The sequence below is a fragment of the Coregonus clupeaformis genome, chromosome 40, assembly GCF_020615455.1.
Source record: "Coregonus clupeaformis isolate EN_2021a chromosome 40, ASM2061545v1, whole genome shotgun sequence".
Lineage (NCBI taxonomy): Eukaryota > Metazoa > Chordata > Actinopteri > Salmoniformes > Salmonidae > Coregonus > Coregonus clupeaformis.
This window is the reverse complement of record NC_059231.1, coordinates 25,784,201-25,837,595: the sequence shown is the minus strand read 5'-3', so window position 1 is coordinate 25,837,595 and position 53,395 is coordinate 25,784,201. Positions and strand designations below refer to the sequence as shown.

The 53,395-nt window shown below is 42.8% G+C and overlaps 1 protein-coding gene and 1 non-coding gene across 2 annotated transcripts; one reads left to right on the top strand and one right to left on the bottom strand.

The window, feature by feature from the left end:
* Window positions 1–10,966: 10,966 nt before the first annotated feature.
* On the bottom strand, window positions 10,967–20,152 carry LOC121571606 (tetraspanin-7). The gene is made up of 8 exons (XM_041883164.2): window positions 20,030–20,152; window positions 13,610–13,798; window positions 13,255–13,329; window positions 13,005–13,100; window positions 12,767–12,922; window positions 12,588–12,671; window positions 12,290–12,370; window positions 10,967–12,179 (listed from the first exon to the last, which is right to left on the bottom strand). The coding sequence occupies exons 1-7, from the start codon at window positions 20,108–20,110 to the stop codon at window positions 12,302–12,304; spliced, it is 750 nt and encodes a 249-aa protein (XP_041739098.1). The 5' UTR covers window positions 20,111–20,152; the 3' UTR covers window positions 10,967–12,179; window positions 12,290–12,301.
* Window positions 20,153–22,747: 2,595 nt separating this feature from the next.
* Window positions 22,748–22,905, top strand: LOC121573106. The gene has a single exon (XR_006001983.2). It is a non-coding gene; the product is annotated as a U1 spliceosomal RNA (small nuclear RNA).
* The last annotated feature ends 30,490 nt before the right edge of the window (window positions 22,906–53,395 follow it).

Below are 53,395 nucleotides of genomic sequence, written 5' to 3'. Positions count from 1 at the left end.
CAGTTCAAGAAAGAGTTAAGAAAATATTTAATAAATAAACTAAAGTAACACAAAATAACAATAACAAGGCTATATACAGGGGGTACCGGTACCGAGTCAATGTGCTGGGGTACAGGTTAGTCGAGGTAATTTGTACATGTAGGTAGGGGTAAAGTGACTATACATAGATAATAGACAGCGGGTAGCAGCAGTGTAAAAACAAATGGAGGGGGAGGGGGGGTATTTGATTAATTGTTCAGCAGTCATATGGCTTGGGGGTAGAAGCTGTTAAGGAGCCTTTTTTTCCTAGACTTGGCGCTCCGGTACCGCTTGCCGTGCGATAGCAGAGAGAACAGTCTATGACTTGGGTGAGTGGAGCCTTTGACATTTTTTTGGCCTTTCCTCTGACACCACCTAGTATATAGGTCCTGGATGGCAGGAAGCTTGTTCACAGTGATGTACTGGGCCGTACGCACTACCCTCTGTAGCGCCTTACGTCAGATGCCGAGCAGTTGCCATACCAGGCGGTGATGCAACCGGTCAGGATGCTCTCGATGGTGCAGCTGTATAACTTTTTGAGGATCTGGGGACCCATGCTACTCTCCTAATGGGGAAAATATGTTGTCGTGCCCTCTTCACGACTGTCTTGGTGTGTTTGGACCATGATAGTTTGTTGTTGATGTGGACACCAAGGAACTTGAAACTCTCGACCCGCTCCACTAGAGCCCCGTCGATGTTAATGGAGGCCTGTTCGGCCCGCCTTTTCCTGTAGTCCACAATCAGCTCCTTTGTCTTGCTCACATTGAGGGAGAGTTTTTGTCCTGGCACCACACTGCCAGGTCTCTGACCTCCTCCCTATAGGCTTTCTCATCGTTGTCGGTGATCAGGCCTACCACTGTTGTGTTGTCAGCAAACTTAATGATGGTGTTGGAGTCGTGTTTGGCCACGCAGTCGTGGGTGAACAGGGAGTACAGGAGGGGACTAAGCACACACCCCTGGAGGAACTTCTGGATGCAATTAAAGACTTTAAGTCCGGGAAAACTCCAGGGTTGGATGGCATACCAGTCGAAGTATACCAAACCTTTTTTGATATACTAAGAGGACCGTTATTAGCATGTTTTAACCACTCCTATGTAAATGGTAGATTATCTGACACTCAAGAAGAAGGTCTGATCTCATTATTACTGAAACAGGATACAAGTGGAAAATATAAAGATCCAGTCCATTAAAAAAAATGGAGGCCCCTTACACTTCAGTGTTGTGATGCAAAAATTCTAGCAAAATGTATAGCGCATAGAATTAAAAAGGTATTGTCGGATATATTCATTCTAATCAGACAGGTTTTTTACATGGAAGATACATTGGAGATAATATAAGGCAAGTATTGGAAACAATAGAACATTATGGAAAATCGGAGAAACCAGGCCTGCTATTCATAGCAGACTTCGAAAAGGCATTTGATAAAGTATGACTGGGGTTTATATATAAATGCCTGGAGCATTTCAATTTTGGTGAATCTCTTATAAAATGGGTCAAAATCATGTATAGTAACCCTAGGTGTAAAATAGTAAATAATGGCTATTTCTCAGAAAGTTTTAAACTGTCAAGAGGAGTGAAACAAGGTTGTCCACTATCGGCATATCTATTTATTGTGGCCATCGAGATGTTAGCTATTAAAATCAGATCCAACAATAATATCAGGGGATTAGAAATCCAGGGCTTAAAAACAAATGTGTCATTGTACGCTGATGATTCATGTTTTCTTTTAAATCCACAACTAGAATCACTCCACACCCTCATAGAGGATCTAGATACATTTTCTAACCTCTCTGGATTACAACCAAATTATGACAAATGTACTATATTATGTATTTGATCAATAAAAAATAAAATTTTTACATTGCCATGTAGTTTACCAATAAAATGGTTTGATGGTGATGTGGATATACTCGGAATACATATCCCAAAGGAAATAAATGATCTCACTTCAATAAATTATAATAGAAAGTTAGCAAAAATAGATAAGATCTTGCTACCATGGAAAGGTGGGTGCCTGTCAATTTGTGGAAAAATCACCCTGATTAACTCTTTAGTATTATCCCAGTTTACCTATTTGCTTATGGTCTTGCCTACGCCTAGCGAACAGTTTTTTAAATTATATGAGAAAAAAATATTCAATTTTATTTGGAACGGCAAGCCAGACAAAATTAAACGGGCCTATTTATATAATGAATATGAATTCGGAGGACAGAAATTATTAAATATTAAAGCATTAGACCTATCACTAAAAGCTTCAGTCATACAAAAGTTATACTTAAATCCGAACTGGTTCTCTAGCAAATTAGTAAGATTTTCTCACCCAATGTTCAAGAATGGCCTTTTTCCCTTTATTCAGATTACAACCACTCACTTTCAGTTATTTGAAAAGGAAATCATCTCCCAGATATCACTATTTCTAAAACAAGCCACAGAAAGTTGGTTGCAATTTCAATTTAATCCTCCAGAAACGACAGAACAAATAATGCAACAAATATTGTGGTTAAACTCAAATATACTAATTGACAAAAAAACTTTTTTTTTGGACAAAATGTTTAAAAAAGTTATAATCTTTGTAAATTATATCATCGGTAGGACTGGTGGAGTTATGTCGCACATGCAGCTAACAAAAACATATGGAAATGTCTGCTCTACCCAAAATTACAACCAAATAATTGCAGCCTTACTGCAAAAATGGAAGAGGAAAGTGGAAGGAGGAGAAAGTAAGGAACTTGTCTGTCGGCCTTGCATTAAAGAACATAATTGGTTAAGGAAAACTGTGATAAATAAAAAAGTATATCAGTTTCATTTAAGGACCAAAGGATTGACAGCCGTCCCATATAGATTGCAAAATAGTTGGGAAGAGATTTTTGACGTACCGATCCCATGGCATAGTGTTTATGAACTGATACGCAAAACGACACCAGATTCAAAACTTAGAATCTTTCAATTTAAATTAATATATATAATTCTTGCTACCAATAGAATGTTATTTATATGGGGGATACAATCTTCCCAGCTCTGCAGATTTTGCTGCGAAGAGACAGAATCATTAGATCATTTGTTTTGGTACTGTCCATTTGTAGCTTGTTTTTGGACACAGGTCCAGGAATGGCTAAAGGATTGCAATATTTACCTGGAGCTAACCCTGCAGATAGCTCTACTGGGTGATCTGAAAAGTCATAGTCAATCGATCAATAACATAATAATACTATTAGCAAAAAATGTTTATTTTCAATTCACAATCTGTAGAAACAATGAGAATAGAAAGGTTCAGAACTTTTGTAAGACATCACAGTACAGTTGAAATATATATGGCAAATAGAAATCCTATATGGATGGTGTTAAAAGATAGATGGGAGGTGTTGAATGGAAATGACGGATGGGACTAATAACAACTAACAACAAACAATAACAAGATAACTAATAATGTAGGCACGCTGTGTCCATAATAGGTGTACGGGTTGTAGGTTGGGAGCTTTTGTGAAGGAGCACAGTTAGAAAGATATGGCATATAGAAGCAAACCGGATGGACATCATGAAAATGATCGGAGAGGTTGAGAGTAGAAGAAGTTCAGGAGAAAGAACAAACAAAATGTAATTATTGTAAAATTGACTGTGTCCATAAAATGTAGATAGTGGGTATGGGCTGGAAGTAGAGGCCTAGGCGTTGTTGTTCACTAGTTTACTCCAAGTGGGGAAAGGGTGGCGGGGTTGGAAAGTAATAAAAGGGAATATAGATATATTTTTAAAGGATATGTATGTATGTATGTATGTATGTATGTATGTATGTATGTATGTGAATGTGTATGTGTGTGTGTATGTGTGTATATGTATATGTATGTATGTGGATGTGTATGTGTGTGTGTATGTGTGTATATATATATGTATATGTATGTATGTGTGATATATATATATATATATATATATATATATATATATATATATATATATATATATATATACATATATATAAACATGGGGGATTGGAAGTGATGCAGACAATTACATTGATGGAAGTTACAATCTATCTGCAATATTAAGGTCTCTGACCTCCTCCCTATAGGCTGTCTCATCGTTTTCGGTGGTCAGGCCTACCACTGTTGTGTTGTCAGCAAACTTAATGATGGTGTTGGAGCCGTGTTTGGCCACGCAGCCTTGTGTGAACAGGGAGTACGGGAGGGGACTAAGCACGCACCCCTGAGGGGCCCCAGTGTTGAGGATCAGTGTGGCAGACGTGTTGTTGCCTACCCTTACCACCTGGGGGCGGCCCGTCAGGAAGTCCAGGATCCAGTTGCAGAGGGAGGTGTTTAGTCCCAGGGTCCTTAGCTTAGTGATGAGCTTTGTGGCCACTATGGTGTTGAGCACTGAGCTGTAGTCAATGAACAGCATTCTCACATAAGTGTTCCTTTTGTCCAGGTGGGAAAGGGCAGTGTGAGGTGCGATTAAGATTGCGTCATCTGTGGATCTGTTGGGGAGATATGCAAATTGGAGTGGGTCTAGGGTATCCGGGATGATGCTGTTGATGTGAGCCATGACCAGCCTTTCAAAGCACTTCATGGCCATCGATTGAATATCGGACATATGCAACTTTGATCTGACAAGGAGTTGCTGATGCCATGCCTTACTATCTGAACATCTGACAGGTTGTTTACGCAGTCCTGTCGCATGATCTTGTCATATAGCCTACATACTGTATCTGACATGGAGTGATTAAAGGTCCAATGCAGCTGTTTTATCTCAATATGAAATAATTTCTGTGTAACAATTAAATACCGTACTGTCACATTTTTGACTGCACTGGAGCTTTAAGAAATTTACTAAATTGGTCAGGGGCATCATTTCCAAATTGTTGTAATTTGAGTCTGAACAGGCACCCAAAGTTACACACACAGAGAGAGAGAGAGAGAGAGAGAGAGAGAGAGAGAGAGAGAGAGAGAGAGAGAGAGAGAGAGAGAGAGAGAGAGAGAGAGAGAGAGAGAGAGAGAGAGAGAGAGAGAGAGAGAGAGAGAGAGAGAGAGAGAGAGAGAGAGAGAGAGAGAGAGAGAGAGAGAGAGAGAGAGAGAGAGAGAGAGAGAGAGAGAGAGAGAGAGAGAGAGAGAGAGAGAGAGAGAGAGAGAGAGAGAGAGAGAGAGAGAGAGAGAGAGAGAGAGAGAGAGAGAGAGAGAGAGAGAGAGAGAGAGAGAGAGAGAGAGAGAGAGAGAGAGAGAGAGAGAGAGAGAGAGAGAGAGAGAGAGAGAGAGAGAGATTTAGTGATGCAGTGTGCTAGTGTTGTGGGGATCTTCTGTCCCAGTCTACCAATATGTTTTTCTAGCCTGTAGAGAGAGCAGTGTCCCGGGTCATTACAGTTCATTACAGTAAAAGCCATCAGAGTGCAGAGAACAACTCTGGTGGTGTGACTTCCTAATGTCAAGTAGCAGAAGATCTACACTGCTGATCTACACAGCTCAGTCAACCAACATGCACCTTGGTATCAGTTGTTACGTTTGTCCTGATAGCTAAGCGCCCTCCTGTGGTTAGTCAACAAAGCCTTGACTTTTTTGCAGTCTCACCTCATAGATTTGGCTTACATTTTTGACAATGGAAAAAAATAAGTGCAAAGAAGTCCGATCCCTCAGTGGTCTATGAGCTCAAAGATACTTCACTCCAAATAAAGTATATTTGCCTCAATGTGGATACAAATATGAAAATGTGTTTAGAAAAAACTTGTTCTCTCTCTCTCTCTCTCTCTCTCTCTCTCTCTCTCTCTCTCTCTCTCTCTCTCTCAGTGTAACCACTCCACTGTAGTGCAGCGGGGGGCTTGGTAACCACAGGAGAGTATGTAATGACAGTCATTTTCTGTCTGATCCCCACCGGCAAACACACTCCTGCTGAGTCGTTGAAAGACTAGAGCCCACACACAGATGCATGCATGCATACACACACACACACACACACACAGACACACACACACACACAATGGAGAAAGAATAGAGCCCACACTCAGATGCACGCATATACACACAGATGCACGCATAAACATACTCACACACACACACAAATACACACACAGAGCCGGTTCCAGGCATAAGCTACATAAGTGGTCGCTTAGGGCAACCGCTTATGTCCGGGTTTTTTTTGGGGGGGGTCTCAGTCGGGGTCTAAACTTACTATTGAGAGTAAGAATAGTAGAATACAGCAGGTGCAAAGTCCCTCGATTAGCCATGTCAGCTAACAATTTTTGGATTGGTAGTTAGTCTAGCCAGCTATCTGAATACCGACCGGGCACGCAGGGCACGTGCCCAAGGGCCCTGACCTCCAAGGGGCCCCATTGATTTTGTTAGTCATTCTCACTCAGATATCATATTAACATGGCATAAGTCATTACAAAATGTGTGTAATTGCATGAAATTAGCTTTATAATTGCACACATTTCTCTCCACCCCATTACAAAATGGATATAATTGCATGAAATTAGCTGTAAAACTGCAAAACAATTATCTCTGCCCCATGGCAAAATGAGTAGAATTGCATCAAATTTGTTATAAACACAGCAATTTGGCCAGTGTTAACTATTGTTGATTTTCAATGTAAAATTAAAACTCATTGCTGCAAAAGAACTCCAGTGGTGGTGTTCATTAGCAGTTTTAAACCAAAACCACGCCCATCATTATTGTATTTCCCAGAATGTTCTAATGCAGGTTGATTCTTAGATAGTTTGTTTCAATATCTGCTTTCGCATGTACATTGATTAATTCATTAATCTAATGCTACTCAAATATAAATAACATAAATTTTTCTAAACTAATCCAATCTGTTACTTGGACTTATTGCACCTGTTACTGAAATGATTGTTCCAGTTTAGATGGTTAAGGTAGTCTCATATATTAGTCTTCCAACCCGGAAGTCATTCTGATTGCAGGTTGCGGTTGAATAAAAATTCCAAACGTCAGATATCCCCACTCTGGCTGGATTCCAATAGGAATCACACATCACTTTGCAAGCCATCATAATGTGACTTGCAGGCCTGAAACCCATACATTTCAGGCCACTGTATTTGTGTAAAACTAGGCCCACCAAAACAAGGCCTTAATAAATACTTGTTTTAGTGTTTAAAAATGTTCATTTCTAATGAACTAACATTTTAGTCATTTAGCAGACACTCTTATCCAGAGCGACTTACAGTTAGTGAGTGCATACATTATATATTTTTTTCATACTGGCCCCCTGTGGGAGACGAACCCACAACCCTGTCGTTGCAAACGCCGTGCTCTACCAACATCCCTGCTGGCCATTCCCTCCCCTACCCTGGGCCAATTGTGCGCCGCCCCATGGGTCTCCCGGTCGCGGCCGGCTACGACAGAGCCTGGATTCGAACCAGGATCTCTAGTGGCACAGCTAGCACTGCGGTGCACAGTGCCTTAGACCACTGCGCCACTCGGGAGACCCAACCATTCATGCAAGTCTTGGGTCATCTGATAACTTTGTCTTAAATACAAGTGCTCAACGGTCTTTAATTAAAAATGTGAAGTGTTGAATCCCAGAGTAGTACTGCATAGACAGGTGTGCAATTGACCTGTGGAGAACAGTGTGCATTGAGTTTGTGCAAAATGGAATACTTGCATTTGGCCAACATTGACAGAGCATGGAACCTGTCTCTAACAAATACAGTCATGGGTGGTAACTCAACAATTCACTCGAAAGGCAAGGCACTCTGGGAAATATGCAAATAAGGCTTTACACTAAACAGTGTGTTAATTTAACAATGAAAAGTGTGGCCCATGTATAGACACTGGACCATTGTTAAATTTAACACTGGCAGGGTTGATTCAACACTGGAGAATTTGCTGTGAAATTGCAAAGTATTCTCTCTGTCCCATGGCAAAATGTGTAGAATTGCAGAAAACTTGCTTTAAAACTGCAAACATTTTCTCTACGCCCCATGGCAACATGTGTAGAATTGCAGGAAAACTTTAAAACTTAAACTGTTCTCTCCACCAACCAAAAGGCTAGAGCCGGCCCTGCACACACACAAAGCAAGGGACTGAATATTTTTGAATGGTCAGTCTAAAGAGTCAAGTAATGTAGTTCATGTGATGTATGCTCATATTGTAGTTTGAAAAACAATGAAAAACACAACACATTTAAAATTAAATAAAAATATATAAGCCTTCTCGGGGACAAATACGTTTATTGGATTGAAGTGAAATTAAACATCCTTATGAGAATGCATTCTTGTTCACTTTATTTGGCAATAGCCTCTCTTTGGTCTTCCTAGCCACTTTGTGAAAATAAAAAGTAAGACATGTAGAATAGAGAATCATGTCAGCTCTATTCATTCCATTTTTATCTGGAACGTTCAAGACTTTTTCACATCCCCGAGTAGCTCTCAAGAGGAGTTTTGGCCATCCCTTGTATAGGTTTACTCAAGAGGAGTTTTGGCCATCCCTTGTATAGGCTTAGCAGTCCAGAAAGGACTTGGTTTGTTTGTGTAGCAATAACTCCACCCAGGGTTTCAGATCTGTGAGAAAACCAGGGCATAAGGAAGGGGGTGAAATGCATCCGTGTGTTTGTTGTGGCATTGAGCAATGATGTTCTAGTGAGCAATGACGTCCTGTCTAGTTTAGTATTCATGTCTCCTGCTTTTGCTTCATACTAATAGTATTCATGGCAGAGTTCTTTAACACAGAGAAATAGAGAGGTAGGGAGGAGGTTAGAGACAGGCAAGAAGAGAGGGGAAAAAGAGGGAGAGCTACAGGGGGGAGAATGGAGGTGAAAATTGAGAGGGGAAGGATAGAATAAGAGAAGGACAGAAGGAGTAAGAGAGAGAAAGAGAGTGTAGAGAATACGCCTCCCATCACTCCAAACACAAAAAGAACGAGACACAGTGATTCAGCAGTAAAGTTATGATGATCGTTTATTAATACAGTGATCACTGATGGTTACAATATCAACAACAGAACACACTGTATTGGCATGCAGGGGTGTCATGCACCCTAAAGGTTTGAGGGGGCACAAATTAATTGAGGATGGCTAGGGGGTAGTCCAGAGGGATGGAAAGATGGAGGATTTTGAATTTTTCAAACAACTGAAACAGCTTTTTCCTGCAATCTATAGCCATAATCATTATGTCAAAAAAATATTTGTGTTTTTCTGCATATCTAAGCATACCTCTTGAGTTGTCTGTATAATCCTGACTGGTGTCTTTTTAAAATATGTTTTACTAAATAGGCTTCTCTGCATCTCTGCTAAAATCTGAGTAAAAGATTGAAAGGAAAGTGAGTCTTATTCATTACATTTAGTAATTGCTTGCTTTTCTCAAATCTACCAGCCTTTTCAGCAGGCATGCCAGCTAAGATAGTTAGACAAGCTAGCTACTCTAACTTGATAGCCTGAAATGGCTTCTTGGTAGCTAGTTATGAGGTTGGGAGATTGGGAATCTATCTGGGCTAGCTAAAGCCAACAACAAACAAACATTTTACCAAAAACGTTATATATATTTTTTAAACAGGACAAATCTGAGTTGGCACGGGGCACGTGCCCCCTATGAGCATGATGCCTCTGTTGGCATACTATAGTAGCTGGTGCGGAGTTATTTAAAAGGTTGGCTACAAAACAATGTTTTAGCTTTTCGTTAATGCTGCAACTTTGGATTGCAATATTTGACTGGTCTCTCTTACATGTTTGCCTGTGTTAGTTTAGTTAGATTTAGTGATCTACTTAATAACAGTAAACTGGCTTTCTACTCTGCTGGAGTTGGGGAAACTGGGGACCCACTGTGTTCACTGGATTCCCATCCACATCAGCATATCAGTAGTTTCACATTTCATAATCCATACATTTTAGGGAAGGAAATTAATTTCTATACACTGGGAGATCTTGGTAGCATTTTATTTAAAGGTTCAGCTACCGGTTGTTTACCTGGTATATGGAATGGTGCTCCAATTTAGTATCAATGAAACAAATAAGTGATCCATAGGTTATTATTGTGTAATTACCATTTTACCATGTCATTTCTATGTACATACCAGTAATAAAAGGATTTCATGCAAAATAGTTGAGATTTTAATAACCCAGTTTTGTAAATCTGAGTCATTAGTGAAAACAGCATACACAGGAGAGCCCCAGAACCAGGGCTGAGATCCCTTGTATAGACGGGTTGGTTGTTTATCAACAAAACCGACACATGCGCAACTAATGGGGCAAAACATACAGGGTTGGCTTAGATTGTTGATAACAGGTCATCTATATTTCGTCTCCAATGTTTATTGAAAACATAAATAAAGTTGCACAATGAGCACTTGTCTCTCAAATACATCGTTACAGTTGTTGGTTAGCTAGCTAGCTAGCAAATTTTTGCCATATTAGCATAGACGTGACATCAGTCAAAACACCTCAAAACAAGACATGGTATCAAGAACAAGATCAAACGAGCCACTTACGATTCATGACATGGCAGTTTCTTGTCATTGTTGCTAGCTATCTGGCCATCCAGAACCATAACAACACACAGCCTTCTGCCCCTTTGAAGCACACACATTGTTTTCATGACGTTGTCAGCTAACCCGTCTATAGCACAGATGTCACAGCTGCCTCCGTCATGACTTTGAGACATGGACATACATACACAACACCATAAGAGGCACCAGTCTGAGCGTTGCATCATATCGTTGACCTGAGCCTTACATCTATATGAGCATTGACTGCATCTCAAATGACACCCTATTCCCTGTTGTACACTGATGTCGGGATGTCAGCCACTGTCATAGACAACTCTGCCTACTTGTAACCACCTCAACTCTTTCTCACTCACTCACACACAAATGTGCACAAACATGCACAATCGTAAGTGTGCACACAGAAAGGCAGACATACAAAAAATGAAATGTCAACAATACATAAATATAGCAAAAAGTAAACATCGGCCTATACTTCTCAACATGTGGCACAAAAACACATAACATCAATAAAATCAATAAATAATACTATTTATCAGAATCAGACAAAACTCAACACTCACAAATATTACAACATACAAATCAATCCAAACAGCACAGTGTTCCGAACCAAAGTCTACACACACACATCATGATGTGTTATTATAATACATTATAAATGATCTAGGAGCTCGTCAGACAGAGGAGGCTGGTGGGAGGAGCTATAGGAATGGAATAAATGGAACTGTATCAAACATATGAAAACCACGTTTGACTCCATTCCAGCCATTACAATGAGCCCATCCTCCTTTAGCCCCTCCCACCAGCCTCCTCTGTCTTCAGAGAGTAAGCCACATCTACACATCCACAGACCAAATTAATTGCACAGTTCATTGTTGTCTAATGTCATAGATATGGACACAATAGTCTGAGATATCATCCATGTAGCAGCGAAAAAGCAAAGATGCAAATGAAAGGCTAAAGTTAGCACTACATGCTCTCTCAACGTTATATCAACATATCTTCTCTAAATGTCTGAAGTTTAGGTATTTACGGTGGTGATCAGGAACATCATAAAATACAGTGTATGTCGGCTATTGTATATATTTTTATGTGGGTTAATAATGTAATGTCTATACAAATATGTGCATTGCTTTAGAGATGCTAGGGCCTATATGGAGCATGCCAGACCACAAGGGGGGGCTGTGAAAGGACAGGGAGACACGGGGGTCAAAGACCGCTAAGGAGCAGGATGAAGTTGTCCCTTAGCACTAATGCAGGATCAGATATTCATTCATTACCCTAATGGTTAAAGTTAGCATCAAGGGTGGGGTGAGCTGATCCTAGATCTGTGCCTCAGGGCAACTTCTCCACAGTGTCAGAGACTGCTAAGCTCATATGGAGTAGGAGGATGTTGCCCCTAGATGCTGGTCCAAGGTCAATCTTGTGATGGGGAGGGTAAGCTGATCCTAGATCAGTGCTTACTTGCAACTTTTACCAGCAGAGTCACTCATTAGAGGAGTTTAAAGTACTGAGAGAAAGCTTTCATGGCACAGTAGCATTAAGGAATGGTGCTTCTTTACAATAAGTTACAATAACGAGAGAGAGGAGAGAGAGAGAGAGAGAGAGAGAGAGAGAGAGAGAGAGAGAGAGAGAGAGAGAGATATTTAGTGATGCAGTGTGCTAGTGTTGTGGGGATCTTCTGTCCCAGTCTACCAAGATGCTGTTCGCCCTCTCATCTTCATCTCCCTGAAAACAAACAACCACACAGGCTCTTAGATGTGTTTATAGTGTGTGTGTATAGTGTGTGCGTGTGTGTGTGTGTGCGTGTGTGTTTGAGTGAGAGAATAGTCACTAACCTGCTCTCCCAGCTACACCATCTCATACTGATTAGCTGTAATGATCCTGGACAGACAGCATGCCAGCAACATGCCAATCAACTGAGAAGGAGAGAGAGAGATTACTTTAGATCAGTGTTTTCCAACTCCAGTCCTTGAGTACCCCCAGCAGTACATATTTGTATTGTCCGGGGCTACAATAAAAATGTGTACTGTTGGGTGTACTGGAGGATTGGAGTTGGGAAACACAGCTTTAGATTATAGTAGACCTTAAAAACAGCACTCATATCAACACACAAGTACATTCTCTCTATGTCACCTGTGAGAAGGCTATGCCAAATGTCACTCCTGCAATGATGGCCATGTTGGTCTCGAGGAAGGAGGTGACCAGTTCGTAACAGCCCTGAAACACAGGGGACGGGTTAGTGTGTAACACAGTGGATGGGTTACAGACACGCATACACACACACATGCACACACACACACACACACACACACCTGCTGGTTGATCTTGGTGTGGTTTATAGTGGTGTTGCGGAGGTCCTGTGGGCTGCAGTCAGAGGAGTTGGAGCAGCAGCTCAGGGGAAAGCCGTTGGCAGGGTAGTACACACTGCCCAACCAGCTGGTGTAGTTGTACACCCCACAGCAATGCAGCTGGAGAGAAACACACAGACAGAAATGTGATTGAATTGTGTATTGTTGTTATAATAGTAGTTTTGTTGTTGTTGTGACTCACGCTGCTTTGGACGTTGTCCACAACCAGGCTCTTCTCATCCTCAGCATCATAGTTCAACACCGCGTCAGTATACGTCCTCAGGAAGGTGCCCTTTATCTGTGGATACACACACACGCAAACACACTCGCACAAACACGCACATACACACACACACACACACAAGTGATGTGACGTATTTCTATTGGCAGGTAAGCGGCTGAGATGGGGCCAGATGAATTGTGGGTAATGTATTCCAAATAGAGAAACTGACCTCATGACGAAAAACAAAGCCAGAGATCCCAGCCACCAACTCAGCTAGGAACACCAGGGACAAGAACATTGCATACTGTAGAGAGAGAACGAGAAAGAGAGAGATGGGTAGAGAGAGGGGGGGGGAAAGAAGTGGGAAAACAAATATTTAAAAAATAAGCTACACACACAGAGGTTGGGTGTGGTGGGGGCAGGCTAGTGAGTGAAGTACTGTATGTGTTATGTAGATCATTATCACTGTGCTTCTCTAACTGCTCTGGGTTAATCAGCATCAAAACAATGCTTCACAACCCCAGCTGCAGATTCACAGCTCCAGTGTGTGTGTCTGTCTGCACGCTCCTCTCCCTCTCACTCACTAGTTTGAGCATCCATGGGCTTCCCCTGCAGGTGGCGAAGCATCCGAACAGGCCGAAGACGATGATGACAGTCCCAGTGCCGATGAGGACATATGGAGCATTGGTGGTGTTCTCAGCTATCAGAGAGATATATGGGCCCAGCATAAACTTCCCCCATACTCCCACTGCCAAGAGGATCGCTCCTGTGATCTGAAGAAGACAAGGAAAGAGAGAAAGAGAGTGGGAAAGGAGATGAGTGACAGGGGAGAGGACAGAGAGAGGGTAGGTAGTAGAGGGGAAATATATGGGTGAGAGGGCAGATGGAGGAGACAGAGGAGAGTGGAGAGAAGATGCCAGACAGATGTTGTTATCCAGAGGTACACTATTCAGACAGCAGAGTGCAGTGTTGCTTCTGTTGGTGCTACTGATCGTGCTGAGACCAAAGACTAGAGAACACCCCCACGTGGCTCAACAATGCATAGCCACCCACCATCTGCCTCTCTACAGTATGGGACAATGAAGTTGGCCCTGGACACAGATCTCAGGTCAGTTTTGAGTGTAATTGATAGCAGGTTTAAATGTAGTTATAAACTGGCTGGTCTGAGCCCTGAATGCTGATTGGCTTACAGCCGTTGTATATCAGACAGTATACCACGGGTATGACAAAACATTTATTTTTACAGCTCTAATTACGTTGGTTTATACATTTTATAATAGCAATAAGGCACTTCAGGGGTTTGTGGTATATGGCGAATATACGACAGCTACGGGTTGCGTTGTGCATAAGAACAGCCCTTAGCCATGGTATATTGGCCATATACCACACCCCCTCGGGCCTTATTGCTTAATTATACCATGCATTGTTGAATACTCCTTTCTGATTGACTTGAAGTGCATTCTTACATGGTAGAATTCAATGGCTATAGTTAATTTGTACATGTTTTGTTTGCGCTGCTTTTGAAAGCAAATGTCAAATTGAAAACAGTATTGGCATTGTTGAATTCGATTTTCATAATAGCAAGCTAGGACTGATGGTTTGGTTAGTTAAACTAGCAAGTCTTTTTGTTTGGTTACCATGGCAACTACTGTAGCTATCTAGTAAACTTGCTAGCTACTTCAGTGGATGTTGAACACATTTCTACCGGCAAATGAACACATTTCTACTGGCAAATGTGTTAAATTATAGCCATGGTATAAAAGGGATAATCAAGTCGGAGCACTATGCGTTCTCTGGAAAAGAATGCAACTCAGTGGAAGGTCAGTTCCACTCCGCTAACGCGTCGTAGAACACACCTTCCACGTCGTTCATTATTTTCCATAGAACGCATAGCCCCTCATTGATTATCCCTTACATATGTGATAACTAGATCAACCTTTCAGCTTGTCCTCTCTGACCAAGGAGCAAACAGCAGTTGTTTCTAGGTGTCATAACAGAGAGGGGAGTGCAGAGAAAGAGAGGGAGAGAGAGACATAGAGAGGGAAGGAATGAATGGGGGAGAGTTTAAAGGCGAAGGGATATGTTGATAGTTTTTCTGTGGAACACACATACACACACACAAACACAAAAAAAGAGGGAGCGAATCAAAAGGACCCTTTGATCCAGAGCGAGCCGCTTCCTCCTGTTGCGCTGCTCTAAGCATTTCTAATGAAGGCCACTCATAAAGGAGTGTGTTGTGTGAGCCAGCTAAACGCCCCTGTGTCCCAGCTGGGGGGCCACTGCTTTTTGGGACGGGGTACAGAAGGGGTGCCGATCTGTTAAAGACACCCCACTAGCGAAGCCTGTTGCCAACTCATCATCAGCCCCCTACCCCCCCTCCATGAGGTCCCTCTCTCCTGCTGGCTGCCATATTGCCACATAGCAGGCCTGCACACACACATCCACATAAGCAGAACCACACAGGCACATAAACAATGTGACATATAGTTTTACTGGCAGGTGTACAGGGCCAATTGTGGTCTAAATGTATTATCATTACCTGAATAAGGTGCAGTGCTGGACAAACGTCTGCACGTCATAGGCCTAGTCATCAAGGCCTTGATTAGTTGCATCAGGTTTGTTAGTGCTGGGCTGGGACAAACATGTGCACCCGTTTGGGATGGAAGAACACTAGGAGAGGAGTCAAGGACAGGGACCGTTCGGCTGGCAGGGCCAGAGTTAGACTGTCTCCATGGTAACAGACATCTATCTCTGAGGTGCTGCAGTATCCAAGCAGAACTCAGCCAAAACATACAGAAAAGCTCCCTCTCCTCCTCTCTTTGTCATTCTAACCTTGTATGAACAGCAGGTGGCAAACCCCCTCCCTCTCCATAAGTCTAAATGCACTACCTGCCCTCGAAACCTGGACTGTTCTTCACAAATTAAAAGACTGAGGCACTACAAACCACGAAATGATACAACTTTACTTTTTAACAAAGCACCACCACAGACCTAAATCAATAACATTTCTCTATATTATCTCTGAATATGTTTATTTCTCAACCATTCGTAAGTAATGACGCCAACACAGTCCAGAGGGCTCGGTTTAGTAATGAGTGGAAACACAAACACTGCATTAATGATTCAAGCTCAGATCCCTCTCTGTACTGTATAGCTGGTATTACATAATGTACACAGTATAATGGCAATGCTCCTACATTCATCACTGTTGGACATCTTGCGGTTTCAATGTGCGTAGAGAACTTAGCAGACAATCAATTAGGCTTCACCTCGTGGCCTGTGTGTGGGCTTTTACTTAATGACCATTCAGGATAGACTGAACTATCTGGCATCATTATAAGAACACTGCCTTGATAATGGTTTATTCGACTGTTCTATTATCGCTGATATTTACATTTACATCTTAGTAATTTAGCAGACACTCTTATCCAGAGTGACTTACAGTTAGTGCCCAATGCCATTTTTTCATACTGGTCCCCTGTGGGAATCGAACCCACAACCCTGGCGTATATTCACCTTATATCTTATTTAACAAGAATCGCTTGCTTGTTTCTATAAACAAAAAACAGGTAGGCTAACTATCATGTAAATACAATTTTTCGCAAGGCATTCAAGAACATTTTTGTTTTTTTCAGACGTTTTTGGAACTTTGTGATAAATTATAATATCTTAATCATGAGTTATAAGTGGGGGCACACGCACGCACACACACACTACGTATAGCCTACCAAGACAACTGCACAAACCGATTGCCCACACTAATAGTCACATGTTCATGTCAGCTGTTCTGCTGTGACGTGACAACGGGGGGTCGTATGTATGCCCTTGTCCAATGGCCCTGAGAGGTGAGTTCTGCATGTTAAGGAGTGTGTTTGCAGAAGTACTTTTAAATGGTGTTTTTAATTGTTGCCATTATGTTATGTTTTCTTTGTCGTTGCATCAATATACTTGTCCCTCTACTGATTGATCAATGTCTATCAATCTATCTATCTTGTCTTTGTATTATAAACATCCTTCCATCTATTGCATTGATAGTCAGGCCAGAAGATAGACTAGACAGTGTGTTTGTCTGCATGCAATATAGCTGATGTCATATGTTGAAAACAGAACCCAGGCTAGGGCTGGAGGAGGGTTGGAGGAAGTGATGATGTTGTTGTTGTGATGCAATCGACCAATGTAGAGGTTGCCCTTAGTCCTAGATCTAGGATCAAATTACACTAACAATCTGAACCATTAGGGCCATGAAGAAAACATTGGCAACATCTAACTAATAAATTCCAATGCAATCTGAGAGATTACTCAGAAACCAGCAGCCATGACAACCCGGACGACCCCTTTCCCCCCAGTCACCAAAAGGGAAAACATGGCCCACTGGGTTTGACTACGTTCCATTTATTCCATTCCAGCCATTACAATGAGCCCGTCCTCATATAGCTCCTCCCACCAGTCTCCTCTGTGGGGTCTATTTTTAACAGGAACATTAATACATGCCAGTGTCTGACATACCTCAAGTCTGCCACCTGCACTACTGGAGACCGCACTGTGTGAACTAGAGTCTGAAGCACTCGCCGGAAGACATTAGCTATCATGACAAGCTGACGACAGTGAAACTCAGGAACATTTTTAAATTTCCGTCATTTAGCATACGCTCTTATCCAGAGCGACTTACAAATTGGTGCATTCAACTTATGATAGCCAGTGGGACAACCACTTTTTTTTTTTTTTTTTTTTTTTATGGGGGGAGGGTAGAAGGATTACTTTTATACTATTCCAGGTATTCCTTAAAGAGGTAGGGTTTCAAGTGTCTCCGGAAGGTGGTCAGTGACTCCGCTGTCCTGGCGGAGCTTGTTCCACCATTGGGGTGCCAGAGCAGCGAATAGCTTTGACTGGGCTGAGCGGGAACTGTGCTTCCGTAGAGGTAGGGGGGCTAGCAGGCCAGAGGTGGATGAACGTAGTGCCCTCGTTTGGGTGTAGGGTCTGATCAGGAACCAAACTATCTGAAGAATTCCAAACCAACACCAACACCCACCCCTCTGACCTCAGCCCATCCCAACTTTCTCCCCTGAAGTTGTAGAAGGAGCATCCCTCCATCCTTGTCTAACAAAGATATCTCTCAGGATAAGAGCTGCAAATACACACTGTGAGTTTGTTTACTTTTAGTTTGACTGTAGAGGGATTGCTTATGTGTTACCCAGTTACCCCTCCAACTTCATGCCCATCTGTAGGCTACTGTTTCTCATGTAGCCTAATAGACAGATGAGTTGGCTCAATAAATACATGCTATGGTATGACAATGATAGTCTCAGGAGACATATGACAAAATTATAAGAGTGAGTCAGTCAAGACCATAGAATTTTGAAATTAGAATACTAGAATGGAGATTAACCTTCTTATAATGTGATAAAGGTCAGACATTTTGGTCAGGGAGTTGGTCAACCATGGTTTGCCAGTGCTGTGATAAGAATTATATTGTGTAAAATAATGAATTTGAATAATAAAACTGCACTGTATGTTTGTTAGCTAGCTAGCCAGCCAGTTTAGTGGAATGATTCCACTCATTTTTCATATTAACTGCCAATACGCCAACATGCCATAAAAACAATGCAGTCAATCCACAGCCATACACTGACTGAAATCCATTGATGATAGGACTTAGACAAGTTGTAAATGCAACAGGTACTGATATTGTATCATATAATAACACTCCCAGCTTTGCAAGAAAACAAAACAATTTAGACATTTATGGTCTGTTTAGTTTACATATAATTTAAAGGCTATTTATACAGATTTTCTTTTTTATAAAACCAGTATAAACTGTATTTATTATTATATGACAATATTTTGCAGTGACAGTATTTCTATTACACAATTTCTGATATATCACATGCATTACTTTTATTTTCCTGCATAAGTAAAAGCATTACCTCAACTCTGGACCTCGATGCCAGTTCCACTGCATTTTTTAATTGTTCCCCTCTAATCAGGGAATGATTTAGACCTGGGACACTAGGTGGGTGCAATTAATTATCAGGTAGAACAGAAAACAACCAGCCTCCGGACCTCGTAGGGTAAGAGTTGAATACCCCTGACCTATGCCTATACTGCCATTCATTCCGATTAGACTGGTTTGGATTTATCCCTGACCAAAATGGCTGCCATTATCATACCATTCTGAATCTTTGAGGGTTTATGACATAGCCCCTCTATTAATTTAGTAGGACCTCTATGGTCAAAACAAACAACTTAACAGGATGCAGACAAATCATTTCAAATGTGCTGTAGGCTATGTTTACAAAACACAAAGTCAGGTGCACATCCATGTCGGGGCTATATAGTGCCACATATACAGTATGGTTAGTCTAAATCAATGACAAAACATTGTATGCCGGTATAATGACCAATGACTATGCATACTGTAGCCTTTGCATTGACGGGAGGACTTCCATGCTGCTACGCACCAAATGATGGACCAGACAGAAACTGTTACAAGAGTGGCTGCTGATTTGCCTGCATCAACAGCCTCGACTGATAACCTCTGCCTGTCTCTGTCACTACAGAGATGCTGCTGCGCTCTATATTCTACGCATATGCCATGCATATGTATTGCGGTCATACTGGCAACTTCGAAATACAGAGCAAATACAGAGCTGGAGTCGGTGACAACGTGCGCAATAAACTGAGGATGTCGCATTTCTCCAAGCGTGTGGTTGTAAACATTGCCCCGATAAGAAGTCATCATCATAAAGGCACAGCTGAACCACATTTATAACATTAAATGTACGGTAGCAAGAAGTCCTATAAAGACAAAAGCCAACCCTCGAATTAACTAAATTTACCATCCATATAGAAAAATAACGGTAGGCTACCCCTTTCGTCATAGAGGGCACGTTGGCATGCACTTATTTTCTATACGAGTACGCCTCATATGTCTGCATCTACGACGACAACTATCTCCCCAAGGCTTATAATGGGGCATGAATAAACCGAGGGTAACGTTAACTTACCCAAAATACGAAGGAGTAAACGATGAGGAGGGTTTTGAGAAAGGTTATTACTGGTTTGGTCTCCATTCTGCCCAATGCCATACCACAGTAAACTGAAAAGGAGGTTTCTGAAAACGTTGCGCTACCACCACTCTCCGCTGGAGGACATTCACAGCGCAGCCGCCAAATTGCCCCCCTAACCACTGATACAGGGTCAGATATTCTTTCTCCGTAATATTAAGTAATATTCGTTTTAACAAGGGTTATCTGTTCCTAGATCTGATCTGTGTTTAGGAGCAAATACTCCGAGAAACTAACACAGCTCGATTACACCCTCCGCCGTGCGTTTCCAAGGGCAGTATTAGCAGTCAGGGGTGCGTTCAGTACGATAGAACGGTGTTCAACGTTTAATAAAATAATTGCATACAAGCAGTTTTACTATGACTTATGCAGTGCATGGCCGGACTAATCAAGTGTCAGGCCCTTGGAAATAACATTTTAAAGGCCCCCCTATTGGTGTCAGAGAGAACATTTTAAAGCTAATTTAATGCAATTCTAAACATTTTGCCTTGGGGCAGAGAGAACACTTAGCATTTTCAGGCTTAAATTACCGTGCTTTAAAATTAAAAACACATTTTTCGGGGAATAAAATAAGAATTTAGTTGAAAAAAATTGATAATTGATAGAGTACTGTGGATACCAATATCCCTGTGAGCCCCCCAGGCCCATGTTGGGCATCTAAAGGGTTAAGAACACAAATTGTGGATGAATAATTACATTTACATTTACATTTTAGTCATTTAGCAGACGCTCTTATCCAGAGCGACTTACAGTTAGTGAGTGCATACATTTTTTATTGCACCCTCTAAATATTTTCCATGGATCCCTTGTCCAAAATTCGTTTAATCTGTTGTTGCTAGCAATATTCATAAAAATTAAGTTTACATTTACATTTACATTTACGTCATTTAGCAGACGCTCTTATCCAGAGGGACTTACAAATTGGTGCCTTCACCTTATAGCCAGTGGGATAACTACTTTACAATATGTTTTTTTTTTTTTTCTTTCTTTGGGGTGGGGTAAGGGGGGGTAGAAGGATTACTTTATCCTATCCCAGGTATTCCTTAAAGAGGTGGGGTTTCAAGTGTCTCCGGAAGGTGGTGAGTGACTCCGCTGTCCTGGCGTCGTGAGGGAGCTTGTTCCACCATTGGGGTGCCAGAGCAGCGAACAGTTTTGACTGGGCTGAGCGGGAACTGTGCTTCCGCAGAGGTAGGGGGGCCAACAGGCCAGAGGTGGATGAACGCAATGCCCTTGTTTGGGTGTAGGGACTGATCAGAGCCTGAAGGTACGGAGGTGCCGTTCCCCTCACAGCTCCGTAGGCAAGCACCATGGTCTTGTAGCAGATGCGAGCTTCCACTGGAAGCCAGTGGAGTGTGCGGAGGAGCGGGGTGACATGAGAGAACTTGGGAAGGTTGAACACCAGACGGGCTGCGGCATTCTGGATGAGTTGTAGGGGTATAATGGCACAGGCAGGGAGCCCAGCCAACAGCGAGTTGCAGTAATCCAGACGGGAGATGACAAGTGCCTGGATTAGGACCTGTGCCGCTTCCTGTGTAAGGCAGGGTCGTACTCTCCGAATGTTGTAGAGCATGAACCTACAGGATCAGGTCACCGCCTTGATGTTAGCGGAGAACGACAGGGTGTTGTCCAGGGTCACGCCAAGGCTCTTCGCACTCTGGGAGGAGGACACAACAGAGTTGTCAACCGTGATGGCGAGATCATGGAACGGGCAGTCCTTCCCCGGGAGGAAGAGCAGCTCCGTCTTGCCGAGGTTCAGCTTGAGGTGGTGATCCGTCATCCACACTGATATGTCTGCCAGACATGCAGAGATGCGATTCGCCACCTGGTTATCAGAAGGGGGAAAGGAGAAGATAGGTTGTGTGCCGTCTGCGTAGCAATGATAGGAGAGGCCATGTGAGGATATGACAGAGCCAAGTGACTTGGTGTATAGCGAGAATAGGAGAGGGCCTAGAACTGAGCCCTGGGGGACACCAGTGATGAGAGCACGTGGTGCGGAGACAGATTCTCGCCACGCCACTTGGTAGGAGCGACCGGTCAGGTAGGACGCAATCCAAGAGTGAGCCACGCCGGGGATGCCCAACTCGGAGAGGGTGGAGAGGAGGATCTGATGGTTCACAGTATCAAAGGCAGCAGACAGGTCTAGAAGGACAAGAGCAGAGGAGAGAGAGTTAGCTTTAGCAGTGCGGAGAGCCTCCGTGACACAGAGAAGAGCAGTCTCAGTTGAATGACCAGTCTTGAAACCTGACTGGTTTGGATCAAGAAGGTCATTCTGAGAGAGATAGCAAGAGAGTTGGCTAAAGACGGCATGCATTTGTAAAAAATGCTGCGGACCACCTGCAGTTTCTCGGACCCTACTTTGGTGTCGTTCGTTTGGCTGTGTGTGCTTGAACGTGATTTCAGCATTTTGGCACATCAGACAGGCATTTAGATATTAAAAAGTCAATGTATAGATAATGTCTACCCTGTTGCATGATGGGAATATAGTCGGAGAGTAATATAATGTAGTAAAACTAAATTAATCGCTTTTTCACCACTCTGTCCTAAGCATCATTAAATCCTGGTCGACATGATGCGTTATCGGGAGCCAAAGTGGAAGCAAACTGTCAGCCGAAAATGTTTGCACTGGAATAAGTGCGGCTCCACGGATGCGTGTGACTCATACATACCTGGCAAGGGAGACATCGTGATTAAGAAGCCGGTTCACTCAGGGTGCGACTCAGCCAATGCACCCCGGCTGTGCTGATCCTTGTAAATAATGTGGAAATATCGATTGCAGAACTTCTGGTAGTGGGGGACTGCGTTCGCGCTCTCCCCTGATCTTCTTGTCTAAAAATACTTGTATGTAATTTGTATTTTGCTGGTGGTCCAAATTGTGATTTTGTCATCTGTTGAGTTTCGTGTTGAGAAATAGATTTGTTAGCATTTGCCTTCAGGCTACTTTAGCTTTGCTTCCTCATCGGATGAATGGTTTTAGAATTTAGCATATACTGTATTTCAAAGCGAACTAGGCCTACTACTTTTATTTTATCTTCTGAATACCCCGATTGTCGGCGAATATGTGCTGATAATTTATTGGCCTAATAGGCTTTTGAATTGATTGTTTTGCGTCCTCAGACAGAATCTGTATAGAACAGTTTGTAATTCTAGCCCACAATAAATAATAGATTACTGCTCATTGTAACAGAAATACATTACACATTTGTGTGTTGCTATATGGTTAGTTCAATAAAAACATTTATTGAATGACTTTCAGGGAATCACATTAACTTGAAAAGTGTGCCTAATGTTGAATTGTCCAGCATCTGACAGATTTATCATATCAAAATGTAGTGGTCGGGTAGACAGTTTAGCTCAGTTGGTAGAGCATGGCGCTTGCAACGCCAGGGTTGTGGGTTCGATTCCCACGGTGGGCCAGTATGAGAAAAAAATGTATGCACTCACTAACTGTAAGTCGCTCTGGATAAGAGCGTCTGCTAAATGACTAAAATGTAAAATGTTATAGCTTGTGTTACTAGTTCCTAACAGTGCAGCAAAAATGTCAAACAAGTACACAAAAAAAAAAAATCACGAATCTAATGAAAAACACTATATCATCCAAATGCAAGCAATCTATGTGTATATACAGGAAAAATCTATACTTAGAATGATACGTACAGCAGTATATATGTTACAGCGAGCTATGTTGAGAATCAAGTGTATAAATAGACAGTGTAACAAAATGCAATGTACAGTAGCAGATATAGTAAAATGAGCTCTGTGATGAATACATTGTGTGAAAAACAGTATAAAAGAAACGGTCCAGTGTTTAATGTCTCTTCAGTGCATTGGGAAAGTATGCAGACGCCTTGACTTTTTCCACATTTTGTTACATTACAGCCTTATCCTAAAATGGATTAAAAAAATAAGAAAATCCTAATCAATCCACACAATACCCCATACTTACAAAGCAAAACTGGTTTTTAGAAATTTTAGAAAAACAAAGTATCTTATTTACATAAGTATTCAGACCCTTTGCTATGAGACTCGAAATTGAGCTCAGGTGCATCCTGTTTCCATTGATCATCCTTGAGATGTTTCTACAACTTTATTGGAGTCCACCTGTGGTCAATTCAATTGATTGGACATGATTTGGAAAGGCACACACCTGTCTATATAAGGTCCCACAGTTGACAGTGCATGTCAGAGCAAAAACCAAGCCATGAGGTGGAAGAAATTGTCCGTAGAGCGCCGAGACAGGATTGTGTTGAGGCACAGATCTGGGGAAGGGTACCAAAAAATGGATGCAGCATTGAAGGTCCCCCAAAAAACAGTGGCCTCCATCATTCTTAAATGGAAGAAGTTTGGAACCACCAAGACTTTTCCTAGAGCTGGCCGCCCGGCCAAACTGAGCAATCAGGGGAGAAGGGCCTTGGTCAGGGAGGTGACCAAGAACCCGATGGTCACTCTGACAGAGCTGCAGAGTTCCTCTGTGGAGATGGGAGAACCTTCCAGAAGGACAACCATCTATGTAGCACTCCACCAATCAGGCCTTTATGGTAGAGTGGCCAGACGGACGCCAATCCTCAGTAAAAGGCACATGACAGCCGCTTGGAGTTTGCCAAAAGGCACCTAAAGGACTCTCAGACCATGAGAAACAAGATTCTCTGGTCTGATGAAACCAAGATTGAACTCATTGGCTTGAATGCCAAGCGTCACGTCTGGAGGAAACCTGGCATGGTGGTGGCAGCATCATGCTGTGGGGATGTTTTTCAGCGGCAGGGACTGGGAGACTAGTCTGGATCGAGGGAAAGATGAACGGAGCAAAGTACAGAGAGATCCTTGATGAAAACCTGCAGCAGAGCGCTCAGGACCTCAGACTGGGGCGAAAGTTTACCTTCCAACAGGACAATGACCCTAAGCACACAGCCAAGACAACTCAGGAGTGGCTTCGGGACAAGTCTCAGAATATCCTTGAGTGGCCCAGTCAGAGCCCGGAATTGAACCCGATCGAACATCTCTGGAGAAACCTGAAAATAGCTGTGCAGCGACGCTCCCCATCCAGAGCTTGAGATGATCTGCAGAGAAGAATGGGAGAAACTCCCCAAATATAGGGTGTGTCAAGCTTGTAGCATCATACCCAAAAAGACTCGAGACTGTAATCACTGCCAAAGGTGCTTCAACAAAGTACTGAGTAAAGGGTCTGAATACTTATGTAAATGTGATATTTACGGTTTTTGTTTTTAATACATTTGCAAACATTTCTAAAAACCTGCTTTGTCATTATGGGGTATTGTGCGTAGATTGATGAGGGAAAAAAACGATTTAATAAATTTTATAAGGCTGTTACGTAACAAAATGTAGAAAAAGTCAAGGGGTCTGAGTTATTTCCAAATGCACTGTACATGGGACGTGTGTGAGTGTAGATGTGAGTACAGGAGTGTGCTTGTGTATAAGGTGTGTGTGTGTCTTTTGCAGACTGGTCTCATAGACTAGACGTAACATACTAAACGTATATCTGTGGCACTCAAATTAGTATGATACTGTATATTTCGTTTGGTATGGTTACATAAGTTAGAATGTTACTTAAGGCAAAAAAACGAAAGGAGAGTGGTTGATCAGGATGGATAGATGTGCGGGTGTATAATTTGAGTGTTTAGCAACCCAAAGGTTTGAATCTCATCATGGACAATTTTAGCTAATTAGGACCTTTGCAACTACTTACCACTTTTTAGCTACTTTGCAACTACTTAGCATGTTTGCTAACCCTTCCCATAACCTTAACCCTTTTAGCTAACCCTTCCCCTAACCTTAACCCTTTTAGCTAACCCTTCGCCTAACCCTAACCTTAACCCTTTAACCTAACTCCTAACCTTAACCTTAATCCCTAGAGCTAGCTAATGTTAGTGTTAGCCACCACAAATTGGAATTTGCAGCATATCATATAAATTGTCATTCGTAACATATCATACGAAATGGATGATGGATTAATACATACCATACAAAATGTAACATATCATACTAAATGGAGTGTATCAGATTTATGTACAGAATAATATTAAATGCTCTGAGACCACATTGGTGTTTTGTGTGAGTGACTCTATCTTTGTCACTTACTACAGGAGATGGCTGATTGCTGTTCAACAGTCTGATGGCCTGAAGCTAGAAGCAGTTTTTCAGTCTTTCGGTCCGGTTCAGATGCACCAGGTGCCTCATTTATAAACGTTGCGTATGCACAAAATATGCCCCAAAACATGCATGCGCCAGTTTTCACGCAAAAGTTGCCATTCATGAAAACTGAACTTGACATGAGATTGTGCTTATCCTCCGGCAATCTCTAGACCATGCGTAGGCACAGTTCCTAGTGGTTGAAGTATTGCATTGCAAGAAGGCAAAAGTAGCCTAGTAGCCTTGTGCAGGAATATGCACAGAGTGTACAAAACATTAGAAACACCTGCTCTTTCCATGACATAGACTGACAAGGTGAATCCAGGTGAAGCTATGATCCCTTATTGATGTCACTTGTTAAATCCACTTCAATCAGTGTAGATGAAGGGGAGGAGACAGGTTAAAGAAGGATGTTTAAGCCTTGAGACATTGATTGTGTATGTGTGCCATTCAGAGGGTGAATGGGGAAGACAAAATATTTAAGTGCCTTTGAACTAGTGTACTCCTGAGTGGCGCAGTGGTCTAAGGCACTGCATCGCAGTGCTAACTGTGCCGCTAGAGATCCTGGTTCGAATACAGGCTCTGTCGCAGCCGGCCGCGACCGGGAGACTAATGGGCGGCGCACAATTGGCCCAGCGTCGTCCAGGGTAGGGGAGGGAATGGCCGGCAGGGATGTAGCTCAGTTGATAGAGCATGGCGTTTGCAACGCCAGGGTTGTGGGTTTGATTCCCACGGGGGGCCAGTATAAAAAAAATATATATATATGTATTCACTAACTGTAAGTCGCTCTGGATAAGAGCGTCTGCTAAATGATTAAAAATGTAAAATGTAAACTGGGTATGGTAGTAGGTGCCAGGCGCACCTGTTTGAATGTGTTAAGAACTGCAACACTACTGGGTTTTTCATGCTCAACAGTTTCCTGTATGTATCAAGAATGGTCCACCACCCAAAGGACATCCAGCCAACTTGACACAACTGTGGGAAGCATTGGAGTCAACATGGGCCAGCATCCCTGTGGAACGCTTTCAACACCGGAGCTCTGGTATCAAACATAACATCACTAAGTAGAGGAAGATGAGCCCTCTCGCTTCGCCTCTTCCTCTCTGCTGAAAGCATTCAAGTGAGCAAAACAGTGCCCCTCTGTCTCAGTATGTGTAGACCATGTATCTGATGGTAATGCTGTCTGGACCAAAAGAGTGTGGCATGTCATATTATTTCTGGCCAGACAGTATCAGATACATGGGCTACATGTAGGAAGCCAGAGGGGCGCTGTTTCGCTCACTTTGATGCTTTCAGCAGAGAGGAAGAGGCGAAGCGAGAGGGCTCATCTTCCTCTACATAGTGATGTTATGTTTGATACCAGAGCTCCGAGGCATGCGCCAATATCGCTAAGCAGTTTACTTAGAAGAAGTGTGCCGATGCGTGTATCACTTTATCAGAAGCACGTGATCAATGACGTTGGAAGCTTCGTTTTGTCTAACAACCACCTGATTGGTTTGGTATTGGTTTAGTAGAAGACAAAAAGGCTATCCTGCGCACGGGCTATGGCGTGTGCGACGTCATATATAATATTTGGCTGTTCTAAATTATTTTCACCAGCAGGTGACACTAGTGTACAACGTGTTGATCAAAGCCTCTAGTATTGAACCTATTTTCGACACAATTGGCTGGAAATGCTCAGTACTTCAGGAAGCTTCGTTTCCCCATCACTACCTATACTACTCTCTTCACTGCCTCAGCATACGAAACCTTCTGCACTACTCTGATCCTACACCCTAGACTATGAATGAAAATGTACAACGTAGGTGCACAGGTCGAGAGAATTTTGAGTATTCAAGGTAACAGACAGTGACAAGTTCAATACCAACTTGCACACTCTTGCCTGCATCTCTCTAGCTGATCTAGGGTGTAATCATTAGTCCAACAGTTGCAAATGAGAGTTAAAGCTCTCTCTCTCTCTCTCTCTCTCTCTCTCTCTCTCTCTCTCTATCTCTCGTGCTTCTCCTTAATTTAGGAAGAAATTAATTTGTTCAAAACAATTCAACTATTGTCTTTCTCTCTCTTTGAGTCAACTACTCAACACATTTTATGCACTGCGGTGCTAGCTAGCTGTAGCTTATACTTTCAGTCCTAGATTCATTATCTGATCCTTTGATTGGGTGGACAACATGTCAGGTCATGCTGCAAGAGCTCTGATGGGTTCAAGGACGTCCTCCGGAAGTTGTCATAATCACTGTGTAAGTCTATGGAAGGGGGTGAGAACTATCAGCCTCCTAGGTTTTGTATTGAAGTCAAAGTACCCAGAGGAGGACAGAAGCTAGCTGTCCTCTGGCTACTCCATGGTGCTACCATACAGAGTGCTGCTGAGGCTACTGTAGACCTTCAACAGTGTGTTTTAATCAATTATTTTGTGACTATTTTTATGTTTCACTATTTTTATGAAATTCACTGAGGAGGATGGTCCTCCCCTTCCTCCTCTGAGGAGCCTCCACTGCTCCATATTTACTCTTAATATGTTCCACTTTCTTGCTTTTTTCCTACCCGCCTTCTTACCGACCTCAATGGGATCCCCTGACTCTATCTCCAATTCTGACAACCATTCAGGCGTACCTGCCATCTTGTTACTCCTTGTTAGGGAACTACTATCACATATCACTTAAATTGGTAGAGCACTCTCACTAACATGTGCAACAAGTATAGCCTCTTATAAGGCATGCCTCAAAATATGTTAATGAGCTAGCGATTATTTCGCCGCCCACAATATTTCCCCACGATGCACCATAATTCAGTCTGCTGCTGAAAATATACAGCAAAACAGGAAATACAGTCGTGGTCAAAAGTTTTGAGAATGACACAAATATTAATTTTCACAAAGTCTGCTGCCTCAGTGTTTATGATGGCAATTTGCATATACTCCAGAATGTTATGAAGATTGATCAGATGAATTGCAATTAATTGCAAAGTCCGTCTTTGCCATCAAAATGAACTGAATCCCCCAAAAACATTTCCACTGCATTTCAGCCCTGCCACAAAAGGACCAGCTGACCAGCAGATCACTCTGTCATGCTGATTGAGTTAGAATAACAGACTGGAAGCTTTAAAAGGAGGGTGGTGCTTGAAATCATTGTTCTTCCTATGTTAACCAAGGTTACCTGCAAGGAAACACGTGCCGTCATCATTGCTTTGCACAAAAAGGGCTTCACAGGCAAGGATATTGCTGCTAGTAAGATTGCACCTAAATCAACCATTTATCGGATCATCAAGAACTTCAAGGAGAGAGGTTCAATTGTTGTGAAGAAGGCGTCAGGGCGCCCAAAAAAGTCCAGCAAGCGCCAGACCGTCTCCTAAAGTTGATTCAGCTGCGGGATCGGGGCACCACCAGTGCAGAGCTTGCTCAGGAATGGCAGCAGGCAGGTGTGAGTGCATCTGCACGCACAGTGAGGCGAAGACTTTTGGAGGATGGCCTGGTGTCAAGAAGGGCAGCGAGGAAGCCACTTCTCTCCTGGAAAAACATCAGGGACAGACTGATATTCTGAAAAGGGTACAGGGATTGGACTGCTGAGGACTGGGGTAAAGTCATTTTCTCTGATGAATCCCCTTTCCGATTGTTTGGGGCATCCGGAAAAAAGCTTGTCCGGAGAAGACAATGTGAGCGCTACCGTCAGTCCTGTGTCATGCCAACAGTAAAGCATCCTGAGACCATTCATGTGTGGGGTTGCTTCTCAGCCAAGGGAGTGGGCTCACTCACAATTTTGCCTAAGAACACAGCCATGAATAAAGAATGGTACCATCACATCCTCTGAGAGCAACTTCTCCCAACCATCCAAGAACATTTTGGTGACGAACAATGCCTTTCCAGCATGATAGAGCACCTTGCCATAAGGCAAAAGTGATAACTAAGTGGCTCGGGGCACAAAACATCAACATTTTGGGTCCATGGCCAGGAAACTCCCCAGACCTTAATCCCATTGAGAACTTGTGGTCAATCCTCAAGAGGCAGGTGGACAAACAAAAACCCACAAATTCTGACAAACTCCAAGCATTGATTATGCAAGAATGGGCTGCCATCAGTCAGGATGTGGCCCAGAAGTTAATTGACAGCATGCCAGGGCGGATTGCAGAGGTCTTGAAAAAGAAGGGTCAACATTGACTCTTTGCATAAACTTAATGTAATTGTCAATAAAAGCCTTTGACACTTATGGAATGCTTGTAATTATACTTCAGTATACCATAGTAACATCTGACAAAAATATCTAAAAACACTGAAGCAGCAAACTTTGTGAAGACCAATACTTGTGTCATTCTCAAAACTTTTGACCACGACTGTACAGTACTGTAAAATGGTATTGTAAAATTACAATTCCCATGGAATGCCATTGAGCCCCCCTATTGCATTGCTCTTTACAGTACTGTACTGTAATATAGAATTACAGTATGTAACTGTAAAAGTTTTGCTGAACATTTACAGCAATTTGTTACATTGTAGGTTACTTGCCTGCTTGCAATGCAATACTTCAACCACTAGAAACTGTGTGTACGCATGGGTCTAAAGTTTGCGGGAAGCTAAGCACATTCTCACGTCATCGACTGTGTCACCGACTGACAAATTGCTATAACATATGATATTGTTAGCTGATACTTAAAATACCTATCCAGGCATTGTAAGATCTGTCAGGTGTCAGCAACGTCTATGCATAGGAACGCCCCCAGTTTTTATAAATGATCTCATTTGAGTGGTAAGGATGAAGCAACCAACTGCAGACGAAAGTCAAGGAGTAGGCTTAAGTCAGGGAAGGTGCATCTGCTACAGCCGAAAGTTGGACACTGATGTGGTTTTCCAAAAGCAAGGCTCAATGCAACATGGCAGTGTTGCCATTGTTTATACAAGATTTTCTTTGTAATGTCGAAATAAACTCATTTTTGTAAAAAGACCCGGACCCGGGCCCCTTCGGGATCCGCCCTTGTCTCACAAACACCTCTCTTCTAGGTCAGCCCCCGTTAATCACACAGACTTATGGTTGGCATCTACAGATGCAGAAGAAATAGACAAATCCAATGGTACAACCCAAACACACAATGTTTAAAAGGGGTTAGAAGTCCAAAACGCACCAGCGTTACAGTGGGCTCATTGGGTTAATTCTCTTAAAGTTGATCAGACCTTATCTCCCTCTGTCCCACTCTTTCACTCTCCCTCTCTCTTGTGCCCTCTCTCTCTCTTGTGCCCACTCTCTCCCTCTCTCCAACCTCTCTCTTGTGCCCACTCTCTCCCTCTCTCCAACCTCTCTCTTGTGCCCTCTCTCTCTCTTGTGCCCACTCTCTCCCTCTCTCCAACCTCTCTCTTGTGCCCTCTCTCTCTCTTGTGCCCACTCTCTCTCTTGTGCCCTCTCTCTCTCTTGTGCCCTCTCTCTCTCTTGTGCCCTCTCTCTCTCTTGTGCCCTCTCTCTCCCTCTCTCCAACCTCTCTCTTGTGCCCTCTCTCTCTCTTGTGCCCTCTCTCTCCCTCTCTCCAACCTCTCTCTTGTGCCCTCTCTCTCTCTTGTGCCCTCTCTCTCCCTCTCTCCAACCTCTCTCTTGTGCCCTCTCTCTCTCTTGTGCCCACTCTCTCCCTCTCTCCAACCTCTCTCTTGTGCCCTCTCTCTCTCTTGTGCCCACTCTCTCCCTCTCTCCAACCTCTCTCTTGTGCCCTCTCTCTTCCTCTCTCCCTTTCTCTCTCAACCGATGCGATTACTAATTCGTAGTAACCTTTGGTCTTCCAGCCAAGAACCTTGGACTATCTCACCTATAAGAAGCCTTGGAGACACCCCAGCTATTGTGTGTGTGTGTGTGTGTGTGTGTGTGTGCGTGCGCATGTGTGCACCCATTCAGTACCCAGTACAGTATAATTGACGCCTGTAATCTCTTTAATCGCTTGAAATCTGATATAGAACTCTGGACACGAAGGATTTAGTATCGAAATAAGTAGTATCTACAGTGGGGAGAACAAGTATTTGATACACTGCCGATTTTGCAGGTTTTCCTACTTACAAAGCATGTAGAGGTCTGTAATTTTTATCATAGGTACACTTAAACTGTGAGAGACGGAATCTAAAACAAAAATCCAGAAAATCACATTGTATGATTTTTAAGTAATTAATTTGCATTTTATTGCATGACATAAGTATTTGATACATCAGAAAAGCAGAACATAATATTTGGTACAGAAACCTTTGTTTGCAATTACAGCGATCATACGTTTCCTGTAGGTCTTGACCAGGTTTGCACACACTGCAGCAAGGATTTTGGCCCACTCCTCCGTACAGACCTTCTCCAGATCCTTCAGGTTTCGGGGCTGTCGCTGGGCAATACGGACTTTCAGCTCCCTCCAAAGATTTTCTATTGCGTTCAGGTCTGGAGACTGGCTAGGCCACTCCAGGACCTTGAGATGCTTCTTACGGAGCCACTCCTTAGTTGCCCTGGCTGTGTGTTTCGGGTCGTTGTCATGCTGGAAGACCCAGCCACGACCCATCTTCAATGCTCTTACTGAGGGAAGGAGGTTGTTGGCCACGATCTCGCGATACATGGCCCCATCCATCCTCCCCTCAATACGGTGCAGTCGTCCTGTCCCCTTTGCAGAAAAGCATCCCCAAAGAATTATGTTTCCACCTCCATGCTTCACGGTTGGGATGGTGTTCTTGGGGTTGTACTCATCCTTCTTCTTCCTCCAAACACGGCGAGTGGAGTTTAGACCAAAAAGCTATATTTTTGTCTCATCAGACCACATGACCTTCTCCCATTCCTCCTCTGGATCATCCAGATGGTCATTGGCAAACTTCAGATGGGCCTGGACATGCACTGGCTTGAGCAGGGGGACCTTGCAGGATTTTAATCCAGGACGGCGTAGTGTGTTACTAATGGTTTTCTTTGAGACTGTGGTCCCAGCTCTCTTCAGGTCATTGACCAGGTCCTGCCGTGTAGTTCTGGGCTGATCCCTCACCTTCCTCATGATCATTGATGCCCCACGAGGTGAGATCTTGCATGGAGCCCCAGACCGAGGGTGATTGACCGTCATCTTGAACTTCTTCCATTTTCTAATAATTGCGCCAACAGTTGTTGCCTTCTCACCAAGCTGCTTGCCTATTGTCCTGTAGCCCATCCCAGCCTTGTGCAGGTCTACAATTTTATCCCTGATGTCCTTACACAGCTCTCTGGTCTTGGCCATTGTGGAGAGGTTGGAGTCTGTTTGATTAGTGTGTGGACAGGTGTCTTTTATACAGGTAACGAGTTCAAACAGGTGCAGTTAATACAGGTAATGAGTGGAGAACAGGAGGGCTTCTTAAAGAAAACAGGGCTGTGAGAGCCGGAATTCTTACTGGTTGGTAGGTGATCAAATACTTATGTCATGCAATAAAATGCTAATTAATTACATAAAAATCATACAATGTGATTTTCTGGATTTTTGTTTTAGATTCCGTCTCTCACAGTTGAAGTGTACCTATGATAAAAATGACAGACCTCTACATGCTTTGTAAGTAGGAAAACCTGCAAAATCGGCAGTGTATCAAATACTTGTTCTCCCCACTGTAACTGAGGAGTTAATGTCTAAATAAAGCTTTCTGAGGAGAGGGTATCCCTCTGTCTGTCACACACACACATACCTGAGGCCTGTTGCGAACAGACTCATGGCGTTGGACATACTGTAGCTACTGTATGTACACACTGTTCACTTGTACATTATTACATTTCTTGGCTTAAAGGTAGACTCAGCAATATGACGTAGATACAGAAAGTAAAAAGCATAGTGGGTCAATTTCCACAACAGCTAAGAGCGTTGAAGTGCATGGCTCAACTTCTCCGCTGTTTAGGTCCCGTGGCTACCACGCTGTTACAGCATGAATCAAATCTGTGCACATGTGCAAATACTGTGTGTGACTGTGTGAGAGTGAAGCCTTGCATCTCGCTCATCTCAATATCTGCAGTGCTGCTCGTGGCAACATCATTTAGCTGATTCTACCTTTAACACCTTCTACCTTATAATAACTTCTAAGATATTTTAACTTCTAACTTTAAAATATATTTTATATGGCTTGCAGCATCAGACAGTACATTTATTTATAACGTTGATAGTGATATACAGTATGTGTGTGTACTGTATTTTAGGCCCTATATAAATGGGTCTGTTGATCCTAGATGGGAATTAAAAGGCTCCAGTTATAGCCTACAGCAGGGGTGTAAACTCAATTGTCTGCAGGTTTTCGCTCCTCCTTTGTTCTTGATTAATCAATTAAGGTAATTGATTAGTTAGGAATTCCCCTCACCTGGTTGTCTATAGGTCTTAATTCGACACAAATTGACAGCCCTCTAAGAATTGAGTTTAGCGCCCTTGGCCTACAGTGTGGACCAACTAAAGTAGAGGACGGGCTCGGTAATGGCTGGAGTGGAGTTAGTGGAATGGTATCAAATACATCAAACATTCCAGCCATTATTATGAGCCGTCCTCCCCTCAGCAGCCTCCACTGCTCTACTGCCAGGGTTGTGTTCAATTGGTGCGAATCATTTCATGCTGTATGATGAATTTTTCTACACCAAAAATGCATTATCCAGTTGAGCATTTCTCATAATTTCAACCTTCCCTCCATGAGTTTTGGTGGGAGTGTCACATTGTCTGGGAATGGATGACATCACTGACTGCCTGTGTGTCATTTCCTGTCTCTGACCTTTACCAGAGATACTCTATATAATAATGAGATGGCCTTGTCTCCGGCCTAAAAATTGGGATTGTTGTCCACAAACTCGGAACGGCGAGCTGTCAAGCTCCGCCTATTCCTCTTTTTGGATTGGTGGATACATACCCCGTATTTCAATACTTTCTTTGGATATTCGATGAGGGGTGTTGTTGGCAACTGCCTGAATTCTATGGTGAAGGTATTTCAAATTCATTGAGAAGTGAGAACCAACACCAACTTCTTGGAAAGGTAAGTCAGTCATTCATTTAGCAGTCATTCAATAGCAAAGCCAGCTAAATATAGGCTGTCATTTTTAAAGTTTTTTTATGAAGTAGCTATTGTCGCTTGGTAGCTAGCTGACTGTTGTGTTAGCTAGCTATGTACAATAAATTGTTGCTACGAAGTAGTAAAACAACTTGATAGGGCAGGCGCATGCAAGCACATGAGGAAATTTGGCTAGGATGGAAGAAAATATATACACTGAACAAAAATATAAATGCAACATGTAAAGTGTTGGTCCCATGTTTTATGAGCTGAAATAAAAGATCCCAGAAATGTTTACATCCCTTTTAGTGAGCATTTCTCCTTTGCCAAGATAATCCATCCACCTGACAGGTGTGGCATATCAAGACTCATTAAACAGCATGGTCATTACACAGGTGCACCTTGTGCTGGGGACAAAATGCCACTCTAAAATGTGCAGTTTTGTCACACAACACAATGCCACAGATGTCTCAAGTTTTGAGGGAGTGTGCAATTGGCATGCTGACTGCAGGAACGTCCACCAGAGCTGTTGCCAGAGAATTGTATGTTAATTTCTCTACAATAAGCCACCTCCAACATCGTTTTAGAGTATTTGACAGTACGTCCAACTGGCCTCATAACCACAACCATTTCAATTGACTGATTTCCTCATATGAACTGTAACTCAGTAAAATCAATGAAATTGTTGTATGTTGAGTTTATATTTTTGTTCAGTATGGTAAAATCTGAAAAATGGTGAATGCAAACCAGGGGGAAAATTGCACTACCCTCCCCTGTGCCCAATAAAAAAAACACAACCCTCCCGTATTTTGGACCAACCCCCACACCAGTACATTTCGAACTGTCCCTTAGCCACATTTTTCGCTAGCTATTGGTAACAACATTAGCTCAGAAAGTTTCCATCCATACTGTAGGTTGATGACGCAGTCTGTTGCTGTTTACAGAGTACACTGAGTGTACAAAACATTAGGAACGCCTGCCATAGACTGACCAGGTGAAAGCTATGATCCCTTATTGATGTCACCTGTTAAATCCAATCAATCAGTGTACATGAATGGGAGGAGACAGGTAAATTAAGGATTTTTAGACAAATGGATTGTGTATGTCTGCCATTCAATGGGCAAGACAAAATATTTAAGTGCCTTTGAACAGGGTATAGTAGTAGGTGCCAGGCGCACCGGTTTGTGTCAAGAACTGCAATGCTGCTGGGTTTTTCACGCTCAACAGTTTCCCGTGTGAATCAAGAATGGTCCACCACCTAAAGGACATCCAGCCAACTTGACACAACTGTGGGAAGCATCGGAGTCAACATGGGCCAGCATGCATGTGGAACGCTTTCGACACCTTGTAGATAGTGATGTTATGTTTGATACCGGAGCTCCAAAGCATTAGTCGAAATCACTAAGGAGCTAACTTCGGAGCAGTGTGCCGATGCGGGTATGACTTTATCAGAAGTACGTCATCAATGACGTCCAAAGTTTTGTTTGATCACGTGCTTTTTCAAACCGTGTGTGGCAAAATGCAAGATCCCACTGATTTCGCTGTGGTTCCGGTGCTTTCTTAGATTCCAAGCTGCTTTCAAACACCGACCTCTACTGGACAACATACTTATGAATATAGTTAGGAAAAGTTTAACCTGACCTGTAGCTTAGCAGGTAGAGTAGGGAACTATGGAATTCAGAGACGTGAGGGTATGAATTGAATCCCGTTGAAGACACACTATTTAGATTTTATTTTATGTGAAACCACACTTTCTGCACTGTTGTTCAAATACTTTGTTTTATTTAGTATAGTATAAGCTTCTGTCTTAAGCATCCTAAATACGTTTTTGAAAAATAGTAAACTTGAAGGCAAAAAGGGAAGCATGATGTAAGATGCGAACCTGGTATTCCAATTGATTGTAGGCTACTAAACCCAACGACTTACCACTGTGCCCAGGGCCAGTCCTTGCCGTTCTGCCGCCCTTGGTGAGATCAACAAATGCCCCCATAAAAGTTAGGTTCAATTTAGGTTCTGAATGAAAGGTGAAAAGGTATTTTCCATATGTTTAAAATACATATTATACAGGATGTTGAAAAGGCATATTTTCCGGACGTTGAAAAATATGTTTTTTCTGGATGTTGAAATCAGGATCATTTTTGGTTTTGAATGAAAGTTGAAAATAAGTAATTTACAGACGTCTATGTTTGGACCAAATCAAGGCTGGTCCAGACTGGACAAAATCTGAACCAAAAATATACATCTATGATTGGTTTAGATTTGGGCTGGACGTTGAAATCGAGGCCGGTCTGGACCGCACCAAATCTGAACCAAACATAGACGTCTATGATTGGTTCGGACCGGACCAAAAACCAATGTCTGAGGATGTGGAAATCAAGGCCAGTCCGGACTGCACCAAAAATAGACTTCCAAAAGGCATTGGCGTCGGTCCGGGCTTACTGAGGTGTAGCCTACAGTGTTGCCTGAAATTGAATTTTATGAATGCCCATATATGTGGTTATTTGGTAACCCAGCGCTGGTTTTACTCTCATGCTGGGTTGACCTAGCAGCTGTTTTAAAGGAGGCGTGCCTTATTAGGGGCATGGCTTTCAGTTCCTTGGTGTCCCATTAGGGGCATGGCCCTTCAAGTTCCTTGGTGTCCACATCACCAGCAAACTATCATGGTCCAAACACACCAAGACAGTCGTGAAGAGTGCACAACAAAGCCTATTCCCCCTCAGGAGACTGAAAATATTTGGCATGGATCCTCAGATCCTCAAAAAGTTATGGAGCTGCACCATCGAGAGCATCCTGACTGGTTGCATCACTGCCTGGTATGGCAACTGCTTGGCCTTCGACCGCAAGGCACTACAGAGGGTAGTGCGTACGGCCCAGTACATCACTGGGGCCAAGCTTCCTGCCATCCAGGACCTCTATACCAGGCGGTGTCAGAGGAAGGCCCTAAAAATGGTCAAAGACTCCAGCCACCCTAGTCATAGACTGTTCTCTCTGCTACCGCACGGCAAGTGGTACCGGAGCGTCAAGTCTAGGTCCAAAAGGCTTCTTAATGGCTTCTACCCCCAAGCCATAAGACTCATGAACAGCTAATCAAATGGCTACCCGGACTATTTGCATTGTCGTCGTCCCCACCCACCCACCCACCCCCTCTTTTACGCTTCTGCTACTCTCTGTTTATTATTTTTTTACATTTTTTTAGTCATTTAGCAGACGCTCTTATCCAGAGCGACTTACAGTTAGTGAGTGCATACATTTTCATACTGGCCCACCGTGGGAATATCTATGCATAGTCACATTAACTCTACCTACATGTACAAATTACCTCTGTTGAGCAGAGCTGTTGTGAAGGAAGTTGTCAAGGAAGTGAGTTTGTGTTTATACAGGATCTCCTGCCCCCACCTACCGTCAACCAATCATGTCAATGCGGAGCTATACGGAGCCCTCTGCATTGTTACAAAATTTGGGAGGTGCACGTCGAAGCGGTAGGGAGCTCAATTTGGCCTCTGCATGCTTCCGGAGGCTCTGCAATTGCGTCACACCCTCCATACGGAGCCTCTGAACACAATTTCGTATCAATAATTAATTGGCTTTTACTCCCTCTACCCCTGCCTTTATTTATTTTTTCATCTGCCCTCCTCAGGCCACCACTGACCAGCCAATCGCAAACCACCCAGAGCAGACCAACAGAAAGAGAGACCAGACCAGACACCTTCACCACCCAAACCAGAGGCATCGAGGAAGTGAGGGAAGCAGCAGAAAAGCTACTTTATTAACCGGAACTGATAAAGCATGAGAGGAGGGAGAGAGGTGCCGCTCTCGCAGGCGGGGGAGGGGCCGTACTGTGAGGGAGTGACACAGGGAGAGAGAGACAGCAACCAACCCGACTCGCGCGATAGTAGACTAATAGCTGCCATAGCTAGGTTACTTATCATCAAATATGATTACGTAGTACCTGTCTTGACTGCATCAAACCGGAAGAAGCTAGTTAAGCTAGATAACATTAGCTAGCTAGGTTAACTGAGGCTGCAGTGCATGTGCTTTGTCATCCTACAGTTACAAATAACAACAGCCTAACTGTTGGCTCTTGGTCGTTGTAGCCTATCCTTCTCCTTTAACTTTTAATTCTGTCATTTTAATTCCATCTTCTATTGATTAGATATCTCCTAACTTTTGCCAATTGCCACTTTGATGACTTATGATTGGCCAACAACAAGCTACACTCGCCACGCTCCACTCTCGTGAAAAGTAAGAGCAGCAGCATAAATTGTAAAATGTATTTATCTCCGTCTACTGCCACAGTCGCTTTCGGATCTGTACCTGCTCTTCCAGACAAGCCAGTTAAAATTACACATACCCGAGACCTGTGACAATCATATCACATCCGACCCAGAACCGTGACATTATTTAAACCCAAGAACATGTTTTAGAACAGTAATCTCAGTAAAAAATATGCTAACATGATTGCCATTGCTAGCTAGATAGCTAGCTAAAACGGTTGCCTAGCAACAAATATCTTAAGAAGATTTTTAGAAGATATTTGAGAAGTTCGTAAGAAAATCATTCAGTCTTAAGATATTGTTGAAGAATTGCACTTACTTATTTTAACTGGCTTATGAACTTCTTATTTTTTTTCTTAAGAAGCTTCTTATGTTTTTGTGTAAGAAGTGTTTTGTGAATCTGGGCCCTGGTCCCAGCACGACTTCCAGTCCCGGCCCCAACATCAGTACCAACCCAGGTTTTTCCAGTCCCAGCCACAACACCGGCACCAACCCTGGACACAGCACCGACCAACCACAACTGCCACCTCCATCCAGCAACTGCCAACCCAGACCCTGCCACTCCCCCAACAGAAAGACACACATACACCGTCAACCACTCTACTCCACTCTATTCCTATTTTTTTATTATTGCACGAGAAACATTAGAAACACCTGCTCTTTCCATGACATAGACTGACCAGGTGAATCCAGGTGAAAGCTATGATCCCTTATTGATGTCACTTGTTAAATCCACTTCATTCAGTGTAGATGAAGGGGAGGAGACAGGTTAAATAATGATTTTTAAGTCTTGAGACAATTGAGACATGGATTGTGTATCTATGCCATTCATAGGGTGAATGGGCAAGACAAAAGATGTAAGTGCCTTTGAACTGGGTATGGTAGTAGGTGCCAGGCACACAGGTTTGTGTCAAGAACTGCAAGGCTGCTGGGTTTTACACACTCAACAGTTTCCTGTGTGTATCAAGAATGGTCAACCACCCAAAGGACATCCAGCCAACTTAGTGGTTAAGAGCGTTGGGCCAGTAACCGAAAGGTCGCTGGTTCGAATCACCGAGCTGACTAGGTGAAAAATCTGCCGATGTGCCCTTGAGCAAGGCACGTAACCCTAATGTCTCCTGTAAGTCGCTCTGGATAAGAGTGTCTGCTAAATGACGAAAAATGTAAACATTTTCTGATCTGATATCTCAATAACCCAGCACCCAGCATCAATAACCCAGCAATGTTTAAATAAAACAATCAGACTAAGTGACCCAACACCTGCAACCCAGCAGCTGGGTCAACCAAACAATGAATGTGTGTATACGCCCATATTCATTTGTGTGTGGTGTGCAGTATGTGTGTGTGTATGTGTGCAGCCAAGCAGATATGAGTTCCCCTAGGGGGTGTTTAAATGCCCATGGCAGCATAAAGCAGAGATTAAGAGTGGAGCGAGTGGGTGGAGGGTTTAAATATTTATACCAGGCTTACTGCTTACAGTACAGTCAGACTCACTGGGGCTCCATAGGGAACAGACTTCTAGGGGGCATCCAGGCTTGATACAAGACCGCTGTGTGTGTGCGTGCAAGCCTGTGTGACAGAGCAAGCATGAGTGTGGGTTTCTCAAATTCTCACATTGATATTCCATTCAGTCGGGCACAGTAGGTCATTCTGTTATTATTAGAGCTGGTAATAAAAGCTGAAGAGTTGTCGCCCTCCTTGGAGCAATGCTGAGAACAGGGGTGATACATTCTTGTGAGATGTAGGAGTGAGAGTTCTGCAATGACGAGGATAGATGGAGATTTGGTGTCATGTAAAATATTGTTCAATGTGTTACATGACGTCAATGTGACGACATTCCCAAACAATTAGCCTGTGTGTTTGACTCCTGACTTGTTTATGTGTGTTTATTAACACAGTACTGTAACGTCTCTTAGCACGAGGCAAGTACATAGAAGTCTCTTTAAATACACTAAACAGTCTTGAGACCCCATATGTGAAACACATGCTACAGTGGTCCCACGCCTTGAGTACACACACAGACACACAGACGCGTGCGGCTTGAAAACATACAGCTACGCTATCAGATGACCTCTGTCACTTCCTGTTGTTGTTGATCTAGGTCAAAGAGCAGTACACAAAGAGCAAGCACATCACACTGACGGCCTGGATTATTTTCTCTGCTTTAATGACATAAATATGCATTAAATACTTAATTCATATAGAGTAATATTTTACTTGAATAAATAAATATAGTTACGGTATGTATGTTTAGGAACGTTTCTGTCAATTTCTGTACTGGGGTCTTCTTTTACATACTCTGTGGTGAACCTGTAGAAGGGCCCAAAGCTGTTCCTGGTCAGGTCACGTTTTAAGGAAAAACGACTGGCCCTAATCATAGATCATACAGCCTATTAATAGTCTGTAGAACGAGGTGAGAAGTACGCAATAATTCTGAGTCTCGGCTCTTTCCACAGCCCTATATCTCAGCGGTGGGAAGTTATTCCCTCTTGTGCGTAAGCAGGTGAGGAAGATCATTCTGTCTTCTGTTACAGCGCCTTCAGAAAGTATTCACACCTCTCCACATTTTGTTGTGTTACAGCCTGAATTTTAAATGGTTTAAATTAAGATTGTGTGTCACTGACGTACACACAATACCCCATAATGTCAACGTAAAAAAAAAAAAATGTTTACAAATTAATAACAAATTAAAAGCTAAAATGTATTTGAGTCAATAAGTATTCAACCCCTTTGTTATGGTAAGCCTAAGTAAGTTCAGGAGTAAAAATGTGCTTAACAAGTCGCATAATAAATTGCATGGACTCACTCTGTGTGCAATAATAGTGTTTAACATTATTTTTGAATGACTACCTCATCTCTGTACCCCACACATACAATTATCTGTAAGGTCCCTCAGTCGAGCAGTAAATTTCAAACACAGACTGAACCACAAAGACCAGGGAGGTTTTCCAATGCCTCGCGAAGAAGGGCGCCTTTTGGTGTATGGGTAAAAAAAAAAAGCAGACATTGAATATCCCTTTGAGCATGGTGAAGTTATTAATTACACTTTGGATGGTGTATCAATAAACCCAATCACTACAAAGATACTCAGTTGCCGGAGAGGAAGCAAACCGCTCAGGGATTTCACCATGAGGCCAATGGTGACTTTAAAACAGTTACGGAGTTTAATGGCTGTGATAGGAGAAAACTGAGGATGGATCAACAATATTGTAGTTACTCCACAATACTAACCTAAATGACAGAGTGAAAAGAAGGAAACCTGTACAGAATAAATATATTTCAAAGCATGCATCCTGTTTGCAATAAGGCACTAAAGTGAAATTGCAATAACATACAAATGGGAAAGAAATTAACTTTATGTCCTGAATATGAAGCGTTACATTTGGGGCAAATCTAATACAACACATCACTGAGTACCACTCTTCATATTTTCAAGCATGGTGGTGGCTGCATCTTGTTATGTGTATGCTTGTCATCAGCAAGTACTAGGGTGTTTTTTTTAGGATAAAAGAAACGGAATAGAGCTAAGCACGTACGCACATCACAAATCCTGAGGGGGCAAAAATATGTCAGCATCTTTCATGGTTAACAAAAGATAAGCTTAGGGGGAAGGGAGTGAAGGAACATTGAGGGGTAAAAGAGGGATGGAGTGATGGAGGGAAAGAATAGGAGAGATGAAGATGGACAGTAGCTAATGTTTATGATAACATGCAGCACCTCTGTCCCAGTGGGGTAGATAGACAGCTGTTGGCTGGTGACATGTAAGAAACAATGAACATACATTCTGTACTGTACATATTCTTGTCTTTGTGTGTGTGTGTGTGTGTGTGTTCACTGTGTTGAGTACTGAAGTCTTTGCCATTCTCTGTCAGACAGTTGGGTCCTGTGTGTTTCTGCTCCTCCAGCATCACAGAGAGAGAGGAAGTGTGTGTGTGTCCCCACCGCGAGCTGTCTTGACATGTTTGTGGCAATGGACAATTATATAGAGTCTGCCACATTTCTGTGGTTAAGTGAAGAGTTCTATTCCAAAATGCTATATATCCATTTTTAGAAATGTTGGCAAATTATATTGTAGTGTATGGAGATTATGACTTTGCTAATGTTTTCAAGTGGAACCTGAGAGGATGTTTATTCAGTTTCAGAGGGAGTTGTTTTAGAGTGACGCCCCATAGAACAGAGGGAGTCTGTGTGTTGTAGACAGGGGATTGGACAGTAGAGGGAGCCACCCATATTTTGGGGAATATTATAAGTACTGGGTTTGAACAAAGAACATTAGAGCAGACATATTCTTTTGGGACTCTGCTCTCCGGATGCTATAGACATCTGTAAACTTATGCTGAAATCTTGTGATATGAATAAAACTTATTGTTACGGATACAGGTATCCTGTGTCCTGTGTTTTTCCTCTCCTTCTGCCCTAATCACAGGTGTCCTGTATGTTCCTGATTGGTGGTCGTTGACATGTCTGCTGATCGCTAAGGTGGACCAATCAGTGAACATTCCTCTGCATTGCACCACCTGTTGCTGGTTTTTCAATCACACATCCCATTATATAAAAACCAGTCAGTTATGTTTGTTGAGAGAGAGAGACTACTTTTTGTATGTGAGTATGGATACTGTGTTGTCCTGTCTATTGTTTACTCACTAAGTTGCTGGTTCCGCTGTTTGGTAACTTTGTTAGAGACTATTTCTTTATGTGAGTGTGGATACTGTTGTGTCCTGTGTATTGTGTACTTAGTTATTTGCTGATTACTCTGTTTGGTAGCTTTGTGTGTTTCTGGGAAAAGGGGAGTTTAAGCTAGTTGCCCTTGGGCGTACATTGCCCGTAGGAAGAAATCTGTCTAAAAACACTAGTTAGACCTGAGCGGACCACCCACTGTATTTTTGTATGAGTAGCAGTAGCTTAGCGGTTCTTGAGGCAGGCAAGATCAGTTTAGGGGTGTTTTACACTATTGTTTAATTTCTTGGGTCCTGCTCAGCCCTTTTTCCCAAACCTTTACCGTGTGTTCAGCAATAAACCATTTATGTTTGACGGTAGTTCATGGTTGTTGTGTAGTTTTTGTTCTCACTGTTCCATGTCACACTCCTAATTTGCATGAATTATGTTACGGGTCTCATGTCCATCCACCCTAGACGTTTAGAGCCACGGGGTTTGTAACATAAAGTGGGGGTTCGTCCTGGATCTATCTCATTGATACTCATGTAAATGAGGTAGTGTCTGGTTCAGTGTTGAGCTTGGCAGCTGTAACTACCAGTTTTTTTTGTGTGTTCAGTATTCGACGGCTCGTGTTGCTAGTTTAGGATGGCAACTTTTGAGTTGGATGCATTTTTGGAAAACCCTACGTGGGAGGTTTTTGAGAATTGCCGTAGAGTGGATCTACAGGCTTTGGCTGACCACTTTTCTGTACCGATATCAAGGGTTTTAGTGAAAGCCGAAGTGAGGAAAGCAGTGTTAGAGATATTGTTGAACGAGCGAGTGCTTGAGTTACCGCCGCCTGAGTCTGCTGCTCCTGTAGGGGATGTGGTTGCTGTTCCTGTAAGCCCATCAGTGTCTGAGGACGAGGCTAAGGCTCCAGCCACATTGCCCCGTTATGACCCACTCTCCCCACTGACTGACAGTGATGCCAGGATCGATGTCCGCTCGACACGACTCCAAATGGAGGCGGAAGAGCGGGCACAAATCAGGCAAGACAAGCTGGAGATGCGTAAAATGGAGCTAGAGGCAGAACAGGAGACGCGTAAGCTAGAGGCAGAACAGGAGACGCGTAAGCTAGAGGCAGAACTGGAGACGCGTAGGCTTGATCAAGAACTGGAGATGCGTAAAATGGAACTAGAGGCAGAAACAGCGAGGTTAGTCTCTGCTCATACTATGCCTGCTAGTGAGCCATCCTCACCAGCTGTGTCGTCTGCTACTTTTGATATTAGTAAACAGATCACCTTGGTACCTGTGTTTAGGGAGTCAGAGGTTGATTCCTATTTCAGTGTGTTTGAACGTATAGCGGTAGCATTGAAATGGCCCGAAGAGGTATGGTGCCTATTACTTCAGTGTAAACTAACAGGTAAAGCCCAAGAGGTTCTGGCAGCGCTACCTCTTGAAGACAGCTTGAATTATGACGTGGTCAAAGCTACTGTTCTTCGTGCCTATGAGCTTGTTCCTGAGGCATATCGACAGAGATTTAGGTCTCATAAAAAGTATCCTACTCAGACTCATGTGGAGTTTGCTAGAGACAAAGGAAATCTGTTTGACAAATGGCACAGTGCTAGTAAGGTAACTGATTTTAACTCTCTACGGGAGTTAATCTTGTTAGAAGAGTTTAAAAATTGCTTACCGGAACGCATTGTAGTTTATCTGAACGAACAGAAAGTATCCTCACTGTCGGAAGTGTCTGTATTGGCAGACGAGTTTGTGTTGACGCATAAGAGCGTGTTTTCGGCTCGTACGGAGAGCAGGGCTGCGGAGTTGCTAACTTTTGGTCCTAGTCGACCAGCAGTACATCCAGCACGCCCAAAAGATGTGCGTCACTGTTTCTATTGTCATAAGGTGGGACATTTGGTTAGTGATTGCTTTTTGCTTAAATGCAAACAGGGGATGCCTCAGCACGCCAGGCCGCCAACGGGTGTTGGGCTGATTCGTACGGTTGTAAGGCCGGAATCAAGACAGAGGCCTCATAGTGAATGTGGTTTGAAAGTCCCTGTCCCAGATCACAGTTATGAACCGTTCATTTTTGAGGGGTTTGTTTCTATATCAGATGACGAAGCGTCTCAGCGTCCAGTTAGAATCCTCAGAGATACTGGTGCGGCGCAGTCGTTCATACTAGCTGATGTGTTGCCCTTGTCTAATAATACATATTGTGGTTCCAGTGTGTTAGTACAAGGAATTGAAATGGGTTTCGTCCCAGTGCCATTGCACTTTGTGAACGTACACTCTGAGTTAGTCAGTGGATTGTTCAGAGTGGGCGTACGTCCTATGTTGCCAGTAAAAGGTGTGACATTTATAATGGGCAACGATATTGCCGGAGGAAAGGTGATACCCGTATTGGAGGTATTGGATAAAAGTGACCAGTCTCTCTCCGAGGAGCTGGCACAGGGTTATCCAGATGTGTTCCCCGCTTGTGCTGTCACACGTGCTCAAGCACCACAAGTGGGTGAAGTGATAGATTTGTCGGACACGATTCTATTCAGAGAGTGTGACCCAGAGGATAGTTCGGGTGCTACCTCTGGAAGGCTGGTGCAGTCTGACCAACAGCCCAGAGAAAGGAAGAAGGATGTGGAACTTGTTGCTGAGGCAATACAGTTACCAGTCACTCGTGAGCAGCTGATCGCTAACCAACAGGTTGACATTAGCCTGGCTAAATGTTTTTCTAGTGTTGTCTCAGAGGAGGAGCTAAAGAAGAAAAACATGGCATACTTCATTGATGGTAATCTCCTCATGCGTAAATGGACATCCCATGTTGACGCTGGCGGAGATTGGAATGCTGTTTACCAAATAGTGATTCCTACAGCCTTTCGACAAAATGTTTTATCCCTCGCTCATGATCACCAGTGGTCCGGACATCTGGGAGTCACCAAGACTTATGATCGAGTTTTGCGACATTTCTTTTGGCCTGGTTTAAAACAAGATGTGGCTCAGTTCTGTCGGACTTGCCACACCTGTCAAGTAATTGGGAAACCGAACCAGGTTATTTCCCCCGCGCCTCTTTATCCCATACCGGCCATAGGTGAACCATTCGAACATGTGTTGGTTGATTGTGTTGGACCATTACCAAAAACAAAATCTGGTAACCAGTTTATGTTGACAATTATGTGTGTGGCCACCAGGTACCCAGAGGCCATTCCTCTGCGAAGGATTACTGCTCCGGTGGTGAGTAAGGCGTTGATCAAATTCTTCTAAACTTTTGGGTTACCTAAGGTGATACAAACTGATCAGGGTACGAATTTCCTTTCTAAACTTTTCAAACAAGTGTTAAAATCCTTGTCAGTTACACACCGTGTGTCAAGCGCATATCACCCAGAGTCTCAGGGTGCCCTTGAACGTTGGCATCAGACACTGAAGTCTATGCTCCGTAAATATTGCTTGGAATCTGAGAAAGATTGGGATGAGGGAGTTCCTCTAGTTTTGTTTGCTGTCCGTGAGACAGTACAGGAATCCCTAGGGTTCAGCCCAGCTGAACTGGTGTTTGGACACACCATGAGAGGACCTATGAAAGTCCTTAAGGATCTGTTTTTATCACAAGAGTTGTGTGTGAAAGAAAATGTGTTGGACTACGTTAGTCGCTTTCGTGAGCGCCTACATGGTGCCTGTGCTCTAGCAAAGGAAGCACTGTCTTCCTCACAGAAACGGATGAAACGACACTATGACACACAGGCTGTTTCTCGTTCACTGCAGCCAGGTGACCAAGTTCTTGTATTGTTGCCTGTGCCAGGAGCGTCATTGTCAGCACGTTTCTCTGGTCCTTATGTCATTGAAAAGAAACTAAGTGAAACTGACTACGTGATACAGACTCCTGATAGAAAACGCCAATCTCGTGTGTGCCACGTTAACATGTTGAAGACATACCACACCAGACCCGTCACTCAGATAGACAGTCCAGAGAAACTGGCCGAGTCGGCTGTCTCTATTGCTGCTACGGCTGTAGTGGGAGGTCATGTTAATGATGTGGATGGAGATGGTTTGGAGTTGCGCAATACTCAGCAGCAGTGTGCTAGATTGCCCAATTCAGAGATGCTGCTGTCTCTCCCGTCAAGCCTGATTCATTTAACGGACAGACAGTCAGAGGATATTGTGAGACTATTACACAGCTTTCCATGTCTTTTTAATGATGTTCCTACATGCACAAATGTGTTAGAACATGACATTAATGTTGGAAACGCTGCACCTATCAAGCAACATGCTTATCGTGTCAACGTCTCTAAGAGAAAGATAATGAGGGATGAGGTCGGTTATTTGCTGGAGAATAACCTGGCTATGCCAAGTTCAAGTCCTTGGAGTTCTCCGTGCATTCTGGTTCCTAAACCTGATGGGACATCCAGATTATGTACGGACTATCGGAAGGTCAATGCTGTCACAGTGCCCGACTCGTTCCCGTTACCCAGACTGGATGACTGTATTGATACTGTTGGTGCTGCTACTTATGTAACCAAACTAGATCTTCTAAAAGGTTACTGGCAGGTGCCGTTAACCTCACGTGCCTCCGACATCTCTGCCTTTGTGACCCCAGATCACTTCCTACAATATGCTGTTATGGCATTTGGGATGCGGAACGCACCAGCCACTTTCCAACGCCTGGTTAACACAGTATTGGCTGGAGTTCCTAATTGTAGTGCTTACCTTGATGATCTGGTAATTTATTCAACTGAGTGGTCTGATCATGTTAAAACTCTAAGGGTAGTGTGTGAACGTCTAGCCACCGCTTCTCTAACCCTGAACTTAGCAAAGTGCGAGTTTGGGAAGGCCACTGTTACTTATCTCGGTAAACAGGTCGGCCATGGTCAGGTGCGCCCTCTAGATGCCAAGGTCTCAGCTATAAATGCATTTCCCGCACCTACCACCAGAAGAGAGCTACGTCGTTTTTTAGGGATGGTTGGCTACTACCGTAGTTTCTGTAAAAATTTCTCTGCGGTAGTTGCTCCATTAACGGATTTGCTCAGTCCGGCGAGAAAATTTGTATGGTCTGAAGATTGTCGTACTGCTTTCAACACTGCTAAAGCACTCTTATGTAGTACTCCTGTTCTTGCTGCGCCAGATTTTGAACGACCGTTTAAACTGGAGGTAGATGCAAGTGCCAGAGGTGCTGGTGCTGTTCTACTGCAGCAGGACCAGAGTGGAGTGGACCATCCTGTCTGTTATTTTTCACGGAAATTTAACAAATGTCAGACAAACTATTCCACCATTGAACAAGAAGCTCTAGCTTTGTTGTTAGCTCTGCAGTACTTTGAAGTTTATGTTGGTTCCAGTGCATTACCAGTGATAGTGTATACTGACCATAACCCCTTAGTTTTTCTCCACCGGATGTACAACCAGAACCAACGCCTTATGCGTTGGGCACTTGTCGTGCAAAATTATAATTTGGAGATCCACCACAAAAAGGGGTTGGATAATGTGTTGGCAGATGCTTTGTCTCGTGTTTAATGATCTAGGTTTTTTTTGTTATCCCGGCAGGATGATTTTTGAATTTTGGGTGTTGTGATGGTACGTGTGTCGCAAACCATTGTGGTTTGCTCTTTTAAGGGTGGGAGTGTTACGGATACAGGTATCCTGTGTCCTGTGTTTTTCCTCTCCTTCTGCCCTAATCACAGGTGTCCTGTATGTTCCTGATTGGTGGTCGTTGAGATGTCTGCTGATTGCTAAGGTGGACCAATCAGTGAACATTCCTCTGCATTGCACCACCTGTTGCTGGTTTTTCAATCACACATCCCATTATATAAAAACCAGTCAGTTATGTTTGTTGAGAGAGAGAGACTACTTTTTGTATGTGAGTATGGATACTGTGTTGTCCTGTGTATTGTTTACTCACTAAGTTGCTGGTTCCGCTGTTTGGTAACTTTGTTAGAGACTATTTCTTTATGTGAGTGTGGATACTGTTGTGTCCTGTGTATTGTGTACTTACTTATTTGCTGATTACTCTGTTTGGTAGCTTTGTGTGTTTCTGGGAAAAGGGGAGTTTAAGCTAGTTGCCCTTGGTCGTACATTGCCCGTAGGAAGAAATCTGTCTAAAAACACTAGTTAGACCTGAGCGGACCACCCACTGTATTTTTGTATGAGTAGCAGTAGCTTAGCAGTTCTTGAGGCAGGCAAGATCAGTTTAGGGGTGTTTTACACTATTGTTTCATTTCTTGGGTCCTGCTCAGCCCTTTTTCCCAAACCTTTACCGTGTGTTCAGCAATAAACCATTTATGTTTGACGGTAGTTCATGGTTGTTGTGTAGTTTTTGTTCTCACTGTTCCATGTCACACTCCTAATTTGCATGAATTATGTTACGGGTCTCATGTCCATCCACCCTAGACGTTTAGAGCCACGGGGTTCGTAACACTTATGATCAAAGCTCAGTATAAGCGGACTCCTTTGTTACAGCATAATTAGCAACATTGACTCGACACTACAAAATGGCGACGAGTGATGAGGCGGTCTGCGTCTCTGCAGTGTTTCATTCATGAGCAACGACGTGACTCTCGCTCAAGACGCCGGCTTAAGGTGAGATTTCTCACGGTCTTGTGTGTGTTTCCTTTGTCTGCTTTTGGGTGTGTGCGCTGGGGAGATGTACCGTAAGGGACCGGTGTGTGCTGCTGTTGCTTTTATTACTGCGAACGAGGGGTCTGGCCTAACCATTCTAAATTTGTTTGCACTGGGAACCAGCGCAAAGAGGGGGGAGTGTTTATAGAGTGTCTATAGAGATATTTTGCTTGAATAAGAGTTCAAGAACAATCGATTGAGAGGAATAAGGCCTAGGCATATGTGTGTAACTTAGAACCGCTGTGAATCAACGGAAACCCTCATGGAGGTGATCAATATGATGGGCCAAAAATCCTAGTAACGCGTTAGGTGTAATTAGGTGAGTCCTGGGGACTTAAGGCCGTGGTATATTGTGATTGCATGTTACTGCTCAGCTGGTGATTGACGAATCATTTGTTTGATGTGACCACTCATTACAATTCCACAGGGACCTCGTGGTAGCACAAATTTAGCACTCATAAAGAAATTTTACGGCACGGCGGAGGGAGAAATGCTAAACGTGGCCTGCTAATAATGCTTCATGCTACATGTTAATGCTAATGCTTATGCTAAATGCTAATTTATTCTTGCTACATGCCAATTTTGATGCGGGTTATGTTCGATATTTTTTCCTTGGTGGTCCATTGGAATGGGTTGAGCCACCAATATTGTGTTTAGATAGTTTGGGCTTGGTGCCTGATGTTTTGTGAGCTCTGTTAAGTGTTATTGTTTGTCTATGAGGAGGTATAGCAGACTGCTAACATTCTGTTGTCTGGAGTGAAGAGAGCTGAGAGAGAACTCCTTCCACTGTGAAATCGTAGTGATGAATGTACTGCGCATGCGTATGATTTTACGACACTAGAGTGACTAGGTAAATAGGTCACTCCTCTGCTACACTGTGCTGCGGGGAGGCGCAGACGAACGAAGGAACAAAGAATTAGAAATTAAGAGTCTAATGGTGTATTCTGGTTGTTACATCAGCTGTTGTTTGAAGATTAAACTGTTTTCTTGAGACCTATTGAATTGATAAATTAGATATATGTTGACGGATTAAAATAAATAAAATAAAATGACGGATTAAAATAAATAAAATAAAATATTATTATTATTATTAAGTTTTTGCTTATTTTGTAGCGCGAATGTGACTGGAGGAATATTGAATGGTTGAAATAACCCAGTGACTGCATAAACTACTAAATTCTTGTCTGTTTCTTTGTTCTTTTGTCATATGAGAGACGATAAGAGGAACGAGGAGAGAGAGAGAGAGAGCGGAAGTGCTGACGTGTACATCATGTGACAGGGTGTGACGCGACAAGAGGCTGCTGCGACAGGATCAAGTCAAAAGAGAATCAGGCTAGTGCTGTTCTGTTTACAAAACCTTCCCCTACAGGATATTTGATGTTATGACAATTTGACAAGGACTTGGCAAAAGACTGATCAATTGATGAAAATAAAAAGTACATTTTTGAGTTTTTGTGCATGAGTGGGTTTGATTAGAGTTGTGTTGGGAATCGAGTACTGACATTATTCTGTAAAATTAAGATAATTGGGTGCTTATTAAATAATTGGTTTATGAGTACTGTAGTGTTGCTGGATTATAGGTGTTTTCTTTTTGGATTGCTCTGAAGTTGTCTGCTTTCCTGTGCTTTTCCTGATTGAAGGTGGTAAGATAGCCACTAATTGATAAATTAGTAAAATAAAATAAATCATTTTTGATTATTCATAAATTTATTGATTAATTGTTTAATAAAAATAAAAAAAGAATTTTTGAATATTCATATTTTTATTGATTAATGTTTATTATTTAGAAAAAATAAAGATTTTTTTTTTAAAGTTTATATTAATAATTAAAGGGAGGACACTATAAGCTATATATTCTAAAATGATAAAATAATTCACAATAAAGGAATATAAAAGAGTTGTTACAATGGGGAAAAAGGATATCAGGACTATGAAGGTAATTACACCTGTTGATATAGTACAAAATAGTAATCCTCTAGTTAATGGTATTGCAAAGTTATCCGGCAAATGGAACAAACGTTGGCCTGACATTGAACAACCATGGCCAGTGGAAGGGACTCTTAACCCTGATGTAATCAACATAATGAAAGTGCTTCTGTCAATTCATAAAGCAGATCAAAAGAAAGTGAAAAAAAGGGAACAACGTAAAGAAAAGAGACAAAGAGAGCTGGGTGTTCTTAAGCTCTTTGAGAATGAAGGACAAAAACTGATAAAAGATGCCAGCGATAAAATAAACAAAGGTATAGAGAAAATGGTGAAACAAGGAAAGGCGACAGAAAAACTAATGGCAGAAGTCAGTACACCTTTCTCACATACGGATTCAGCAAAAAGACCCCCACCTTATGAGGAAGAAGTAGAGCTTAAGGACGTCTATCCTCAGCTTCCGGTGATCATTCAGGAGGGTGATTATTGCATCAGAGATGAAGATGAACGAATAATAGAGAGAGGACAAGCAGAAACGACCATAAAAATGACTCCAAACTCCAGAAGTAAGAAAAAACCGAGATGTCTGGAAACTAAGGGTAGAATGAGGTTCAGGAGAATGGAACTTGATGAATATGATGAAGATGATGATGATGATGATCAGAGTGATGCAGAAGAGATCATGGGTGGATATGACCCTGTGATCAGACGGAGGTTGGCAAGAGCGGAAAGAAGGGGTGATGGATGTTTGAAGAAGAAGAATACAAGAGA

What these genes read in the sequence shown, in the direction of transcription:
- LOC121571606 (XM_041883164.2), bottom strand. Translation starts at nt 20,110, where the DNA reads ATGGCATTGGGCAGAATGGAGACCAAACCAGTAATAACCTTTCTCAAA. An exon ending in TTTACTCCTTCGTATTTTGG is followed by an intron (nt 13,799 to 20,029) that starts GTAAGTTAACGT and finishes TGTCTTCTTCAG; the next exon opens with ATCACAGGAGCGATCCTCTT. An exon ending in GCTTTGTTTTTCGTCATGAG is followed by an intron (nt 13,101 to 13,254) that starts GTCAGTTTCTCT and finishes GTGTATCCACAG; the next exon opens with ATAAAGGGCACCTTCCTGAG.